Source organism: Eschrichtius robustus, chromosome 8 (genome assembly GCF_028021215.1).
Source record: "Eschrichtius robustus isolate mEscRob2 chromosome 8, mEscRob2.pri, whole genome shotgun sequence".
Lineage (NCBI taxonomy): Eukaryota > Metazoa > Chordata > Mammalia > Artiodactyla > Eschrichtiidae > Eschrichtius > Eschrichtius robustus.
This window is the reverse complement of record NC_090831.1, coordinates 87,704,703-87,776,791: the sequence shown is the minus strand read 5'-3', so window position 1 is coordinate 87,776,791 and position 72,089 is coordinate 87,704,703.

Below are 72,089 nucleotides of genomic sequence, written 5' to 3'. Positions count from 1 at the left end.
TTCAGTCTGGTGATGGGAGTGGACTAGACTCAGGTTCTAAGTGTCGGACCAGTATTTCCAAACGTGTATTTTTCAAGACACGAATTTGGCAAGACTCTCAGTGAAAAAACAATTAGTTAAATAAATTTGGGTAAGGCTGTATACTGTTCTCTTTGGAGTGTTGTAAAGCAGCATCTTAATATTTTAAAAGCTCTGAAAAGTTCTGCAGGAAAAAATATCTGTTTAGCTTTGCTTAACTCAGGATTTTATGAACTCAGGACCTACAAATATCAAGTAAAGTCACGTTCTGTGGAATGCATTCCTGGAGGTGACTGACATCTACAGTGATTCTGGAGGTGAGAACCCGGGGCCTCTGCACTTTTCTGGGATGGAAGGAGTGTGCCGCAAAGGCTCTCACCTTTGGCAACTCTGCCAAGCAACCAGCTCTCATGAGAGGGGATGTGTGTGTGGATTGCCCAACACATACTATGGAAACTGCCCAATCCTCCAATTGGGAAAGGGGAAATCCCATTTATTGGGTGCTTTATCTGTGCCAGGCGCTGGGCTAGATTCTTTTTATGCACAATGAATGTATTCTTCCTGGCATCTCCTAAGTAGACAGAATCTCCACTTCACAGGAAAGAAGACTGATGAGCAGGGTGGCAGGGTCACCTGCTTGAGTTTGCATGTAAGCAAGTGGCAGAGCCAAGACTGAAACTGGCTGGCCTCAAATGCCCTTACTTTGTATTTTGTTTTGTTTTTAAGACACTATACCCGTGACTTATTGAGAGTATTTTAGTAAGGAGGTAATTTGGATTGATTTAACTTCAACAGTCCATGAAGATGTAGAGGAAAGAGTGGACATAACATAGGAGACCCAGGTAAGAATCCCAGGGTTACCACTTCCTGGCTGGGTGGCCCTGGGCACAAGTTATTTAACCTCTTTGAGCTCCAATTACCTCTCTCCTAAAATAAGAATTATTTATGAAGAATTAAATTAGAACTAAGGGTATGGACTAAGTACGTATGTGCTTAGCTCCAAAATGTCTGTATAGTCCCGTGAGCCAGCACTTGCCGTCCCCACCAGCCACAGGCAAGCGGTGGTTGCTCACATTCTGCCCAGAGCTCTGAAGCATTAGGCCTGAAGGGCCAGCAGTGGGGCAACACAACTCAGGTTGTCTCTTCTACACCTCCCTAGGGTGTCGGAGCCTTGGACGTTAGCCAGCACCAGGTCAGAGAATAGACCCGAAGCAAGGTCCCAGTTATCAGAAGTCAAAGCTAAATTTAGGATGCAACTGTGAAAATGAATACTCAACAGGCTCTGTGAAGTAGGGAGGTGAGTAATTATCTGGCAAATTTGATTACTGTAGACAGGCCATGCTGATAATTTGCCCAGTTCTCAGCCAAATAACCCCTCCCTCTCCCCCAATATTTTTCCTCTCTGAACCATCTTGGTCCTCTCCCCTGTGATCCTTTTCATGTTTTACCCTTAGTTGTATGGGGTTTTCTTTTGTGGGAATTATTAAATATTTCTCTTCCCTCAGACCTAAGATTGCAAACTGGTGACCTTGGGATGCCATTCAGCCCTCAGAATGTTCCATTTGGCCAGGTTAAAAAAATCGAGGTTTCATTAGAAAATTTAGAGATTTCACACCAAAATTTAGATTTATCTATCATATGATTCAGCAATTCCACTCCTGGGTATGTATCTGAAGAAAATGAAAACACTAATTCAAAAGGATACATGCACCCCAATGTTCCTAGCAGCATTATTTACAATTGCCAAGATATGAAAGCAACCTAAGTGTCCATCAACAGATGAACGGATAAAGAAGATGTGGTATATATGTACAATGGAGTACTACTCAGCCATAAGAAAGAATGAAATAATGCCATTTGCAACAACATGGATGGACTTGGAAGGTATTATGCTAAGTGAAATAGGTCAGAGAGAGAAAGACAAATACTGTATGATATCACTTCTATGTGGAATCTGAAAAATAAAACAAACTAGTGAATATAACAAAAAGAAACAGTCTCACAGATATAGAGAACAAACTAGCAGTGCTCAGTGGGGAGATGGAAGGGGGGAAGGGAATAAGAGGTACAAACTATTGTGTATAAAATAAATAAGCTACAAGGATATATTGTACAGCACAGGGAATATTGCTAATATTTTATAGTAACTTTAAATGGAGTATAATCTGTAAAAATATTGAATCAATATGCTATATACCTGAAACTAATATAATATTGTGAAATCAACTATACTTCAATAAAAAAATTTAGATTTCTGTTTCATCTTGAAAAACTAGTAAGATGGAGTTACACAAGGCCCGGGTTCCCCCATGGCCTACCTGAGAAGAGACAGGTAGCTGCTGCCCCTTCTCAGTGTACCCGGTTTCTTCCTGTCCCACCAAGCCCACCCCAAAGTTCCCACACCAACTGGAACTTGTTAGAAATGTAAAATCTCAGGCCCTACCCCCCAGACCTATTAATACAGAATCTCTTCGTGGGGAGGCCTAGAAATTTGTGTTTGAATCACCCTCCAGGTAATTCTGATCCAGGCCCAAGTTTGAGATCCACGTGTATAGAGAGATCCCTGAATGACACTCAGCAGTCATGGTTTAGCTTCAGCTTTGGCATTAGACTCTAGTTAAAACTTGGTCTCATTCATTCAGCCAGGCATCTAATGCACAGATTTACGGAGCACTAATATGTAACAAGCACTGTGCTAGCTGCTGCTGATACAGAGGCGACCCAGACAGACAGTGTCTTGCTCTCACAGAGCACGTCGTCCAGTGAGGGACAGAGACAGAGACCTCAGTTTGGTCACCTGTGCTTATTACTCGGCTCGGTCAGCAGTTTTCAAGCTGAGTTCCGGTCTAGAGCTCTGCAGAAGGAGGAGGTAGAGAAGGAGGCTAGGGAGGGGCTAGGTCTCACCTTTGGATTAACCTGAGCACCTCTGTTTTTATCTCTTTTATATTTTAGATTTCCAAATAAGACTGAATTGGAGGGGAAAGGGTTCTGCTGTTAAATAATTTGAATGCTACTAGACTAGGCAATCATTTAGTTACCTTCAGGTCTAAAATGCTAAGAAACACATTGGAGCACTAGCAAAAGTTTTTTTCTTTTAGGTGAAGGGCGTGGATAAGCATCCTAAAAGACACAGCCTACATCACACCCATTAGGATGGCTATTATCAGAAAACAACAGAAAACTGTAAGTGTTGGTGAGGCTGTACAGAAACTGGAACTCTTGTGAATTGCTGGTGAGAATGTAAAATGCGGAATGTAAAACTGTGGAAAACAATATTATGGTTCCTCAAAACATGAAACATAGAATTACCAAATGATCCAGAAATTCAACTTCTGGGTTATACTCGAAAGACTAGAAAGCAGGGACTCAAATATTTGTACACCAATATCGTTAGCAGCATTACAATAGCCAAAAGGTGGAAGCAACCCAAATGTCCATTGATGGATGAATGGGTTAATAAAATGTGGAATATACATACAATGGAATATTTTTCAGCCTTAAAAGGGTAGGAAATTCTGACATGTGCTACAACATAGTTGAACCCTGAGAACATTATGCTCTGTGAAATAAGCCAGTCACAAAAGGAAAAATATTGTATGATTCTACTTACATGAGGTACCTAGAGTACCTCAAATTCATAGAGACAGAAAGTAGAAGAGAAGTTACCAGGGGCTGGGGGGAGAGAGGAATGAGACGTTAGGGTTTAATGGGCACGAGTTTCAGTTTGGGGTGATGATAAAGTTCCGGAGATGGATGGTGGTGATGACTGCACAATGATGTGAATGTATTCAATGCTACTGACCTGTACACTTAAAAATGGTTAAGATGGTAACATTTATGTAACTTTTTCCACAATAAAAAGAAACTCATCCTACAGTTTGCCTATAATATGGCCACCCCACTCTCTCCTCCCTTCATTTTGTCTTCATTCAAGCTTTTTGCTGTTGTTGTTGCTGCTGCTGCTGCTGTTTTGAATAATTTACCCCTGGAAGGTCAATGCAAACGCAACAATCTCACTCACTGGGTGGAGGTGGCAAAATACTCCAGGTAGTGGCTGAGAATTGTAGCTGGTATGGGTCACTGGAAAAGGTCCATGTCACTGCCCGAGTTGGTCCTGCTGAACTTGAGGGGAGGATGGGTATGATCTGGAAGACAAAATATCAAAGATAATAATTGTAAACACTCCTAGGAGGTCCAGACAATTGTAATCTTCTAGAGCTCAGGTATTTTCTCATACAAGGTGGAGAGAATTGCTTCATGGCTCAGTAATCTCAGCCACACGATGGTTTGAATCCTTTAGCCCAGTGGTCCTCACGCTTTGGTGTGCATCAAGCTTATCTGGAGGGCTTTGTTAAAACACAGATTGCTGGCTCCTACCCCCAGAGTTTCTGATTTAGTAGGTCCTAAGAATCTGTATTCCCAGGCAATGCTAATGTCAGTCTGGGACCACACTTTGAGAACCACTGCTTTAGGCAGCTTAGTTTTCAGCTGAGAAGGAATGAAACATAGGTGGGAGGGAAAAGCTGACAGGGAGGGTGATGGATGTGCATGGTGCAATGGGGGGCAGGGAGGGTAAGGACGAAATCAGCTCAACTTGGTTTCCAGTGTCATTTCCAGCACCTTTGCTGTGGTTTAAGGGTAAGTAACTTAATTTCCTCATGTTTAAAATGCAGAACTTTTGTGAGGATTAGAAAATCTGTGTGTGTAACTCCTGGCGCCATGCTCACTTAAAGGTATCTACCATTTTGTTATGTTACCCTGGTGGGGAGCTTTGGGGACAACATGAGCATGTGGGGGCCTGAGGGCAGGGGCACCCAGAAGGGGAAAGGAAGCATTGGAAGGGGACAGGGAGAGGGGAGCAAAAACCTATCCACAGTTGTGCATGGGCCTGGCTTTGTTCCAAGCTCAATAGGTTTTGAATCCCCAGAAAAGCTGGCAATTGGACTCTTAAAGATGTTCATCTAACCACAAACGAGTCCCACTTGCTCTAAATCATCTTTAACGCTTCAGCTGGCCAGAGCACACCATGAGTCATTCACGAGCGTGCTGAAATCTGGAGACTTCCCTAAAGGCCCCAGAGGTACAACCTCTCAGACCCAAGGTGCTCTCAGCTGATTGAATATGATGGGAGCTGTGTTACAATATGTCACCCGGCGCCCTATCATTCACCCAGTCACCATCTCCTCAGTCACCACTGGTCAGTGTCACTGTCATGAATTAGCACTTCTCATCGGCTTGGACATCAAGGGGCGAGTCTGAGGTCCCTTTCCTGGCCTGGTTTCCAAAGGAAAGCTGAACACCAGCCTCAGGACTGTGTTGACAAAGAGTATGGTGAAATGCATTTTCATCAGGGCTACACAACAGGCTTCTGGGTGGTTTTGGGAGCCACCTAAGTGACAGTGCCTTGTTCTGCTCTGCCGCCATGGCGACAAGGGGACATGCTGATGGATCAGGGACGATGATGTTGAGTGACATGGCCACGCACACGTCACCAGCAAGTTCTTAAAAGCAGAAATGCTCACAGGTATTAGATCCCCGTCATTGGATTAAGACTCATTTATTTTTAGCCTTTTCTCTAAGGAAAAAAATGTGGATGGTGACAATAATAAAACAGCATCCAACCATTTAGCTTGTGAAGTGACAAAACCAAGGTCAGCTTTACTGGGGGAAGGAAAATGAACAGCCCCACCGAAGGGTGCAGCCCCAGCCCCAGAGGCCTCCTTCTTGAGTGTTTAACCTGTTGACAGAGAGAATCCAGGTAAACTGGCCCTAGTGCGGCAGTGCTGAGGAGGCTCACAGCGGGGTCTGCTGGGGAAACTTTTGGTTCCAGTATTTGTGACGGGGCCGTTGTTACAATGTGTGCTTGCAGAAAGCTGAAAGGAAGTGGTTTGGGAAACACTTTTCTCCAGGCTGCCATTTCCCAGACTGTTTTGCAGGAAAGCAGCTCCCGAAGATGTTAGCAGAAGCACCATGCAAAAGTGATTTGAAAAGTTTGGGAAACACTTCCCTCTCGACCTGTGGTCAGCCGACTTGCTGCACAAAGTCAAGTCAGGAAAGAGAAACATTTCCAGGCTCCATTTTAAAAAAGGAAAAAGATGTTTTAAATCAGGAAGTACAAAGTTTGGAACCGTGCTTAGGTGCTCTTTCATCGTCCTCCTCTCTGAGGCGCGGACAGGAGCCTTTTGCTCTTCTTCATGGGGTTGGTAAATTTCTTGCTTACTTGGTCTGGTTTGCTCCATATGCCCAGCATCTGGGGTCACACAGGGGCTCTCCCTAGAGGCAGCCTGTGTTCAGGATTTGACCTTGGGACAGCTACCTATCCTTGGCTGGAGGTGACCCAGGGGAGGAAGCAGAGCTGGCCAGAATGTGGTCAGGGAGGTCTTTCTACGACACAATGTGAGCAAGGGAATCAATCTCATTTAATTTAGTTTTTTGCTCCTGAAGTTTTACCAGAGAACAGATCATAAAGCTGGGTGACCATCACGTGCTTATCTCTCTCTATCAGACTGTAAATTCCTTAAGAGCCTTGCCTTATGCCTGGTACATGCTATGTATGTTTTATGCATACTTGACAATAACGTATACTCTCTAAAGGTTGGGCGTAGTTAATATATATTCAAATTGTTCATTAACATGTTCAAATCCTCTATTTATTTGCTGATTTTTTTGGTCTGCTTATTCTACTTGTTTCTGTGATAACTGTCCTAAAATCTTTTACCAATGTAGTGGATTTGACATTTTCTTTCTGTAGTTGTCAATTTTTGCTTTGTATGACCCGAGACTACGTTATTACAACCATACAGTTCAAGATCGTTACCTTTTTCTAGCAGAATTGTTCCTTTGATCATTACGTAATAGCCACTTTTATCCCTGATGATGGCTTTTGCCTAAAGGTGCCGTTGATTTCTTCACGGCACAACCCACCTGCTTTCCCAGATGCATCTTCTCCTTCAGGACTAGCAGCACCTGGGCTTGCCAATTCTTGCTTTATGAAACTCTACTCTCCCTTGACCACTAATGTTACGTTCTCCTGGTTTTCTTTCTAAGCTTGTTTATTAAAAAAAAATATGGATGGCGACGACAAGAGTATCAAATACCTTCCTTTAAAACCAAACCAATCTGTTTCTATTTCCTTTGAAAATTAGCTCTCTCTGAATAAAATACCACCCTCTCACTGTTCTTCACCTGCCAACTCCTGCTCATCCTTCCGTTCTCAGTGGAGGCATCACCTCCTCCAGGAATCCATCCATCCCTCACCCCCATTACAGCACACACACTGGTTAGGAGGCTCTTCTGTGTCCTTTCTGGCTTTGTGTGCAGCCCATCATCTTGAATCCTTTTACATTCTGAATGCCATCTAGTCACCTGTCTTCTGAATGTACCACATCAGCTTCTCTGTTCCATTACACTTCTGGTCCGGCATGAAGTTTATAGTCTGTAAATGCGGTTGAACTCAACAGACAGCTTTTCCTAGCTTCACTTTGGGTACTTCTCAAACTTCAGTTTTCTCCTGAGTTTCCTCGCTCAAACCCCTCACACCTCCTTGGTTTCAACTCACACCTCTAGACTGATGACTTCCTATGTCTGTGCCTTGAATCCTGTCCTCCCTCTGAGCTCTATAGCATATTTCAGAAGCTTTGACAAAAATCCCACTTGCTGGTCAGCAATCAAATGCACACTGTCTCAAACCACACATATCCTCATTCTCCATGAACCTTTTCCTTCTCTCAGTGTCTTTATTTTTTTCCTGAAGTCCCTCTCATTTTTGAAGTCATTCGTTCTCATCTTTAGCAGTTGCCTTATTTTAACCTGTGCCCAACCATGCACTAAGCTCTGCTGATTTCTCCTTTAAATCTTAGTTTTGTCTGTCCCTACTTCTCTCCTCTTACTGCCTTGACCCTGCTCCAGGCATTCATCCTTCACACCTGGAATATGCCCTACCCTGACCTGAACCCCTCTCTCCAGGCTGCTTTCATAGGCCCCTTTCCCAGCTGTACCCCGTCCTCACCTCTCAGCCTCTTTTTCACTTCTCCCCAGTGCTGTGTTCTGCACAATCAGGCTGGTTTTCCTGCCAACCAGAACCCTCTTTCTCTCCTCTGGGTTTCTTTCCTTTACTTGAACTTCCTCGTCACACCTCTCCATCGCCACAAATCATTTGATGCGTGTGGGCACTGACCAATCATAATAGACACCACCATGGCAGGGTCGGGTATAGACCATTCAGAACTGACGTCAGCCACGCACAAAGGGTGCTGCTCAGTATCAGTTTTGCTGTCTTCTAGACAAAATCTGCTTGGCCTTCAAGATCCCCGTCTGATCTTATCAGTGACATGGATCAACCCTGGTTGCTTGGGCTTCACTCTTCTCTCTCCTCCTCTGAGTCACACTCCTCACATATAATTAGAGTTCTTTGCCGTTTGCTAGAGATTTGTGTGAGCTCTTCTTTATTTCTTCAAATAGACTAGGAGCTCCTTGGGGGCAGAGACCATGCTTGACATCAGTGGGTCTCGAAGTGTGGTACCTGAAAACAGCAGGGTCAGAGTCACCTGGGAACTTAGAAATGCAAATTCTCAGACCCTACTCCGGACATACTGAATCAGAAACTCTGGGAGTGGGGCCCCGTGATGGTGTTTTAATCACCCTCCAGATGATTCTGACGCACGCTAAATGTGGGAACCACCTTGTTATGTAATGTGGGATGACTGACTGAAAGTCTTCATGGTAGGATCTCAATAAAGATGTATCTTGCTAATTAAATGTTTATTCTGTCTTTGCATCCTGCACGGTGCATGGCATTAATTATGTGTAGCACAGACACCTGCGTTTGTATTCAACAAACATTTAGTAATCACTTGGTATATGACAGATTTGGGGCTAGGGACATTTATGCCTCTGATGACTAACAATATTTATAGAATGTGTAATTTGAGCTCTGTTCTAGAGCAGGAGTTAAACAAAATATTATTATTCATTGATTGACATTTTAATATCTTTGAAATTAAGATGTATTTTATAACCGATAGCATGTCATAGTTTAATGATGTGTCCTATAATTAGTAGTGTTTTAGATGCAATAAAATACGGCGGAAAACGTGTGGTCCTTTCCATTTTGGATAAAATTGAGTGTGTGTGTGCTTATCCACTGCCCCCTTGTATTTACTTGTAACAAACATAACTGTTTAACACTGAACTCTGGGTTCACAGGGGCAAAAATGGGAAATATTCTGGGCCTTTAAGATTCTCCTTGGACATATGAGAGGCACTTTTAGAAGAGGACGAAGAGTAACAATTTACATTCTCCATTTGCCAGAGGGATAACACAGATCCAACCTCCTCGACTTCATTGTCTACTCCTTAGGAATTTCAAAACATACAAAGAAAAATGTGAAGTTGGTTTCACCTTTCCAAACAGTGGCCTGAATCTCACCATGCTTAGTTAATACTTAGAAAAATAACAAGTTTATTTGGCTAGGATTTAAAATAACAGCTCTGATGATGTTATACATTTGCCGCTTTGGTTATTTCTCTTTTGAGGCAAGCACATAAATGTGCATAGTGTGTTGTAAAAGCAGAAAGGAGAAAGGATCCATTTGAAGCTCCATCATCCCCACTGCACAACAGGCCCCCAGTAGAAAAAGAAGGGCGTGGCTTTCTGAGTGGCAGTCTTAGTTTTGGCAAACATGGGTTTAGGCACAGCACATTCAAGTCTTCTAGTATTTTCTGACCAAGGTTAGAAAAAAATGGTAAATGGGGTTTATTCTGAAATGGGGTTTTGGGTTGGAATGTATAACTCTAAACACATCATTCTCCTCTGTAAACACCATCGATCAACAGGTTCCCTTGCTTGCTGGTTTACATACAAACCCTAGCATTCAGGACTCCACACCGCAATACGCCCACCTTCTGTTTCGTCACTTTACACCTCTCCTTCACTGACCTTATTTCTCAACCAAGCTTGGCAAGCTGGGATCTCTCAGCTATGCCCTACCTTTTCCTGACTGTATGGTTTGCAAGAAAATCCCAAATCTCTTGCTATTAAAATTCTATCTATCCTTGGACAACCTTATCTCAGGTATCATACACCTTTTCTCACGGAGCCTCCCCTGTTTTCTCCAACTGACCCAATCTGTCTATCCTTTGATCTTCTCTAACATTTTTTGGCCTTCTATATTTTACCACTTTCTTATTAAACTTCCCATAATAGCACAGTGCTTCTTGAAGTGTCGTCAATGCCGTTCGTATTAGAACCCCCTGGAGCCCATTCCAAAGCTATTGAACCAGGATCTGCAGGATGGGACTCAGGAATATGCATATTTAATAAGCGTTCTAGTGATTCCACTGATTTTTGAGGATTGTTGGTGTGGTGGAAAAGTCTCCCCCACCTTTTTTATAAGTTATAGAAAATTTCATACATATTCAAAAACAGAATGGATAAAAGAATGTATCTTCATGAGCCTAACGCTCAAGTTTAGCAATGATGATAACAGGGCTAATCCTGCTTCACCTACACCCTCCTCCACTTTCCCTAGCCCCTTGGATTATTTTGAGAAAATATCAGTTATTACATAATTTCATCTATAAATGTTTCTCAATGCAATCTAAAAGATAAGGACTATTTTACTTTAAATCATAATCACAACAGCATTACCACTCCTGAAAAATCCCTAATTCCTTGGTGTGGTAGGCAGAATAATGCCTCCCTCACTCCCACCCCACTCCCCGCAAGATGTCCACAGCCTAATCCTGGGAAACTGAATACACAGCAAAAGGGGCTTTGCAGATGTAATTAAGGTTAGGAGCCTAAACATAGGGAGATTTTTCTGGATTATTTGGGTGGGCCCAACCTGATCATGTGAGCCCTTAAAAGCAGACAGCTGTCTCCAGCTGGAAGAGGAGGAGGAAGGCAGAAGAAAGATGAACAGAAGGGAAATTTGAAGAGATTCTGAGTGTGGGAAGAGTTTGACCAGTTGTTGCTGGCTCTGAGATGGAGGCACCATGAGCAAGGACCAGAGAGAGGTCTCTGAGCGCTAAGGATGGCTTCTGGTTAATGGCTAACAGGAAATGGAGATCTTAGTCCTACAGCACAAGAAACCTGATTCAGTCAACAAGCTGCATAGCTTGAAACCAGACTCTTCCCCAGAGCCTCCATAAAGGGCTCTGCTGATCCCTTGATTTTGGCCTTGTGAGACTCTAAGACAGCCAGCCCAGCCATGGTGTACCTGGATTTTGACCTAGAGAATTGTGAGATAACAAATCGTAGCTGGTTTAAGCTGCTAAATTTGTGGTAATTTGTTACGGCAGTGATAGAAAACTAATATACCTGGTATCATTGAATATCCAGTCAGTATTTAAATTCTCCCATTCTTTAAAAAATGCTTTTATAGAGTTGGTTTGTTTGAATTGGGATCTAAGCAAGGTTCACACATTTCATTTGGTTACTATGTTTCTTAAGCCTCTTTTAGTCCCTAAGTCCCCCCTTCCTCTTCTTTTCCTCTCTAGCCATTCATTTGTGTAAGAAACCAGGTCATTTTGAACTGAAGAATTTCACATAGTTTGGACTTTCCCATTTACAAGTCCATGGTGTAGTTTAACTTGTTCCTCTATCCCCTGTTTTTTCCCCACAGGCTGATGGTAGATTTAGTGGCTTGGTCAGATTCAGGCCTGTTTTTTTTGACAACAGGTTGTGTATACACCTTCCTGCTGTATCACATTGGGGTCTGGCTTAGGGATATAATTCCCCCTTGGGTTTTTTACCTAATGAATTTCTCAGTCGTTGATGATTATTACCTAGAACTATTTCTGCATTAGTGGTTGCAGAGTGGTGATATTCTAAATTTATCATTCCTCTTTCACTTATTACCTGGAATCTTCCAAAACACACCAACTATTTTGCTAATCCAAGGTACAGTTCATGCATGAAAGTCAGGATAGCTGCTTGATTCTGAAAAGGCTTTGAAGACCAGTCTGTGTTCTAATCCTGCATCTGTTATGTAGTGGCTAGTTTGCCTTGTACAAAATATTGTACCCCTCTGAGCCTCAGGTTCATTATTATAAAATGGAGACAGCATTGCAGGTTTATTACAAGAATTCAATAAATGAACTTATGTAAAAGCACTGTGCCTGCTACAGAGAAGTGCTCATCAAACATCTGTAATTACAGTAAAGTCCTCCTACAATGGCCCTAGGATTGGGCCCCATGCACATCTCCGACAATGCAGCTTCAGCTTGCTATCCAGAGCCTGCTCTCGAAAACGACATCTGCCTCTCTCGGGGGTGGGGTGGGGATTGTTCCTGGTGTGTTTGCAACTCCAAGGCTGCCCTTCCTCCCTGGGGTCCTCAAGGCCCCTTCACAGCCCCTTGGAGCAGCAGCTGTGACTACGAATGGTCTCACCCCAGCTTCTCAGGGTCTTCTTGTGGATGCTTCCCCAGGGTTTACAGTTTGTGGTCGAGTTCATGCTTTACTGCCAACATTTTCAGCAGGGAGCATGGGGAGCAGTGCAGGTGGTGGGGTTAGGAGAGGGTGGCTTGATGCTCCTCCCAACTTGGCTGTTAGCTGGCTGTGTGGCAAGCTACTGGAACACGGCCCCAAACCAAGGTGGGGGAGGTCTCTGAGGCCCCTTCCAGTTTGAACCTGTCTTCACTGGAGCGCTACAAGTTCAGCAAGTGGAGCTGGGAGGGTTTCGCCCGCCTCTGTGACTTCCCTCAGCCTGAACCAGTAGAATGTTCTCCAATCTCAGGACTCGCAAACAAGAGTTGTCTTCCCTCCAGCCTGGCTGGGCTGAGTGACCATCTCTCTAACTGGCTGTGACCCTCTCAGGCCTGTTCTGCATAATCAGAATAAATTGGAGGCTAAAATATTTGTCCAGGCAATTCTGATCAAAAACACCCCTTGCTTTGATCTTTCAGTCAAAACAAGGTATTCTCCCTGAATTCTGAAGACATTAACCTTGAGCACTTGTTCTGCTGGGAAGGCAGGCTTCTCAGGGCTCATTAAGGCCCTTTCTCAGCCGCTCAGCCCTGACCAGGCCCAGGGCTTTGTGCTTTGCCCCCGTAATGTAAATACTTATTAGCAAGTGTAGAGTTTGGTCTGGAAACCCAGTCCTCAGTGGCGCCAATGGCTACCTGCCTTTTGTCTGCACTTCCAGGATTTGGGTTGAGCAGCCCCAGAAGGGGACAGCTGGAGCATGAGGGCGCCAAAGGGAGGGGCAGGCACCTGAGTGGTAACACTCTTTGGGAGAGATTATGGGCATGGAGCAATCTTTCTTTCCAACTTTCTGCAAAGAGAATTGGTTCAGGCGTTTCGGCAGTTAGCACTGTTAGGTAAAGGACTGGTCTCTGCTGGCTGTGCTAACCACGGGAAGCCTGCCTTCCTCCCTGCCCTTCCGCTCAGGCTGAATGGGGAATCCCTCAAAACTGTGATTGTAAAATTGGGGGTATGGGCATATGCTAAATCATCTTTCCTGCTTCTACCACAGGGCAATGACAGAGCACTAAAGACCAACAGATTGATTTTTATTATGAGTGTTTTAGATCATCTTACTAGTTGTCTCAGGGTGGTTGGAGAGGACATCTATTGTATTTTGTTGGCCAAGAGTCCTTTCGTTTGGACTGGCTGCATTGTCCTGCGATGCATGGAGCTGCTAATTACTGCAACCACCTCCACCCACCCTCATTCTAGTCATGGGGGTGGGGACATGGCCCAGTCAGGCCAACTGTTATCCCATCCTCTGGGCCCGTGATTGGTCCTGAGATGGCACTGACCCCATCCAGGCCTATCAGAGCCCTTTGGTGGGTTTCTAAGGCTCTCAGTTTCCATGGGCTGCTGAGATGATTTGATATAAGCTCAAGCTACCTGCAGCCATGCTCCTTTCCCTATTACTTCCACCATATGGAGGAGCTATCTGTTGTAGGAGAGATTAGTAAGTACTCAATGAGAAGCTGAACCAAAATATGGAAATGTGTCACTAGGCTAGTTTTACCAATGAACTTCCCCAGTTACATGAGTTGAGTTTCCTGGGTTTGTATCACTTGAAAACAAATGAGTTTGGGCTCAGACAGGGATTACATGTCCAGACCGGGATTCAAATTCCAGCCTGCCACTCACTAGCTGTGTGAACTCGGGCAACTTGCTTAACTTCTCTGAACCTGTTTCCTTATCTGTAAATGGGGAAAATGATATCTACCTCACAGGATTATTATGAAGATTGAATGAGATACTATATATTAAGTGCTCAGTTCAGCAGCTGGCAAACAGGAGGCACTCAAGAAATATTTATTAAGTACATAAAATAATATTGATATTTGTTGAATTAATCTAAGGAATGTTTTAATTCTTAGATAAACTTTTACTTCTCAACATAGGTCATAGGTACTACTGGAGGTGCATAGTGGTGGGCCACAGGCACCAGCAACCACAGAATAAACACACAGCTCTTCTTAGATCAGCAATTAATTCTATATATTTTTATATTAAAAGAAAATGGGTGTATTATGGAATAGAAAATAAAAGTACTTGACTCTTTAAGTTAAAAGAGAGGAATTCAGGGGAACTCCTTGCATGTACAATGGACATTGTCCTCTTCCATTAAGTGTGCTCTGATGACAGGGTTTGCGACACAACACACTGAAGAGGAACAGCACAGGCCTGGGTGCCGGAGGTGGTGGCCCAGCCTGCCTCTGGCTCTCTCTGCCTCTGCGAGGCCTGGGAAAGCCATTTTAACCTCTCTCACGTCATCCAAAAATGAGTTTGTTTGTCCTAAAAAGTTTCTTTAAGAGTCTAATATTCCATCTTTGCCATGTGAGTTAGTGAATTCCTTGTCAAGTAGAAATGTTGAAAAGGGGACTGAATGGATTAATTTATTAGTACAGGGTTTATCTAGTTTAATTTCAGGTCCTATTCTATAATTCTATTCTGAACCTTAACCATGTACAGTGTAATAATTTATGACTGGCACGGACATTTTCTAGAAGTGTGGTACACCTAAGTTTTTATAGTAGTAGTTGAACAGTATTCATTCAGTGTTGATTTTAATACAAATCAAATCTATAATAATACTATCATAATGCATATATATCATAATACTATATCATAAAATCAATAATCAAGGGGCTTCCCTGGTGGTACAGTGGTTAAGAATCCACCTGCTAATGCAGGGGACATGGGTTCGAGCCCCGGTCCGGGAAGATCCCACATGCCGCGGAGCAACTAAGCCCGTGTGCCACAACTACTGAGCCTGCGCTCTAGAGCCCACGAGCCAGAACTACTGAGCTCACATGCCACAACTACTGAAGCCCACATGCCTAGAGCCCGAGCTCCACAACAAGAGAAGCCACCGCAATGAGAAGCCCGCGCACCGCAACTAAGAGTAGCCTCCTCTCCCCGCAACTAGAGAAAGCCCACGCACAGCAACGAAGACCCAACGCAGCCAAAAATAAAAATAAATAAAAATATATAAAAAAATAAATAAATAAAATCAATAATCAAATAGTGATTTTAATATTTTAATACTGACCATATGGGTATATGGCAATAGGTTTAAAGCCAAAAGAAAGTTGGCTGGGTATAAACCCAAGCAAGGTAGCCCTCTGGACATTTGTAGGGAGGAGATGAAGGTTTTTTTTTAAACACAGAGGTCAACATAAAACTTTGCTTTGCCTGGCAGAGTCGGAAGGAGAGAAAGGGGCTGGGACAGAGACATTTAATGTTTGCCAAATACCCCTGGTTCCTGGACCTGGTGTATGTGAGGCACTCTGTGTGGTCCTCCCTCCATCCTTTTCAGCAGGAGGAGAGACCCTGTTGGGAGTGACGGAGAGGAGAGTACCAGGCTGTGGTGCGGCAGTAGGATGGATGGGAGGACCAGCCTCCTGGAGGACCCAGAGCACCAGGACCGTGCAGGATGCTCAGGGAGAGCAGCTTGGGAGGAACACAAAGTTTCACCCATGTTGTCATTTAAGAGTGTGTGAGGTGGACTTAGGAGGCATCCAGGATGACTTTTTCATTACAAAGATAATTGTAATGTCTTTGGTAACTTGGAAAATGGTTTAATCCAGGACCGAACATGATTTTTCTTTTCTCCTAATTAATTTATTTTCTGCCAAAGAAATTGACTGTGTCCCTTTAAGTAGCACCAACCCGAGAGCAAGGTGCCCCTGGAGGATACCATGGGATCAATTTTTCAGCCAGGGACTGTGCAGCTTGGCTGTAGGGCTTAAGGCTTTTAATTTGCTTATACATAGAGTGGCTTGAGCTCTATACATCACCAAATCAATGCAAATCAGTTTACTTGAAGCTGGTTCAATTTTAAAAGAATTTCATTAACCAGCAATAAAAGGCCTGGTTTAATATAATTACTATAGGATCCCAAGCTCATCAGGAAGGATTCCTTTTCTATAATGATCTTAACATTTATATTATGGCATTTTCTAAGAACAAAAAGGGAAACAGAAAAGCATACTAGAGGAAGATGTTGAAAATAATACTTTTATTCTTATGAAATTCAGTGTTGGAACTACCATTAAACCAACTTTTCCCCCCATATGGCAAGGGCCTCGGGGTGGGGGAGAGGTGGGGAGGAAACATATTTAGGTAAACATTTGTGTGTGGATGTCTATAGGCACGTACCCTTAGACACATGTTCGATGCATTATCTAATCCGCACAGAACTGTAACCACTCAAAGGCGGAAGAGACCTTAGTGGCGTTTAACACAATCGCTTAACTTTACAGAAGAAACTGACGCTCAGAGACCATAAAGAGTGATCAAAAGTCAGCCATCTGGTTAGCAGCGACGAGGGCCTGGAAATCAGGTCTTTGCTTTCCCCACTGGTGTTGAACCCTGAAATCCCTTGCCCCTCTCACAGCAGGTGGGGAGAGGTATGGTGGGAAGTCACCTCCCTGGAAGTGCTTTTAATAACAAAGAAGGAAATCCTGCCATTTGCAACTACATGGATGAAGTTTGAAGACATTCTACTAAGTGAAATAAGCCAATCACAGAAGGACAAACACCATGATTCTGCTTATCTGGAGGTATCTAAAGTAGTCAAATTCATAGAATCAAAGTGAGGAATAACAAGAGGGGGAAATGAGGGGTTTAATCAACTGGCATAAAGTTTCACTTAAGCAAGGTGAGTAAGTCCTAGAGATAAGCTTGCAACACTGTACCTAGAGCTAACAATACTGTATTGTACACTTATAATTTTGTTAAGAGGACAGAGCTCATGTTAAGTGTCCTTACCATAATAAAAGATCATTAAAAGTAAATTGTAAAGGTCCACTTGGAGGTAAGGCATTTATATTTTTATATGGAGAAGATAGCCATCACCTTTGGTGACTTGGAATACGGTTTAGTCTAACATGGAATGTGGTTTTTCTTTTCCCCTAATTAATTTATTTTCTGCCAAATAAATTGAATGTGTGCCTTTAAAAACAGCACAATTCCCAAAGCAAGGTGCCCCTAGAGGGAAGCGTTAAAGAGGGAACTTGTACTCCATGTCACCAAGATTTCATCCCTGTGCCCATTCCCTGTACTAACTCTATCTTCTCCTGGAAGCGTGTTAATCTGATTTGTCTGAGACCTGCGTTCCCTCTGGGTCTTGATTGACTAGTGGGTGGGGCTGGTGAGCTTGAAGGTGGGTACCCTGCACCATGCTCCCCCACATCCGAGGTCTTGCTCTCATGTCCTACGCCCACTTGCATTCCCTGGTGGGCCTAAGCCAGTTCTCCTCTTCTTCCTCCTCTGCTGACTGTATAACTTGGTAGATAAGGCAGGCCCGGGATCCATTCTGCAGCCCATTCGCCTTAGAGTCAGAGGACAGAGAATGGGAACCCAAGGAAGGATCTTGAGCCTTAGCTCAAGTTTTAATTCAACTTTCTTCAAAGAGTCTACGTTAGGGGGCTATCTAGATGTCACCTAGGTACTCATAAAGCAGTTTTGTTGTTTTCCATCTGGTTGGAAGCTCAGAGAGGAAGAGGAGTGAAAGGCAGGGCAGGATCTGACAATTCCTAGGTTTGCTGACCTTCACCTCAGTCCACAATCCCTTATCCAAATGCTGGGGGCCAGGAGTATTAGAGAATTCAGAATTATTCTGTGGTCACTAGGCTAACAAGTAAGTCCTAACATCTGGTCAGCGTTGAAGATCAGTGTGGCTTGAAGTAGGGAACATACAATTTTTATTCCGATGATGTAGAGTTTAACCAGGTGTATAGATTAGACTCTGAAGTCCTGGTCACTGATGAGCTGATGGGATTTGGATTGTGTGGCCTCCCCGGGCAGCCTGTGCCACCTGCACACATGGCCTTTCCCATGCTATAGAGTGATGGTTACAACCACTAGCTTGGAAGTTCCAATAGTTTGAATCCCTGCTCACTGTTTACTGAAGCTGAGGCTTTTAGGAGAGTCATCTAATAGTCTAATGCTTGGTGCCTACCTTAAAGACTGAGTTATATACATGTACCCGTATGTTCATAGCAGCACTATTTACAATAGCCAAGATATGGAAGCAACCTAAATGTCCATTGACAGATGAATGGATAAAGAAGATGTGGTATATATATATATATATACAATGGAATATTACTCAGCCATCAAAAGAATGAAACAATGCCATTTGCAGCAACATGGATGGACATAGAGGTTATCATGCTAAGTGAATTAAGTCAGAAAGAGAAAGACAAATACCATATGATATCACTTATATGTGGAATCTAAAATATGACACAAATGAACTTATCTATGAAACAGAAACAGACTCACAGACATAGAGAACAGACCTGTGGTTGCCAAGGGGGAAGGGAGGTAGGGGAGGGAAGGAATGGGAGTTTAGGATTAGCAGAGGCAAACTATTATATACAGGATGGATAAACAAGGTCCTACTGTATAGCACAGGAAATTATAGTCAATATCCTGTGACAAACCATAATGGAAAAGAATATGAGAAAGAATATATATATATATATATATATACACACACATATATATATATGTATATATACATATATATATAAATCTTGAGTCACTTTCTGTACAGAAGAAATTAACACAACATTGTAAATCAACTATACTTCAATACAATTAAAAAAAAAAAAAAAGAGTCACAGAGAAGGAGCTTTTCCAGTCCCTCATGGTGCCCAGTTGAAGTCTCTGGCAATGTTTTTGAATAAGCTGTTTCTCAGAGATCACTGAAATATCTCAAAATTCAGTCTGGAACATGATGTTAAATGATTTTGATTTTTCTTAGTGATGCACAGAACGTGATCTGAACTAAGAAAGAATCGGTTCTGACAAGAATATGTAAAACTCTTTGTAACTACAAAAGTAGAATTAAATTGACATGGGCATTTAAAAAAAAAGACTGAGTTATCTAGTTGAGTGCAGTGTGGACACTGAATGTTACTGTTCGGTCACCCCAATAGGACCTGAGCTCCTCAAGGGCAAGGCAGTGTTATCTCATTCATCTTTGCATTCTAAATTTATCTCTTGAGTCTAGAACACAGAGGATGCTCAGTAAATGCTTTCTGAAGGTAGGAATGAATGGATAAAGAGGACTGGTGATCTGCAAAGCAATTGCTCATAACCTGTACTGGGAAAGTGCATGAGGCTTGTTGGTCTCTATTCGCCCTCCAGGCCTCACTTCCACTCTCCTCTGCCCTGCTCAATGCCCCCTGGTTTGGACCCCTTCACATCCCTCAGGCTCTCCTTGCCCTCTGGCCCCTGGTTGGGCTTGGCAGATGGGAGGCACCAGTGGGAGATAGGAGGATGGCGGAGAATGAGGTTGGGGCGTTTCTTCCCCTCCCTCCCTGTTTCATTGCCTCGGTTCTTGGCTGTGGACTTCAACTCCTGCCTGGGAGGCCCTCCTCACCAGCTATCAGTAATAGGATTTCCTTCCTTGTCCCTGCGGACCCGAGATCCTGACTTCCTGCTGTTGCTAGGCCCTGACTGCCTCAAAATCCATTTGGGGTCCCTTTGCCCTGCCCATACCTCTTCAACTGAAATACTCTAAGTGGAACTGCATTTGCTGCCACGGCCTTTGCCTCACATTCCTGAAAGCAGTTCTTTTTAGGGCGTCAACAGACATCAATAGCTTATCCATACCAGTTTGTAGCAGGCTTTTAAAAACAGAAAGCAACCATCCAAAGGATGAATTGGGTCCTTCTGAATTATCTTGAAATTTTAGTAATTGTGTTTTACTGTTCAGAGGAAGAAGGGAGAAGAGGTCTGCAGTGTGCACAGCACAACAGACCTAGGCAGCAACACGCCTATTTTACAGATGAGGAATATGAAGCTTTAAAGAGCCACCTGTCCCGTCCCGGGTTGGCTCCCAGCCTCTGGCAGAGGTCAAAGCTGCATTCCATCTGCTACTAACAGTTTGTGAGCAGAAGGAAAACCCAATAGGACTTCTTTACTAGAAAGGCCAGTTGGGCCAGCAAAAGCAGATTTGGCGCTTCTGTGGTGGAACCCATCTTTCTTGAGCTAAGGACAGTTCTGTCCATGGTAACGTTCTGCTCTGGCAAGGGCTGCTTAAATTCTTCAGGTAAGAACAGATTTTCCCCAAGGCCACAACCAAGAGCCATGCAAGGGACCGGCTTCTCTTTTCTGCATGAACCCACTGGAATGGTCTTGGGATGCCAGTAGCATTCCTAAGTGCAGGGAGAAAGGTGCCGATGGTGGGGAGGTCAGCCTTGAGCTGTAGTGGAAGCCGCAGAAAACAGGGTCTGATTTAGAGCAGATGTGAGAGGCTGCGAGGGGCCATCTGTCCTCAGCTCATTCAGCCCTTCTGTTGTGTCTGCCTCTGTTTGCTGCCTCAGCCCCCAGTGGCCTGGGCTAGCGCCACTCTATTTTTAGTTCACATTTCACCTTTCTGTCTACGAGATGCTTTTCCCAGAGTAGGAAAACACACTGCAGCCATGGGCTCAAGCGCTGACCTCCTCACCTCTGCAAGCCCCTGTGACCTTGGTGGAGGGAGCAGCTCCCACTTGAAGCTCAGCGGGGCTCCTTCTGGGGGTCTCAGAGGAAGGCTCTCATGGTCCATGAATTCTTCAAGGCTGCTTAGTGGGAATAGTTGTCAAGAGACCTCAGGACACTATCCTGGCTGCAAACGAATACACAGGGCAAGGGAGGGGCCCCTGGATTGGATAAGTGACAGCCCAGACTTGGTGGAGAAAGGTAGCCTGAGGTTCTCCTGCCCTTTGTGCAGGGTCTGTAGGGGCCTTGAAAAATGCTCCCCCATCTTCTTCATTCTTGATGTTCTCAACCAGGATAGGGGAAGGAAAAATATGCATTAAATTTCTATTATTTATTGTTACTGTTGGTAACAATATTTACATGCTAATTAGGGAAAATTTTGAAAATATAGAAAAATAATTCAACCCATTTGTTACCATGTAGAGACAATCACTGTTAACACATTAATGTACCTACTTCTAATCCTTTTGAGTCCATATATTTTTTACAGTTATAATCAGATGGTAAATACAAAATTGCATGTAGTAGTTGTTAAAAGTCTGTTTTTTTCCTGGTTATAAAAGTAAAGGAATATTGTATATAAAATTTAGAAAATGTATTAAAAGTAAAGAAGAAAGGAAAGATTTCCAATATCTTATCACCCATGAATAATCACTGCTAATTTATTGGCATCTGTCCTGATAGCTTTTTTTCTATGCATTTAAAAATATAATCAAGATCATATTGCCTATTTGATTTTCAAGCACTCTCAATAAAGGAAATCCACAGATTCTAGAATGAAGATGACATGAAGAGGAATTTGATGATAGATATCTGCTCTTGATCTTTATCCATTAGAAAGCCCAATGATTCAGTTAATTAAACAAACAACTTCTAAAATGACTTCAGTTCTTGGACAGTAAGCATCGATCATCTATCCTGCTATACAAAGCTGCTTTTAAGCATTTATTTGAACAGTTCTCCTGACAAAGTGTTCCAACAGTGTAAAATGTTTTAGTGTTGTTAGCAAGTGATGGAACAGAATGACACCCACGGTCATCAAATGCAGTAAGTTTCCATCTGAACAAAGCGAAGGACGTGGTGTCAGAAACACAATTCCTGTTTATGAAAAGAAGATGTACCTTTAGCTGGACCAAAGACTTGAGGGCTACGTACATAATTTATGTAGAAAGTCTGTATGTCTTCTTTTAGCCACATGGCTTAGCAACAAGGGATGGACTGTGATTCAAATGCTAGAAGATTCTGAGTTAAGCCCTATAAACTGTCCTGTGTGGAAAAGTCTAGAGACAGCCGAGCCAGCAGGAAGACCCAGCTAATGTGAGATAATGCACTCTGTGGCTTCTCCTCCCAGGGAGCAGGTCTCCTTGGAAGGCCTGGATCTCCTGCAGTCAGTAGTAGCACCACACTTCAACCCCAAAAGCCTGCTGTGTGAGCAATTTGACTTCTGTACCCAGATGCCAAGGGGGGTAGGGGGCATGGCTTTCACACTAACCCTGGCAGATGCTGGGAGCCTAAACTCCTGAATGTGAAGTGCTAATGCAGCAGGGCAGGAAGGAAGCCAGAGGTACCTGCAGATGTGCTCATCTTTTATCCAGGGGATGCACCCTGAAAGCTGCTGGCTACCATGTGGGAAGATGTATGAGGTCAAGGTAAGAAAATGCTTATTTGGACTTCAGGGCATGGGCAGAAAATTAGACCTATACAGCCCAAGTGACTATAAAATTTTCAAGATTTTGTGTTCACTTTGTAGAATTTTTTTTTTTTCTCTCCAGGAGGGAGAAAATTGCACAGGCCAATCTGCACAGCAATGAAGATCATCTATTTGAATCCCATCTCACTTGGCCATCTTCCTGACTTAATGGGAGAAACCCCTCATCAAAGTATGGATAGCTTTGTGTTTCCTGGAAGAATGGTCTCCCCTTGTGAAGAGTGTTGGCAACACTGTTCAATGTTGTAGATACTGGTATCTGACAGTTGATTTTACCACAGAGTTATTGAAGCTTGGGAAGTGATAGACTTTATTTGACTCTTAAGTTTTTTAGAATTCATGATACTATGATAAAAGCTGATATTAATTTACTTCACCTGGTATATGCATTAATAATTTGTGATGCTGCTTATAAAGATTTAAAAAATAGTATCCTATTGGTAACTCATCACAGGATACTACATTCTAGGATACCCTGTTATTGAAAACAATTCCACTAAGTATGACACACAAATGCTTAAGAAAACAGACTGATGATTGAGGCCAAAGCTAAACAGAAGCATCAAGAGACCAGAATAAAGCGGTCTTTCCCCTGCCCCAGGTTCCTGCAAGAGACAAGATATTCAGGTTGCTAGATCTGCAGATTCCAAGTTGATCTACAGGCCCCCCTGCTGAGGCGTGCTATGTCACAGCAAATACCCTTCCAGCTGGTGACCTCCCTAGGCCTGGTTCAAGCCCGTTAACCAAATCCCAGAGGAAGCGAGCAAAGGAAGAAACATGGCCGTTAAGAGTGTAGAGACTTCAATTCTAATTCCTGTGGCTTGCTGGGTGGACTTTATGAATCTCAGTTTGCTCTGTTGTAAAGGCAGAGGCATTAAATCAAGTCCTCGAAGGAGCCTTGTGTGAGCTAGTGTTTGGGCAAGTGGAAAGCAGCGCGTGAAGGCTGGTCAGCTCCCTTATTTCCGACCTTGTTACTAAACCAGAGCCAACACAGGATTTCCCCCAGAGTCTCCAGAGGGCTTCACTAGCCAGTTCCAGGGGTTCTGCTGGAGGTGGTGTGGGCAGGCTTTGGCATTTGCAAGGTCAATGCACAAGATTGGTTCAAAAATGCTGAAGACCTAGGTCTTTGTATTCCATTCTCCTTCCCTGCAGGGTGAGGGCCTAAGCTTGTGAAGGGCCCACTGGGCTGCAGCCACGTCCAGGAGGGTCTCACCCACAACGTGGTGCACACATTGAGGGAAGAGTAGGAAGCTGGGGCGGACAGCCCCAAACCTAGATCATTCTTCTGGGAAGGGAGGATGAGGAGCAAGAGCCAAGGGCAGAATTAAATGGGGCCAAGAGCGGAGGCGCACCACATGGGGCAATGCCTAGAGGGGTTCTGAGGAGAAAGTGCTCATAGCAGTTTTTTAAATTGCACTTTTTAATGCATCCTTTTTTTTTTTTACTGGAGTAATGCATTCTTATATTGTATCATGTAGACAATTATAGGAGTTGAAACTGTCCAGTGATGTAATCCAGAGACATGGACACTTCTACCATCTGTGTTTTCAGCACCCACTTCATAGCAGAGTCAGAATTCTCCAGTTTCAAAACGCGCATGTCTTGAATACTCAGGCTTCACGAGCCAGCTAGTACAGAGGTGGCTGCATTAAGCTGGCCCTTGAAGGCTACAAGTTCCAACCAACTTATCTGCAAGCATTCCAGTCTTCCGAAGAATTTTCCTCCCTGGTTCCTGTTATTTCTTGGAAGTTTCCAGGGATGCTTGCGTGTGTCTGAGAATCAACTCTGGTCATTGCTTGCTACCATGGCCGGTAAACAGATGGTCCTGTAGGTATCTGAGATATGGCCCCTGAGCTGACCTCTAGCCTGCTGCCCAAGCTGCCCATGGGCAGGTTGCTGAAGACCCTCTGCACCGCGGTGCTGGGAGCTGGGCCTCTCTGAGTCTCGATGTCAAGAACACCTGGCCACCCTCAGGGCTGCTGTGGCTGGGAGGTCCTGCTCCACTCTGTCACTGAGCTGATGCACTTGGAATCCAAGCTGCTTTCCTGGAAGTGAGAACACTGCCCGATTCATCCCCCTCTTTGTGTTAGAGTCAGCTAGTGGCAGAAGAAAGCTGCTTGAGCCTCAAGTGAGACGGCCCTTTCAATTCCCACACAGCTCTTTGTTCCCAGGAAGCATACCTGCCACACAAGTGACCTGGTCAGCATGGGGTGTGGTGTCATTCTGTACCCAGAATCCCACTGACTCCTCATGTGGGGGTCCCACAGCTCAGGCTAGGCCACAGCGTCGGATTCCTATGTCCCGTGGAGTGGATTTCTGCTCCAGGGATTGCGTTGCTCTTGCCTCAATCTTCTGAGGTGCTGGGGCCACCTCAGTCTGTCAGACAGGTCCATAGGCATTTATACCAGAATTCCGGCAGGATTAAAATTTGCTATATTACTATTTTTTGTATTTTGCCAGGACGTGCTCGGCACCCATGTAAGTCAGAAATGTAACTGATCTATGGGATGAGCAGTTGTATCACCTGACACTTGCATGGGAGCATCAGAACCCCACAAGGCCTGGACATGGGGACATTGAGTGAACTAACGTGGGTCACCAGCACTGGAGGAGGAGACTGGATTGGGTTTGAGAAGAATCATAACCTAGTGGACTGCCATGTCCAAATCACAGCCCTCTCACTTATTGGCTGTGTGACCTTGGGCAAGTCACTTTGCCCTTCTGTGCCTCAGTTTCTTCATCTACAAATGAGGTATGATAATAGCACCTACTTTATGGGGTTATTGTGATGATTAAATGGCTCAATATATGTAAAACACTCAGCCTGGCATATTATACACATTCTTGCTATTATTCCTGAGTTTTGAGGTCATCAAATGCATCTAAACTCATTAAATATGAAGTCTCCCAGGCTGGGTAAAACAAACATTTCAGTGAGTATCCCACGGAGGACCCAGGATCCTCTGGTTATTCAGCGACATAGCAGATAAGCAGCAGTGACCCACAGTAGTCCTTCTGGTATGGAATTAGGACCAGGATTCCTACCAGACCCGAAATATGACCTCTGGACCATTTTTTCACTACCTGAATGACTTGGACTCACAAAAACGGCTCCCACAAGGAGACTAAGACGCCAAGTCCTGGTGGGAAAAAAGCAAATTGTCCGATGGGCATTTGGAGCATTTGCCCTCCTGACTTGTAATTATTTTTTCTGTTATTTGTACAGCTGAGTCAGAGCTTCCAGGAGAGTGAGGCAATTCCAGGGGGACCAGTGGGAAGGGAGAGAGTTAGGGAGAGAGAGGAGGAGAGAGAGAGAAAGAGAATCCGGGAGAATGTTTTCTCTGGGAGTAATCAATTGATTCAGCAGTTTTGGCACAGAAATTTCAATTTACTGGACATCTTGTATGGACTTTCCAGTACCTTTATAAAAGAATGTCTTGTCCATAGTGTTTTGGCATTTTTACTCCTGGATTTAGCCAAAACTTGAGAGTTTAAAGACCTAAGAAAGTCACTAGGGAGCTCACAAAGCATTGAGGATGTGACTGCAAGCTCTGGACTCAAATCCGCTCTGACTTTTTTTATTCATGGTATCAGATAGTCTGGAAAACTGCTGGAGGCCAAGTTTGTTCATATGGACTGAGGTTGGGCTTAAAGGTTTCACACTGGTCCTTTCTGCTTGAAAATGTGTGGGAGTCCTCCTGGAGGTTAAAGAGGAACTTCACTTTCTTTCTTCATTTCTTCCTTGACTAAAGTCTTCTGTGCTATTGTTCTGAGGATTTTTTGATTATAAAAAAATTTTGCATGGCAGTTTCAGATCTCATTTCATATTTTAGTACTATATTACTGGACATTTCTCATCTTCTAGTGTTTTAAGGTAGCAGAGTTTGTGTTTTAAGAGGTTATTAATATCGCTAATTATTTTCAAGTACTCTTCACCCTCAGTATTTATTAAGTATCTGCTATGTTTCCAGCCCCTTTTTCGGGCAATTTATGTGAGGCATGTTATTGGAAAGAACATTGCATGGTTAATTCTGTTCCTCTCATTTTACTCTTGAGGAAATGGAGGCTCAGAAAGACCAGGTAATTTGATCAAGGCCACACAGCAAGTGGAAGAGGCAGGATTTCAACCTAGACTAGCCACATCCCGTGGACAGTAATTGGACAACTGATTCCATTCACTCCTTGATGCCCAAGTGTCCTCTAACTGCCCTTTCCAACAAACTTCTTGCTGTTCATTGATTGCGAGTGTTACCCCCGGTCCAGGGCTCCACCACGCACAGCCAGGGTCCTGGCAAGAGGCCCCACCCTCATCTCCCAGCCTCCTCCTTTGCCTCCCTCCAGTATATTCTCCAAGTAGCAGCCAGAGTGAGTTTTAAAAAAAATTTTATGAAAAATATCACATGTACAAAAAGAATACATTTTACAGTGAATATCCATATACCAACCCCTAAATTCAACCATGAACATTTTACTCATTTTATCACAGATCTATCCCTCCATCCATCCCTCAATCCATCTTATTTTTTGATGCATTTAAAGTTAGTTGTAGACATCAGTACTCTTCCCCTAAATATGTTAGCATGTATACAGAACAGATTTTTTTTTTAAATGAAAGGCAGATCATCTCATTCTCCTACTCATAACCCTCGGAATAAAATCCCAACCCTTGCCATGGAGTACAAGGTCCTGCGGGATCCAGCTCCTCCTGCCCCTCCAGCCCAATTCCTTATTCTCTTTCCTTTGCTCACTTAGCTCCACCCATAGTGGCCACCTTTCTGCTCCTCAAACATGGCAAGAACTCTCCTGCCTCAGAGGTTTTGCACTTGCTGCCCCTGCCATGTCTTCTTCTCCTTAGAGAAGTAGGACACAGTAGGTGCATAATAAATGTTTGTTGAATAAATGGATGGATGATGGAAAGAAGAATGGAAGGAGGGAGGAAAAGAAAAGGAGAAGGCAGAGAGGGCTGGAAGGAAGGAAAAAGGAAAAAGAAAGGAATGGTGGATTTTCTGCTGGCGAGTTGTGTGTCTTTTCCGGGGGTTGCCCTGAATTACATCAGTGAAGGGAAGAGGGTTTTCATCTGTGTGGCTCTTTGCTGAAGGCTTTCCCCTGAATCCAGACCTTAATGGAATGTGCAAAGTGGTGTTGTGAGTGTTGGGAGCACGGCAGGCTGGCATCACTCTGTGTACCTATTTCCTGCTGCCCTTGTGCTATATGCCTCCTCCATCAAAGCCTGATCTTTTGACTCTACTTCTGAGAGATTTGCAGGGGCAGCTGGGAAGTTCACATTAGAGGAGATAATTTCAGTTCAGAGTCTTGAATTTCTCCTCCTTTGATTCATGTGGTAGGAAAATATTGCCTCTGAAAAACTCTGGACCATCACAGATAATATTTAAAATGCGATATAATCCAAGGATTCCCCAGGCCTTTCTCCTCTGCTAGTTCTTATGGATTTTCAATAATTGTACTGAGTCCAAATCTTCCTGGTCCCTTTGCTCTTGCTGTATACAGGTCCTCCAGATTGGTTCAAAGTCTCGCCCAGTTTGTTCTCTGAGTCTTACGACAGTGCCCAACTAGGCAACCAAGCATGTTCTCAGGGTGACTAATTGTTGCTGTTACTGTATTTTTATGGGGTTGGGAGGGTAGGGATAGAATCTGATACTGTAGTAAAAGCATTCAATGGGTCATCAATGGAAAAATAAACATGGCTGGACATGCCGATGCGTATGTTTTGTTCTGTATTGCCTGGAGCTTGATATACATGGTGGGGGGGGGGGCGGGGTCTGGATAACGACAGCATTCAGAGCAGAGGCCTCCAGAGATCTTAATCTAGCCTTGACCCTGGGGGTGCCCGAGGGGAGTTCATCCTCTTCTCTGGTCTTTTGTGTCATGTGCCCTGGTGATGCCTGCTGCCCACAAGGCCACTGAGAGTGGGGCCATGTCTCTGCTGCTGCTGCAGATGCCCCTATAAGGACACTGGCCTTTGTGAACAGGGCTGTTTCCTTGGGTTTGAAAAGCTGCTCCCCTCGAGGTGCCATATTTGAGCTGTGTGCCCCGAGTCCTCCTTGGGTTCTGTGTTGACGTGAGAGGAACGCCCTGCTCCCCCGCTTGGAGCCACACTTTGTCACTGACTAGGGTGGCTTGTGGCCCCTTATCTCACTTGGTCCCTACCTGAAGGCCTGCAACCACAGGGCTCACCCACAGTTCTGTGCATCCTCACTGGCATCCTGCCCAGGCGCTGCCACTGTGAGATGCTATCCTCAACCTGGGCCTCCCACCCTTGTGTGGACGAATTCACGTAAAGAAAAGCCACGGGTTGGCCTGCAGTCTTGAAGCTGGCAGTGTGTTTGACCTTGATCGTTCTGGAGGTGGGGGCTCCTGACTCCCCATGTTTTGACTGCGTCACTGGGGGGCCAGTTCCATGTGTCCTGGGAGTGACTCCTCCAGACCTGATGCTTTCGTCAGCACATAATTCCCTGTCTTCAGTCTTTCTGGCCAGAGTGGTTTCTGCTTCCTGCTCTGAACCCTGACTGATATGGCATGTCTGCTCCATTTCATTCCTCCTATCTCTTTGAGGTAGGCATTTATATCCTGCTTCCAGAAGAGGAATGTGCATCCCAAATAGGATACAGACATGGGCCATATGTGACAGAATCTGGCTTTGAACTGAACTTCCTGAGGTTCAGCTTTTAACCACTACATTGCTTTGCCTCACCTGAACATGAAGGATGGACGAGGGAAAAAACAATGTTTGGGCAGAAGGGGAGAGGATCCCTGAAATGTTCTCCCTTCCTTCTCTCCCCAACGCCAGGATTCCTCCCTCCCTGGTCTCCAACACGACCAGACTTCCTGAAAGAATGTGCACCCCTGCCTGTCAAACCTATTCCCTTCCTGCCCTGCTCCAGTACTACAAGAGGGCAAATGGAGATCCTAACATCCCACCAAATTCTAGAAAACGGAAATGCGCGTGGAAATTCTGCCCCACCTCTACGGCTTCATCCATGTGCATCCTTTGCTTGTCCTCCAGGCTCAAATAATATGCTCACCCTCTGGCATCCCGTAGTTTTCCAAGTAGCTCATTTGTGTTTTCAGCAAATCTTCCCTATGGTGTGGTGACTTCTGTGTGCTTCATACCTCTTCTAACAGTCTAGAACTACAGCTTCTCGCTGGATCCCCCCTTCACTTGCCAATGCACATTTAATGAGTACCCACAGTGCCAGGCCCTGTGTTCAGCTCTGAGAATCCAGAGATGAACAAGATTCAATCCTCAGAGTCAAGGAGCTCCTGGTCTGGTGGGGACAGGCAGACACTGTATAATACAACATCAATATAAAACCAGAAAGATGCAGAAGGGGCTGGGGCAAGGCCTGGGGCAGAGGAAGCCTTTTGGCTCAAGAATGGCTTTACAGAAGAAATGACTGTGAGCTGAGGTTCTGAAGTCTGGGTAGGAGTTTTCCAGACAAACAAGGTAGGGGAGGACATTGAAGATAGTAGGGAAAGCATGGGCCTGGAGGAATTTGGGGTGGCCAGAGCTCAGGATGGGTAGGAGACGCACAGAGGGAGGAGGCAGGGGGTAGGTTAGGAAGGGGTGGGCCAGGAAGGGCTCAGCAGATGCTTGGCACAGAGTGGGTGCTACGTAAATGCTTTCTGCATGAGAAAATACATTACTGCTGTTCTTTTGCAAGGAAAATGAAGGTTTTGCTCTGCGGATTGCCTGAGCTCTGCTTCAGTGCAGAGCTCTCTTTCCAGGCCTGCTTGAGCCATCCATCACAGTGAGAGCATGTCCGTGAATGCCGAGGGAGGGGGTCATGGGGGAGAGATGAGAGAGCCAGAGGGAGGGCTGGCCGCACACGAAGCCTCCAGCAGACAGCCAAGCTGCTCTTTAATGAGGGCTCCATCGATCACTCTGTCCCTGTATTCAATTTGTGGGTCTTGATTTGGCTATTATAGAGCGCTTCTCTTTCCTAATTTCAAAGCCCATGTTTTTATTAAAGCCTCTGAAATCGTTTTCACCCTCCAACTTTGGTTTCTTCCCATAGTCCTTTATCATCCTTGCAAGGAGGCTGAGCTGTGCTCCCTACTCTGGGCTCAGAAAAGTGAGCTACAGCTCGTCCCCCACAGTCCCCCTGGGTGGGCAGAGGAACCCAGGGCCTTGGTGCTCACCACCACCGTACTGTCAGGGCCTCTGTAGGGCAGGCAGCCCACATGGAGGACTAAGATGGCTTTTATATTTTGCAATGGCACAGTTTTTGTCTTCTTCTGTGAGATATAAGAACTTCCATTGACCTTAATCCCAATATCTCTGCCTGTCCAGAGGTGGAAGAACATGGGTTTATATCTTAACCACCAACGCACACTCTGTGTGTTTGACCTTGAGCAAGTTACAGAGCCTATTCAGTTATTCAACCAAGTCTCAGTGTTCCTGTTTGTAATAGGATTTACCGTGTAGGGTTGTTGGGCGGATTAGATGTGATACTCTGTGTAATGGGAAGCATATGGCATGGTGCAACGTGCTGCCTCGTGCTTGCTGCATAATCTTATGCAAGGTACTTGACCTCTTGTGTCTCTATCTATCTATAACATGGAGATAAATAATCATTCATCTGCTTCATAGGGTTGTTGTGGAGATTAAAGAAGGTAAAATATGTAAAGTGCCTGGAGCAGTGCCTGGCACGATGCAAGTACCGCATAAAGCTCAGTACAATTGTTAATTTCTTTACTCTCATCACAACCCTACACATCCATTCTATAGAGGAGGAAACGACGCACAGAGAAGCTAAGTACGTGTCAAAAATCCTTAACTCTGTATCAGTGCTGTCCAAAAGAACTTTCTGTGATGTGGAGATGTTCTACAGTCTGTGCTGTCCAATCTACTGAAAACTTGAGAGTGTGGCAGGTAGAATCTGCCCCCAGAATGGCCCCTCAAGGATGTCCACATCCTAATCTCCAGAACCCGTGACCATGTTTCATTGCACAGCAGAAGGGATTTGTAGGTATGATTAAGATATGATTTTGAGATGGGGAGATTATCCTGGATTATCTGGGTGGGCCCAATGTAGTCACTAGGGTCCTTGTAATAAGGAGGCATGTGAGTCAGAGCCAGAGAGAGAGATTTGAAGGTGTTACACTGTTAGCTTTGGAGATGGAAGAAGGGACTGCTAGCCAAGGAATACAGGCAGTCTCTATAAGCTGGAAAAGGCAAGGAAACATAGTCTCCCTTAGAGATGCCAGAAGGGATGCAGCCCTGCTAATACCTTGAGGTTAGCCCAGTGAGACCCATTTCGAGCTTCTGTCCCCAGGATTGTATGATAATAAATTTGTGCGGGTTTTAAGCTACTAAGTTTGTGGTAATTTGTTACAGTGGCAATAGGAAGCTAATACACTGAGGAATTGAATTTTTAAATTTTATTTAATTTTAATTAATATAAGTTAAGATATAAATAGCTACATTTAGCTAGTGGCTACCATGTTGGACAGTAGAGCTCTAGACAGTAAATGGTAACCAGCAGATGTTCAAATTATGTTGTTAGTTGAAGAGGTAAAATAAAGAGCAGTTCAGTGTAGAAGATACTGTTTTTGCTCCTATCTATCCATTCATCCATCTGGTTATGTAGACATCAGAATGATAATGAGTGGTGGGATTACTAATACTTCTCTTCATGATTCATTCTTGGTAGGTTGTGTGTTTCTAGGAATCTGTCCATTTCATCTAGGTTATCCAATTTGTTGTCATATCATTGTTCATATTTTGCTTACAATCATTTTTATTTCTGTAAAATTGGTAGTAATGCCCCCTCTTTCATTTCTGATTTTAGTAATTTGAGTCTTCTCTTTTTTTTTTAGTCAATGTAGTTAATGGTTAGCTAATTTTATTGATCTTTTCAAAGCGCCAACCTTTGGGTTTTTGATTTTCTCTATTGTTTTTCTGTTCTCTCTCTTTTTTTTTTATTGCTGCTGTAATCTTTACCATTTCTTTCCTTCTGCTAGCTTTTGGTAGTTTGTTGTTTTTTTTTCCTAGTTCTTTATGTTGTAAAGTGAGTCTGTTGATTTGAGATCTTCTTTTTTGAGGTAAGTGGTGACAAGTATAAATTTCCCTCTTAGCACTGCTTTTGCTGTATTCCATAAGTTTCAGTAGGTTGTATTTTAATTTTCATTGTCTCAAGATATTTTCTAATTTTCCTTGTGATTTCTTCTATGACCCATTGGTTGTTTAGAAGCGTATTTTAAATTTCCAAATATTTGTGAATTTTCCAGTTTTCTTTCTGCTGTTGATTTCATTGTTGAAATTCTCATTTTATTCATATATCACTTTTCTGATTTCCTTTGGCTCTTTGTCTGTGTTTTCCTTTAGCTTTTTTACTTAAAGACAATTTAAAAAGTCTTTGTCTAGTAAGTCTAATGTCTGTGTTTCCTCAGGGATGGTTTCTAGAGATACAGTGTTTTGTTCTTTTAATGGGCCATGTTTTTCTGTTTCTTTTCATACTTATTTTAATTTATTTTATTTTTTGTTGGGAATTGGACATTTGGATAATAGTCACCTCTCCCAGTCTTTGCAGATATGTTCTGTGCTACAGCATTCCTCTACTTAATAGCTGGACATACATTGAGTCTTGAAATTAACCCTAGGTGGAGGCTTAAGAGTTTTATAAATCTTTTCTAAACATGTGTCTTGCCTGGACCTGTATGTGGCTTTTTCACTCCCCCTGAATATACAAGGAATTGAATATTTTTGGATGTTTTAATTTCCCAAAGAGTCTCACCTCAGCTTCTCTCCAGGGCTTTAGATGTTTTATTGTTTGCCTCCATTTGCATCTCTTGCCTCAGGTGCCTGCAGATTTTATGAGCTGTACCTGCTGCTTTTTGCCATTTTTCTCGGCCTGAGATGCAAGCTATGCCACTTTTCCCCACAAGCTACAAGTTAGGCAGAACAGAGACCAATCTTTCAGGAAGCTCCCAGACAAGCTGTAACATTGCAAATAAAGTCTGCTTTACTCTCTCTGGTTCGAGGGAGAGATTTGGGAGCTGGGCTGCTATCTCCTCCAGACCAAGACTGCTCCACATTAGGGAGGGGATGGAACAAGGGTAAGTAAAAATGCCACAAAATGTCCTACCATTTCGAATATGCCTTTTCTTGATTGGAAATTTGTTTGGTTGCTGTCAACCTTTGACTATTTCCCAGAGCTCCTACACAGTTACTGTAGCCAGTCACTAGTTGTTTTTTAAAAAATGTTTCTGTTGGGGAAGGAGAGCCTGGAGCTTCCTTGTATGCCAGTTTGCTACTAATACTTTTAATTTTCTTCTTATTGATACCTGACTTTACAAATTTTATGTAAAGAACAATTGTTTCTTTTATAAGAAAAGGTAAAAATTACTGAGAAAGAGATGGTTGTAAGAAAATATCTCACAATAGCAAAGGAAATATAAACTATATAATAAATAAAAGAAATATAAACTACCTAGTAAGCTTAACAACAGGTGCTTGTGAACTAGAGTGCAAGCACCTTTTACGCAGGAGTTAGATCACAGACTGAGCTCTCAGCTAAAATCTTATATAGTCAACATAACCTAGTATAACACCCAGCACCGTGAGATGCTGACACCACGAAAAGTGCCAGAAGCTGAGGCTGATCCCCCATTCCTGTCCAGAATGTGCTCAGTAAGTGAAAGATGGGCAGACTCACCCACACTCTCTAAACTCTTTGTCTTTCAGATACATATAGTTTTATTTACATCGTTGTTTGAATGTATATTTGTTTAGGCTCAGTCTCCACAAATAGAATTACAAAAGGATATAAAGGGATAAAAAAGATGACTTAAATAAATGGCAAGACACACTATATTCTTAAATGAAGAATCAAGTATCATGAATATTTCATCCGTTCCCATTAATAGACTGGCAAGATGCAATTCCAGTAAGATATATACAGGATGTTTTGCAGGAAACATGACAAAAATAATTCAAAATTTCACATGACATAAACGAAGAATATGAAAGATGATTCTGAAAAAGGTGAGTATAGGAGTAGGGGGTGATGCCACTTAGCTCTTCCTGCTATTAAATCACACTGTAAAGTTACAATAGTTTTAACTTTATGGCACTGATTCAACAACAGATACATCGATGGAAGAGGATAACACAGAAATAGTCTTTTATATTTAGATTAAATACTTGATAAAATAGGCATTATAAATTAATTGGAAAAAGGGCCAACATTATATATAAATGTGTAGAATAACTGATTAGCATTTTGTAGTAAAGTACTATTTAGATCATCCTTTTTATTATGAACCAAAATAAATCCGAGATGAATTTATTTTCAAATATTAGAAAAAGTTGAAGATTTGAGTTAACTATTTATCAGACCTTTTGTGGAGGAAGAATCTTTTTTTTTTTTTTTTAAATGAATTTATTTATTTATTTATTTTTGGCTGCATTGGGTCTTCATTGTTGCACACGGGTTTTCTCTAGTTGCGGTGAACGGGGGCTACTCTTTGTTGCGGTGCGCAGGCTTCTCATTGCGGTGCCTTCTCTTGCTGCGGAGCATGGGCTCTATATGTGCAGGCTTCGGTAGTTGCGGCGCGTGGGCTCAGTAGTTGTGGCTCGCAGGCTCCAGAGCACAGGCTCAGTAGTTGTGGTGCACGGGCTTAGTTGCTCCGCAGCATGTGGGATCTTCCCGGACCAGAGCTCAAACCCATGTCCCCTGCACTGGCAGGCAGATTCTTAACCACTGAACCACCAGGGAAGTCCCAAGAATCTTTAAGTTTGAAAATAATAGAAAAATTTCACAGATGGAAAGTGCAACTGATTTAACTCAAACAGTTTTAACTGCCATTAACAAGATAAACAAGATAAAAAGAAAAAAATACCACTGGAAAATATGTGCCGTACAAGTGGCAGTACATTTAAAATTGGGAGATTTCACATATATACCCAAATCTCAGGCTTATTTGAAAAAACGGAAAACCCAGTAACCTGCCTTGTTTAGGCTGTACAGTTTATCACGGTGGTTCCCTCACTGTGTTACTTCTTTTTTGCTTCACTCATTCACCCATGGGCCCTGGAGATTGCTGCTCCTTGCTCAGAACAATTACACCACTTGCCTGACCAGTACATTGGGTAGATTTGTTTTTCTGCCACTTCAATGACCTCTCCTTGCCCTCAAGAGCAACTTTATGATCTTCTTCAGACTCCCCTGCAAGGGCCAGTGGGGTTGTCAAATCTTTGAGTCTCTGAGGCCAGGAGAGCTAGTTCCTTCCTGGAAGTCAGCAGTTCTAAACTTTCTTCCTTGGCCTTTTCTACTGCTGCACCCAATCTTCTGTCTCCTGGGTCACCTATTCTATTTTCCCCACCTCTTCGTTCGTGCCCCAGGCAAGTGGCAGCTGATTGGTTTTCTCTTGGCAGGTACAAGTGGGTGCTAATGAATGAAAGAATGTGCTGTCCTTACACCTGATAAAGAGGTAATTGACCCCCACCTCCTCTCTCCCCACCCTCAGTATTTCTTTTTCTGTGCAATAATCTGCATAGGCAAGACAGAGATCCTGGTTTAGACCCTAGTTTAGAAATTACACTTGACCTGAGAGCTCACAAAATGCTTAGATGTTATTCCAAGTTGCAAAGTTCCCAGTGGTGTGGTGATTGACAACATTATTTAAATAAGGCTTTGAGACCTTTGACTCTTGTACGACACCAGCAGATTATATCAAAGGGCTGAGATATCCATCTGTCTGTCCATATGTCCTTCCATCCATCCAGTCAGCATTTATTTAATGCCTACTCTCTGCCAGGTTCCTTTATGTACCGTGTCTTCAAAGTGCTAAAAGGTGAGCCCTATTTTACTGATGAGAAAATGGGCTCAAGGGGTTAAAATAGTTTGCTCAAGTTTATATAACTCAGTGATAAAAATCAAATTCTAAAGTTCAAGACCATTACAGTTAACAGTTCTGCCCTGAAGAAGTTCACGATCTAGTAGAGACTATTTTAGGTGTGATTGTTATGAATGCATTCCAAATTTAAGTTAAAAGTTCCTGCTGTTGTCTCACTTATCTGGATGTTTTTGCCCATAGCACTCAGGAGACCAAATTATTTGAATAATTACTAGTAGACACAGTATCAGAATGTGGAGTGTCTTACTTAGTAATGAGTTACCAAAGGCCTTCCAAGTGGGCACGGGTGGATGAATTCATGGACAAACTCATTTGTGTTTGGTCTCTCTGGATTTTCCCTCTCTCACTTTCAAACAAGCTGTCAAACCCTTAGCATTTCCTTGCCTTGGGGAATTTTTGTGGGACAGTAGTAAACAAAACTGCTGGAAGTCTATGACTCCTCCTGTATTTTGTTAACGCTTCTGGCAGATTAGGCTGTGTGTTCAGAAAGAGGATGATGTGGGAGAGCAGAAGGACTCTTAAGGGTCAAAGAAGGACAAGAGAAAGTTGACCCCCAGCCTGGGGAGTGGTTTCTGGTCAGTGAGTTGCACACATGATATGGGATCCACTTCCACTCTATGGCAGTCCCTGGGGAGGTGGACAGACCTCAAGGGGATGACTTTGTGGGACCCCCTGGAGGTCTGTCAGTGCAAGACTCTGGGAACAGGGGCACCATTCTGGGTGGCAGCCTGGAAAGGGGAATTCTCAGCCAAGGCTGTGAGTCAATCACACTGATGGCTGTGAATCCATCTCCTGCCAGCCCAGTGGACTAGGGCCTTACTGTCAGAATGTTGTTGATTACAAAACAAAAAAAACAAAAAAACCCAAAAAAAACCCCAAAACACACATGGAGTACATGCCAGAGTTTTCTTTCCAAAATGCTTAGAATGAAGCATTTTTTTTGCTACTTCTCCTTTCCCTCCTGAATCAAATTTCTCAGGGCAGTTTTCAGGTCTTTCCCACTCCCAGGCCAGTCTTCATTTCCCTGAATGTCCCTGCCCTCAGCATTTGGACCCCATGCTCCAGCCACTATGAACTGTTGGCAGATGCACCCCCCGCCCCTGCCCCATACTCTCCTGCCTCCAACCCTTTGTGCACGTTGTTCCCTCTGTCTGTAGAGCTTTTCTCTGTTCTCTGGGAAGCTCATCTTTCAAAGCCCTGGAGGTGCCTTCCCAGACCCTCCTCCCCTAACGCACACACACATACAACACAGAAGAATTAATCATTTCCACCTTTCTGCTTGGCGGCATTTTATTATTTGATCAAAGTTAGGGATGTAGGGCCTGTCTCCCCAGTTGGTTGGAAGCATCTTGAGGTTTGGTGCTATGAGGTCTGGTGCTGATTCATCTCTGATTCTCCAGGACCTAGCACAGCACCTGGCATGTAGAAGGTGACCCAGCAAATGTGTACAGGATGAATACGTCGGAGAATGAGTGAAAGCACTGAAGGACACAAAGAACCACCAGGATATAGAGTGGACATCCGTGTACAGTGCCCAGTGCCTGCCATGGATGGACAGCTTTGAGCAGGGCAGAGGAATCCTATATCAGAGAGCACCGCCAAGCTGGAGTCACACAGCAGAAGTATGTGAAGATCTTAGGTTTGAAGATGATTCAGGTATTCCCTGTACTCTTTTATTTCATACTATTTGCTGATTTTTGTGGTTCTACTAACCTCGAGGCTTTTATAAGCAAAGAACCGGGCATTAATGAAGCAACCATTAGGTGTTTGGTTCAGGGTATTTCACGACACTGTGGGTTGGTATCATTGTCCTCATTTTACTGATGAAATCAGCCTAGTCTCACAGAGGTTAAGTAACTTTCTCAAGTCCTTACTGTGAAGCGAGGTCAGATGCAAACTCAGTTTTGCCTTATCCATCAGGCACTAGTGTCGATGTCCCAGTGGGAAAAGGGATCTTCAATTAGGATAATTTGAGGAGTGTTTACTCACAAAGACACTAAGTACAAAGCTACTTAGTGGGGAGAGGGGAGCCAGAGGGGCAGTCCAGGAACCTAGGCTGGGAGCAACACAGCTGTCAGCAGGGGGAGAACGGGAGCAGAAAGCAAGAAGGAGAGGTGGTTGTGAAGCGCACACCTCCCTGTGCAGAACCCAGACGGCCTGAGGCAACCTCCTGCTCTCTGCCCTCCCAGCAACCAGTGAGCCCACGGGCAGGGTCCATAGGGGCCCGCCTCCACGGCAGAGAGCAGGGTGGGGCAGGAGGGAAAATGGATGTGGAAGGGCAAACAGAAGACATGTATACCAGCAGCATCTCACACAGGCAGGCAAGAGCAGGGGGACATGAAGGGTGAAGACACCTGATCAGGCCACCTGGCACCCAGGGGACATTCTTACAAAATTCCGATGACCAGTGACCGTGGTCCTTTTACTGCAGGTCATACTCCCACCCTGCACAGCTTTCCACTCTACTTGGGAGGCCACCCACCTCCACAGCTCCTCATGGCTGGGGTCAGTCCAAGACCAAGTGATAGAGACCAAGGGCCCTTCCTTCTGTGACCCTTGTATAAAAGAGACAGTCACCACAGGAGAGTACCTGATGGCCTTTGTGGGTCCCATCTCTTTGCAGCATCTGATTTCCCTTTGAATGAGAAGAGCAATGGGTAGCAGGCCAAGATCTGCCTTTCCTCTCCCACCCCCGGCTCCTCACATCCCATCCCATTTGAGAAGAGAAGGGCAGTGCTGTCTTTCCATCAATTTCTCTCATGCTTGCTTCCCTCACCTTTTCTCCTTCTTAATCTACCCGTGGCTCCTAAAAGGATTAATTAGAAAGATGTGAGCAGGGGTTGGAACGTCAGAAAACAATCGTCACTTTCCTATCTGACCTCTCTCACCAGCTGCAGAATTAACAAATTGAATGTCCTCAGCAGACAGGAGTGGCACATGATACGAAGTTCATTACGAGCCTCGCCAGGGACTGTGTGCGAAGCCCCATTTAAACAACTCTTGCTGATTAAATTCCTCCCAGGCACTCCCGCCAGACACTGTTAGAAAATACTCACATCCAATGGCTTTTTAATTTTTTTTAAACATGTGCCAATTATTTGCCTGCTATCTGCAGGTGCTGGCAAGCATCATTGCCGGCCTCACTGTCTACACTCTTATCCACTCGGCGCCTGCCTGGGGGCTCACGTCGTCAGGAATAGGACCCTGGGCTCTGGCCTGGGCTGTCAAAAGCTCTCCAGCCACCCTCCAGGACTGGCCTGCCCCGCCCCCAGCTCCCAGCCCCACACGTCTCACCTTCTGAGGCTCAGAGCTCTCTCGAATGTTTCAAGGTGACAACACAGACCCGGGTGACCTGCTAGAAGTGGGGCCCAGAGGGGCAGGCACACATTTGTGCCTGGGCCGGTGCCAGCCGCCTCCCAGCCAGGGTGTGCTTCAGACCTGGGCCAAACAGGGACATATAATCGCCACCTCTGGGAGCAGGAGGAGGGCGGGGAAGGGCAGTGAGATCCTGCCTGGGAAAGGGCTTGGCACTTGCTCACAGGCCCTTTTCAAATAAGTTTCAGAATGCCCTTCTCTTCCTGCTCTCACTTCAGCTATCCTGATGACTTAGTTCACTCCTTGTTTGGTGCTTAATTAAAGCCAATGAGTTCTTAGCAGTTTAATAGGTGCCAATTAATATCCAAAAGTGAGGGTTCAAAAATATAAGCAATAGAATTTTTATCCTGTTCATATTTTTTTTAACAAAGGTAATAGAAAAGTTTTACCAATAACAGGTTTTGCAACTGTGTTTCACTGTGACCCACTCCCCACCCTCGACCAGCTCCGGGGATGGCACCTTCCTCTTGATTTCCCTCCCCGTCTACACCTTTGGAATTCACTTCATTATTAGCCTGTCTAGTTTTCTCATATGAGAGGGCATCTCATCTCACTGATGATAGCAGCTCTAGATCGGAATAAACACTTCCTACCCATCTTCTTTGGAAAGTCCTGTCTTGCCCTTGGATGACACGCCAGGCTAGTCAGTGGGCATCCTCTCCCTGCCACTTTCACCTTCTGGCACTTATGAGACCTTGGTGTTCCTGCTTCCCATTAAATGAACTAAGAACTGCCATGAATTGAATGACAGAGCTAAGTAGTTACAAGGAATTGCAGGAGTGATTGAAGGAACTGAACACGTTTATCTCAGAGAAGAGAGAACTTGGGGTGGGGGAGGAGCATGAAATCTGCCTTCAGACACCTGACAGGCCTTCGTGTGGAAGAGAAGACAGACTCGGGCTCTGGGTCCGTATGTGGGAGAACCAGCCTCAGTGGCAGGGAAGTAAAGGAGGAACACATTTTAGGTCAGTATAAGAAATGACCTTATAACAATCAGAGCTACACCAAGAGGTGGTAAGCTCTCAACCACTGGAGGTGTTCAAACAGAGGGCCAAGGACCCCTTGGTGAGTATACAGGGGTAGGTGAGAGGTGGGGAGGGGGGTGGAAGGGTATCTAGAAGAGTATGATGACCACATTAGACCTTTTAAAAATTTTCTTCCAAATTTGAGATTTTATGATTCCCTTTTCATAAATAAGCATAGTCCTTTCCAGCCACAGCACTTTAGAGGCTTTGTGTCAGGAAGGACAGGGTAGTCCTAGAGGGAATCCAGAAGTAAAGATAGCCCCAACCACAGATTAGGGAGGAGAGAGAAAGAAAACAAAATAATTTAAAAAAGTGCAATAGATTGGGGCCATTTAGTGTAGGGACACTATTTTATATACTTTAATAGCCTAAAAAGGATCACTGTGTTAAAGTCCTGCCCAAATTTGAATATTTATAATGGCTATCTAGTTAGGAAGAAAAGTTAAGAATAAAATTCAGTGAAATTTTGAATTCAGAAGTAAGGATTTCTGATTTAACTTGGTGTATAATGCCTAGTATAGCCCTCCCGGTTCCCCCATGGCAGTATAAATATCCTGAAAATGCAAACAAACAAGCAGGTAATAATCCTTTAACAAAATATAAGAAAGTTATACGTTAAAGCAAATTCTGGAGATAACTGTTATTGATGACCTCATCAATAGGAAAGGATTGAGAAATAGTTTTGGAGCACACTTCCTCCGATTAAAACATCCCAAATCCAAAGAGAGGAGATGAAATAAACTAAACACCTTCCTACTAATGTCCCTATCTTCAAGTCACAGGGACAAGGATTAGAAAAACAAGCTGTCTCCCCTCCACTCTCTTTAGAGCTAGCCAAGACGCTGGAGCCCTATCTTTCCCCAGGTTGCCACCCACCATCCCTCTGCCTCTCACACCATTGTCTTCAGATCATTTTCCCTTGTATCCATTCAAAAGCCACATTTCCCACAAAGCAGAGGGGAACTGGAGGAAGCACACTGCATCTTGGCTCACTTAGATGCCCAAAGAGAAGCATCAGAAGCAGGGTAGAGCTTCTGGACACAGTTCTGGATAAGGGGCATCATCTTTCATGTTCTAAACTATGTATAAGAGGAGTTAAACCTGCACCTTGGGAATTCCCTGGTGGTCCAGTGGTTAGGACTCCACATTTTCACTGCCAAGGGTGCAGGTTCAATCCCTGGTCAAGGAACTAGGATGCCGCAAGCCGCGCAGTGCGGCCAAAACCACCCCCCCCCCAAAAAACCAAAAAAAAAAATCCCAAACAAACAAATAAAAAACCCTCTGCATCTTACAAATTGACCTAGTGGCTGGTTCTTAGCTCTGTACTTTAGAAGGGTAGTTACAGCACCAAAATGTGCAGTGATGGGGGCTGTGGGAAACTCCAGGCTTGGATAGCAATCTGTTCTCTCAAGGATGAATGGAAAGAAAATGTTAACAAGGGGCCTATAGAAAGGTACTGCAAATTATGGGCGACTTTACTTGATGATTCATGGCTCTAAATTGTTATTCTGTTAGATAAAGAAGAGACTTGTGGAATAAACCTTCCTGCTGTCTACGTTTATGAAACAGGAACAGGAAGTTGCAAAGTCAGAACAGGCTGAGATGAAGGTAGTGTGCAAAAGTAGTTTGCTGAAATAAGAAAAGAATGCGGGTAATTCCAAATGCAGTAGCAGGATTAAAATCTAATTGAAGATGGTAAGTAAAAGATAAGATCTTGCAGAAAATTATACCAGAAATGAAGAGGAGAAACTTGAAGAAATCTTCCTGACCATAGTGGAAAATGATTAAAACATAAAAATGGTGATGGATGGCAGATCTTGAGACTTAAGGATGTATATAGCAAACCTGAGAATTACACATGCCACAGAAGATAAAACCAAAGTTGAATACTCAAGATCACCTTCAAATTAGGGCTTCCATGCCAAGATGAGAGGTATAAACATCTCAAATAAAATACTAGCAAATTGGATTTGACAGATTATTAAAAGAGTTATCTATTATAATGAACATAGGTTTAATTTCAGATATGTAAAAATAGTTTAATATTATTACAAATTTCTTAATCAATGATTAGTTTAGCAATCAATGGATCAAAAATAAAAACCAATATGATCATTTCAATATATATACTTCAAAATGTTTGATTAAATCTAATACTCTCAGGTTCCAAGTTCAGTCAGACTTTTAGGTTGCATATACACATATTTTCTCCTCCCGCAATTTTATTTTACCCTTGGTCCTATCATGGGATTTACTTTTTTCAGTATTCCTGGTGTTTTGCAAGTAGTATTATGACTTTAGGTTAACTGCCTGAGTAAATATGAAAACTACTCCCTACCCCTCCTAGTCCTCACCCACAGTGACCCCTGCATTTCCCATGTGCTCCACTATCCCTCTTCCAGGCCCCTCCTAGCCCCTCTGCACTCCAGGGTTTCCATCAACATTGTTCTCTAGGCTCAGCCAGTCTGTAGCTCCTCCAGGGTTGCAGGTTGGGTACATGAGGTGGCACTCATCTGGAATGTCCCTCACACTCGTGCCTTGATCCCTGAAACCCCTGTAGAAGGAGATGCAGACTTTCCTTCCACATAGCAAAGCCCTAGTGGGGAACACGAGGGCTCAAATCAAACTGATATCAGAGGAGGGGGAGGTAGGAGGGAAAAGGGGGTTCTAGGACATCTGGGGCTGGGGAAGGGAGCAGAAGAGACAGAATAAAGAAACAGAATCAGTCATTACACATTTCATAATCTGTCACTATCTTCTGTCCTCATGGGTTGGTGGTGGTGGGATAGCAGGAATGGATACAGCAAAGTGCTGAAATTCTTGGCTACATAAACATGGGAGTTTTGAATCTCACTGTGGAGTCCCATGTCAGCCCTCACGTCTTCCAGTGAATCCACAGATTTATGAGACATGGATTGAATAGCTGAAGAACTGGATCAGCCTAATCCAACAAACATAATTCTTGCATGCTTCTGTGCCTTTGCACATGCTGTTCCTGCTGCTTGGAATGCCCACCCTGCTCTGGTCCACCAGATAAACACCAGTGCAAATCTCTCTCAGACAGAGGGAGGGGCACCTTTCCCTGTGCACATATGACAACCACAGCACTTACTCCATGGAACCAGAATGAGCTGCTCCCAGGCCTGCCTCCAAACTACAGAATGTGTTTCTCCAGAGAAGAGGCCATGGCTTAACCATTTCTGTATCCACAGCCTTACACTGTTCTTGCTACATATTAAGTCTCAGTAAATATCAGTTTGATGAATGAATAAAGAAACAGAGAATGGGGAGGCGACAACTCTGGGCTAGAGAGGCCCACTTTGAGGAGCAGATAGGTGTTCAAGCCCAGCCAGGGGACTCTATTTTGGACATTCTTGGTCCCCAGTGGCTGGCTGGGCTTGGTTTCTCTCTGAATAGGCCAAACTGAGGATGGGGCTCTGGTGAGCATGTTCGGGCCCTCTGGAATCACGGATACCATGAGCTTGTGGAAGCTCAGGCCATCTGCATGCCTCTTAAGGTCTTCAAATTTGGCTGTACCCCATACCATCAAATTCACACAAATCTGTTTCTTCCATTGGAACACAGATTTAAAGGGCCATCTGCATCTGATGGCAGACCACAAATGACTCCCGCTAGAAGGTCCCTGGCTTCTTAGTCTATTAATAGCCAATTGCACCCGCACAGCTGGGAGTCCTTAGGTCCACAACAGACATGATTGTGGGACAGCCTGGGAACAGGAAAGATCACAGATCTGAGAGTCAGGAAACCCAGTCCTTCACATTGAAAGACTGATATCCTTGGGTCAGTTTTTTAATTCCTTGGAGTCTCAGTTTCTTCATGTATTAAAAGAGAGCACTGGATTAAATAATCTCTTAAACCCAAAATTCTGCATTATTTTAATCAGGTAAATTCTAGTCAATTGTTTAAGCCAACCACTGATCAAGGGATGGAACAGAATGCTCTACTTTCTATTTTAACACTTTCTTGGTTAACTGACCTCTTGATTGCAGAGAAAAGTCAGAGAATTCAAGCTCTTCCTCATGTTCTTTGCAGTTATATCAGTTGGACAGTCATTTATATCATAGCGGGGTATTAGAAAGCTCTAAACTTGCATCTTACACCTTGGTGAATATATCAATTAAGATCAAACATTTGGACTCTATTTATAGTGGACTGCCTGTTCCCTATCTTGAGTCCCAGGGCTGGAATATGAAAGACTGTTTGGATTGGATAGCAATCAATTAATTGACATTTATTAACATCTACTGCAGGGCCAGCACTGTGCTAGGGACTCATTTTGCAAATCTCATCTTATGTAGCACTTTCAACACACTTGATCTCTTTTAGTCCTCACAACTGCCTTCCACCTTCCTACGAGCTGTGCTCCCACCAGAGAACAACACAGACCACTGAGAAGTGCTGTGTTTGGAAAATCATTAGTGGGGGCTTCTCCCTGGAAGTGGAAGATGTCACTGCCCAGAGAAGGTGTGACTCTGCAGCTCTTCCCCGACCCAGAGAGCACCCTGAAGGACAGCCACTTGTTCATAAACCTTGAGTTTTCCCAAGACATAGCCTTAAGCTTTACAAGAACAACCTTGTGGGATTTCTTATCCTTCCAACTTTAACTTGGCCAGAAATGCCCTGAGACCAGGCTTTTCAGCTATATTTTAGCACTTCTGCCACTGGCTTCAGCAGCAGCAATAAAGGATAGAGAGATGTGAGACACTAATAGTATTTCACCCACACACCCTTAAAATAACCTAGGCTTCTTGGGAATGGTAGGTGTTAGTTCCGCTTAAGTTTCACATGAAGGTGAAGTGGCAATGAGTCTCCTCAGCTTTTTCCTTTTCTGCACAGAAGCCATCAAGTCAACTTTTTGCTCTGACAAGAATGCTAAGCACCTGGGAAATCAGGAGATGTGGGCTTCTTCATTTATCCTTTGCAAACATCTTTTAAACACCTTTATCATAAGAGACATGGATGGTTCCAAGGTGAAACAGACACAGTCCCTGTTCCTTTAAGGAACTCCCAGTCTGGGCCAATAAACTGATACATGACAATACCGTGCCATGACAGACATAGCTGCCTACATGCTTAATGAACAGCCTTTCTCCCTTCTTTCTTGCTAATGGAATGCCAATTTTATTCCTATTTAACCTGCTCTGCAATGGTGGATCTGTTATGATGGGTCTGAATCAATCACTGCAAGTCTGATGCCCTTTTTCAGTGACCAGCCCTAGGATGGATATGTGACTCAGTTCTGGCCAGTAAGACTTCAAAGGGAGTCTTCAGGACAACGTTTGAAAAGGATATTTCTCCCTGATAAAATGTATTACAGGGATAAAACTTTTTGTTTCTGCATCCATTCTTCTTTCTGGGAATGATGTTGTGTAACTATGTGATGCTTAAAATTGGAGAAGCCATGTTGTGACTCAGAGGAGAGCTACAGACAACAACTGTGGATGACAAAGTACAAATCTTGGTGCTTGGGTCCTTGATGGCATCACTGAACCACCAAAGCCAACCTAGGACCATATATCACCTGGTGAAAATAAATATCCTTTAGTTTGAGCCATAGTTAGTTGAATTTTTTGTTACTAGTAGCCAAAAACATTCCTAAATGTTAAAAATTAGAAAAGGGCTTTACCAAGATATATGCTACTAAATTCCTGGGGGAGGAGGAGTTCACCAGCTGGGAAAAGTGGAGAAAAGCATTCCAGGCAGAGGTATTGGCTGGAACAATGGAACAGAGATGTAGAAAGGCATGCTATATTTGGATATGGCGAGAAGTTCAGCGTGGTTGGGATACAGACTTCAAGGGCGGCATGATGAGAAATGGTGCATTCAGAGTCAAGGCTAAGGTTCTTTAACAAAACATAGTGGTTTAAAGAATGTAAAATCTTACTTCTCTCTCATGTAACAGTCCTAAGGGGTGGTCAGGGTAGTATAGCTCTGGGTGGTCATTCAGGGACCCAGGTTCCTTGCTCTATTGTTCTGTCGTCCTCTAGGGTGTTGCCCTCACTGTATGATCCAGGGAATCTCCACATTCTGTCTTCAGGGAAGAGGATAAGAAACCCAAGAAATATGTGCTGGGTGTTTGAAGGCCCACAATTGGAAGTGGCATGAACACACTTCATTTTTGCTTACTGTCAATTAGCAAGAACTTAGGGGCCACAGCCAGGTGCAAGGAAGGCTGGGAAATGTAGTCACTGGCTGTGCAGGCCACTATCCAGCTAATCTTTGTTGCTAGGGAGACTTGGGTCTAACTATGAAAGGCCCTATGCGCTAAGATAAAGGGTTCAGAAATGCTGCAGGCAAAGAGAATCACTGAAGAGCTGAGGAGTGACATGACTGAGGCACATTTTAGCTCAGTGTAAGGAGGAAGCCTTCCATAATGAGACCTGACCAAAAGTTAAATGACCTATTTAATGATGAAGTCAGTTTCTCTTCATCAGAGATATTTGAATATCTCTGGACCAAATGCTGGACCTGCTATCCAGATGCATTGTTAAAGGGACAGATGACAAGAGAATAGGCTGGACTAAAGGATCCCTAAAGGAGCCTTGCAATGTCTAAAACCCTTGGCCTCTGCTCTTTCTAAATCTCAGTCTCATGACGGTGGCATGATACGATGGCTTGGGCAGCCTGATCCTGCAGGCAAGGAGACCAGTTACAAGGAAGGATGAGCCAAACTGACGTGGTGCCAGTGGAAAAAGAGGAAAGAATAGTTGCGAGGGACATGGTAGAGGAAGAATCACCAGGACTTAGTGTCTGATGGGCTTGGGGGCAGGTTTAGGAAACCAGAAGGTTTAATAATGACCCCAAGTTTTCCAGTCTGCATAACGACAAAGATTTCACCAAGGCACTAACAGAGATAGACAAGAGTAAAGCAAGATATGAGGGAAAGATGTGTTTGAGGTTCCTGTGGGATGTTCATCAGGAAGCTGAAAATGCAGGTGTGGATTTGGTAAAGCAATCAAGGCTGAAGGATTAGATTTGGGAATTGTCAAATACTTATGACTTAAAATAGGAACTACTGAGCCTGCACTCTAGGGCCTGTGCGCCTAGAGCCCGTGCTCTGAAACAAGAGAAGCCACCGCAATGAGAAGCCCACGCAACGCAACAAAGAGTAGCCCCTGCTCACCGCAACTAGAGAAAGCCCATGTGCAGCAACGAAGACCCAATGCAGCCAAATAAATAAATAAATAAATAAATAAATAAATAAATAAATAAATAAATAAATAAATATATATATATATATATACATATATATATAAATTTAAAAAAAAAAAAGGAATTGTCAGGATCACCAGGAAAGAAAGTAAGGAGCAGAAGTGGCATTTACAGACTTTTATTGGGTTCATGAATGGGCGTGTGTGTGTGTGTGTGTGTGTGTGTGTGTGTGTGTGTATTTATCAGATTCTTAAAAGAACCTGTGACTCAAAGAAACAGTAAGCATCACAGCTGTAGAAAGAGAATGTTCTGTCAGAAAGAAGAATTTGTGAAAATATTATTCACTAATTATTCACAGGTGCCAAAGGGAAAATTCAATCCAGGAAGAGGATATTTGTCAATTTCAGATGCTACAGAGATGTCCTGTAGAGGATGGAAATTGAGAAATAGCCTCTGGACTGGAACCTGTGACCATTAAGCAAGCCAGCTCGGTAGATGGGAGAGGTCACAGTTCAGATCTGAAGTTGTTGAGAAGTGAGTAGGAAGTGATGGCTTAGAGGCCAGGAGTGTGGGTGCCCTTCACAAGAAACTTATTTGTGAGAGGGAGTGACGGGCCAGACACTTAGGGATAGCTGGCTATTTTACCTCGCCAAAGACAAGTAAGTCAGCATGTGGAAGAGAAAAAATCACGGAGAGGGAGAGTGAGAGCCGAAGATTCTGGAATGGTTCTTAGAGGAAGTGGGCATGGCCCAGACTGAAGGTACAGTGGGCGTGTGAGTGAGAGGTGGTCCTGAGGGGGCTCAGTTTAGGCAAGGAGAAGCAAGAAAGGAGCCAGAATACACAGGCATACTGATGAAAAGAGGAGGGAAGCATAGGAAGCTTAAGAAAAATGGCCTTGACCTCACCTGCTAAGAATGAGGGGTCAGAGGTGTTCTGGGGCTGACAGTGTGTTTGGAACTGCTGGTGTGAGGGGTTAGCTGGGGGCGGAAGCATCACTGTCCGCAGAGCTCCGGCGAGGGCCCACGACACTGACTCCCTCCTCCCAACCTGGGCCTCGCACAGGCGCCACGTGTTGACTGGTTGGTGCAACAAGCCCTGTCCCTTTCCTGCCGCCTGGCTGTTAAGGCATCGCTTTGGCCCAAACATGCATGTGGCCCCTACACCAGTTCCTTGCCCGTGATGTGATTAAATGAGACCTGTGCCTTTAAGGAGTGCCCCCTTCCTCGGCCCTTCCCCCTCCAATTACAGCACTAATTTCAGTAATGGAGCATTAATAGAGTAATGGGCGAGTGAGGCTGGCCTGAAGGAACTGTGGAGCTCAGCACAAATTGAGTAAATAAACCATATATTAGATTTCTAAACAATACTTTTAGTCTAGTCTCCAGGGAAAGAGAGTCGTCAAGACTTACTTAAGTCATCCCTGCAAAGTGTATGTAAAAGAAGCCTCCTTTCAGAGCTTGGCTGTTTGTAGAAGCCGGAAATCTTTCTCTCTTCCAGGGACTGGAGAGATAAGATAGCTGCTGTTCCCACATGTTCCCATCCTTCGTTATTTCCCAATTTCTCCTACTTTGACAGATGTATCAGAGGTGAGAATCCCCAAGAATGCCTCCCTCCTGGGGACCCTCACTGGAGTGGGGGTCACTGGACACCTCCCAGGGAAAAGTAGCCCAAGGCAGGTGGTGCTAATGGATGGGAAGTGGGAAAGGGACAGGGGCTAGGGAGCAGAGGAACTTGGGGGAAGAGAGGGCAAGTTATTAGCAGATGACCTTACTATGGGAGACTAACCCTGCTGTTGCCACTACTTGGCAATGTTTTAATAGGGATCCCTTTTAGAAGACTAAAGAATACTAACAACGTGTTACAATAAGAACTTGCATCTGTATTGCTTTAATGGATAGTAGGAAAGAACAAAGGTCTGAGTGTCAGAAGATCAAGGAGATGGTCTCAGCTCTGTTAAATACTAGCTGTAGGACCTTGGACAAATAATATTATCTTTCTGTGCCTTAGTTTCCTTGTCTGTAAAATGAGAAGAGCAGTATCTTTCTGCTTGTTTCCCAGGGAATTATGAGGGACAAAGGAGATGTTGTGTTCGGCCTGCCTACAGTAGCTGGGCAGGCCTCATCCTCTGGGCCTCTGCTGCCCATGCAGCCCAGCTCCAGCCTCTGAGGGGAAGAAGGGGGCAACTCTGGGCTGTGAGGTCTGGGCCATGGTAGGAAGTCCCTGGAACATTGGTTTAGGGCCATGAAATGTTAACACATTGAGCACCTGCTCCATGTTGGTGATGGTGACGCTCTGAAGCTGTAAAGTAGGATTACAGGATTTCAGTATGGTTGCTAAAATCTGTTCTGACTTCGTTTGCTCCCATTGCCTAAGCAAGTCCTGAACGTGGGAGAGAGCCGGGGTCGAGTGCCCGAGAAGAGCTCCCCTCCTCCGCCAAGGGCCTCTGACTCCAGGAGGGCTGATTCACAGAGTGACTTCTGGTGGCTGTGAAGAGTCACTGGGACATTGATAGCCAATAGCTGCTCTGCTAAATCTTCCAAATGTTCTGCATGTTCCACTAGCTAGAGAGAAACTACTGAAAGCAAATTCCTCATGAATCTTTTGTCTATATAGGGTGGGGAGGCAAAAGACAATAGAGAAGAAGCAAGGGGGGCTCTGGCGCCTTCCCAATCTTAGTGGTTAAGAGCTTGGGTTCTGCATTCCAAGTTGGGCTCAAATCCTTGTCCTCCTAGTTACTGGCTATGTGACTTTGGGTGCATTTCCTGTCACCTCTAAGCAGCAGTTTCCTAAATGTTGGTGTGTGTGGCATACCTCTCTTAAAGGTCTGTGGTAAAGAGTCAATGACCAATACAGGACGTATATCTTACAAGTTGCTGTCTTTTCATGTCTCTGTCTTTTTAAGGTCGGGTATCATGTTTTTAATTTTTTCCCCCTAAACCTAGCACCTATGTGCGTAGAGAAAGAAGGAAGAAAAGAAGGGAGGGAGGGAGGAAGAGAGGGAGGGGGGAAGGATATCTATCTGATTTGCTGGGGAGGGGCCTGGATTTCTAGGAATCCCTCGTGACCTTCAGTGACATTAGAGCTGGGTTCACAGGTGGTGGGGCTCAGGGTTCTTACCCAGGTTCTTGAGGGCAGTATCTGCTATAGGGAATGTGGATAAAATAGGATCCGTGCTCTCTCCCCAGGCCACACCCTCTCCAATTATTCCTCTTTCTGAGATAGTCATTTGAACAGATGTACATCTTATAAACAGTCAAGGGAATTGACCATCACTCAACTAGAATGACAGACTGCTTTCTGACCTGGGGCCCCGGGGGCCCAGGTATGGGTCAGGGAACCCAAAGTGAACACACAGGCCCCCAAAGCACTGCAACCTGACAGCTGCTGGATGGCGATCACCTCCGGGCAACAGTGAGAGTAGAGGACCTGGCCTTGTCTGAGAGGCTACTCAGTGAACGCCACCTTGGGGACTTCAGGTGCTATACATGTACAATCAAGGCACACAGAGAAAGAAAAATGGCTGGAAAAACAAGGTAAAAGTGAATGGGGGAGGAGAGGCTGTGTGCTAGACTTTCAGCTGGCATCCTGACCTTGTTTCTAGTCTTGCCATTACCAAACTCTGTGACCTTTGACAAGTCACCTCATCTTTCTGAGTCTCTTTCTTCATCAGCACAGTTAGACAGTTGGCTGTTTTGCATCTGACAGTCCATGCTTTTCATGCAAGAGAGTCAGGCTTTAGGACAAAGGAGAAATGAACTTGATTCAGAGGTTCTGCCTTAGGCCTGGCCTTGGGGACCCCTGGCCACCTGCAAGCATACACTCAAGTTTCTAGAGGGTAGATATCAAACCATTTCTCTCACAGTGGCTGGTTTAGATGGGGCCCCAGGCAGGCTGGGGTCTCAGAGATTCTCAGGCATAAAAATAATCATGAACCTGGAAGAAGATGCTTTGCCATGTACGTCACTTTCGAAAAAACCAAATCCAAATCTATATGGTATTTTCATCGTTTACAAAACAATTCAACCTGAAGGTATTTGCTCTAATGGGTTCCTACTGAGTAACAGGCCTTATGAAACAACAAATGTACACAATGAATCACCAATAATAGATATCATATAGCAACTTTAGAGTTTTACTATTTCACTCAAATTTGCCTTAGTAGAATCAGAAGGTTTGGTTCATCCAACCTGGAAAATGATATGCTCGACAAGTCACTGTGTATAACATTGGCTTTGACAGTTTTCATTAATTATTTTAGAACTTTTGGGAGAGGGTGCATAAGGCATTCTTTAGGGACATCTTGTATTAAAACTCCAAGAAGTCTCCCCTTTAGGAGAGAAAGAAAAGCCATGTGCTCGAGCTGTCAGTCTGAAATTCTAATCACACCTGGGCTCAGAGGTTTAAAACGTACATAGACATTTAGTAACTGTTGACTTGGATGGGATCTAAAGTGTACTGCCACATGCAGGATGAGGGCTTCTAGGTAATGCTTACATTAATGGGGTAAAATGAGAGAAGGCTACCTTCTGGGCTCATGACCCATGGGATGATTTGAAGTGGCTGCCACGGTGCCTCAGAGCAATTTGAAAACCTCTGACCTTGACAGTGTCTGAGGCTTCTCCCAACACTAAATTTATCCAGTTTTAAAGGAATGAAGAGCCAGGTGGAGAGAGGTGTGTATTTCAGGAGAACTGTGACACAGAGAACTTTGTATAAAGGGAGAAAGGTGGGTGGGTAACATCATGAGAATCACGGCTTATCTGAACAGGCTTCCAAAACCCCCAGGTCAAGACCCTAGAGGCACCTGTGGTTCCATGACATTGACTCAGGGAATCATCTCAGATTCCTCCCTCAACTCTCCTTCATGTAGGTCTCTTCTCTGGCTGATGGCCCAGCTCCATCCTGCAGCCGCATACCTGATCCTGCCTAGACCTTCAGAGAAGCCTCATGTTTGGATGGATGTCTAGTGTGTGGCTTCCATTTGACCCCTGGTCATTGTCTCAGCTTTCCGTGTACTCCTCAATCTGCTTCTCATGCCAATCCCAGCTCCTTACCCCCCACCCCGTATATCCCTAGCCCTCTACTTAGCAACCCAACCTCCGCCATACAACCATGGACAGAACTTTAAAGAAAGAAAAGGAGAGAGGGAGAGGGAGGAGAGGGAGAGAGAGAGGGAGAGAAAGAGGGAGAGGGAGAGGGAGAGGGGGAGAGGGAGAGGGAGAGAGAGAGAGAGAGAGAGAAGGGAGGAAGAGTTTGGGTTTGACACCTAAGATCAGAAGTTAGTCATATTCCTTGGCCATCATCAAAAAATCTACAAACAGTAAATGCTGGAGAGGGTGTGGAGAAAAGGGAACCCTCTTGCACTGTTGGTGGGAATGTAAATTGATACAGCCACTATGGAGAACAGTATGGAGGTTCCTTAAAAAACTAAAAATAGAACTACCATACAACCCAGCAATCCCACTACTGGGCATATACCCTGAGAAAACCATAATTCAAAAAGAGTCATGTACCACAATGTTCATTGCAGCTCTATTTACAATAGCCAGGACATGAAAGCAACCTAAGTGTCCATTGACAGATGAATGGATAAAGAAGATGTGGCACATATATACAATGGAATATTACTCAGCCATGAAAAGAAACGAAATTGAGTTATTTGTAGTGAGGTGGATGGACCTAGAGTCTGTCATACAGTGTGAAGTAAGTCAGAAAGAGAAAAACAAATACTGTATGCTAACACATATATATGGAATCTAAAAAAAAGGTTCTGAAGAACCTAGGGGCAGGACAGGAATGATGACGCAGACATAGAGAATGGACTTGAGGACACGGGGAGTGGGAAGGGTAAGCTGGGACGAAGTGAGAGAGTGGCATGGGCTTATAAATACTACCAAATGTAAAACAGATAGCTAGCGGGAAGCAGCCACATAGCACTGGGAGATCAGCTCGGTGCTTTGTGACCACCTAGAGGGGTGGGATAGGCAGGGTGGGATAGGGAGGGTGGGAGGGAGATGCAAGAGGAAGGACATATGGGAATATATGTATATGTATAGTTGATTCACTTTGTTATAAAGCAGAAACTAACACACCATTGTAAAGCAATTATACTCCAATAAAGATGTTAAAAAAAAAAAAAAAAGAAGTCATATTCTTAAGTGATGGCTAAAACTCAATCTGGGTCAACTCCAGACTAAGAGAATACAGAGTGGAGATTTAAAATATGTGCTCTGTACTCAGGTGGCCAAGGTTCAAATCCTGGCTCAGCCACTCGCTACCTCTGTGGTCTTAGCTGACCATTTCATCTCTTTAAGCTTCAGTTTCTCCATCTCAAAATGGGAAATATTAATCCCTACCTCACTGGACTCTTCTGAGTATTGAATTAGATGAAGCAAGCCTAGTGCCTGGCACATAGAAGAGACTCAGCAAATGTTCATTTTCTTCCCTTTGTTAGACCAGTATCAAGAGATGGCCTCCATGATACTTAAATTTTAAAAAGCCATTGCAGGGGAAAAAGCAATATCGACTTCTTCATTCCCATTAAACATGTCAACCACAGAAGACCTGATGGGTACAGGAGCCAATGGTTTAAAATAGTTAAGTTTATTTTAACTTTTTAGAGGTTCCCAGATTGTCATGCCTTAACTGGCTTAATATTGGATTGGCCAAAAAGTTCGTTTGGGTTTTTGGTACGATGTTGCAGAAAAGCCCGAACGAATTTTTTGGCCAACCCAATATTTCAAGTGTTGGACCTCCTCCTTGGTGATAAAAGTTCCAGAGTGTTGTTCATGGGGTCAAGTAATATCACAGCGTATGTGTGGTCATGAGGCTGGACGTGGTACCCCAACTGGTGCTTCCCTTTTCCTTTAACTTTTTATTATGGAGAATTTCAAGCATAAACAGTAGTCAAAAAATATTATGAACCCTGTGCACCCAATCACCCAGCCAATCTTGTTTTATGCATATTCTTACTCACTTGCTCTCCTACCAGAATATTTGTAAAGCATATCTCAGACTTCATATTATTACATACACATCTCAGAATTCAGTATTCGGACAAGAACTATTTTTCAAACATAACCACAGTACATTGCCACCTCTAAAATTACTACAATAATTCTTTAATATCATTCAATGTCTAGTCATTTCTCCTCTCTTTCTCCCACCCCACCCCCTATATATAGTTTGTTCATATCAGGATCCTGATAAGGCCCATACATTGTAATTGGTTGATTTTTCACATGGGTTGCTTTTTTAAATTAATTTATTTTTATTATTATTATTTTAAAATTAATTAATTAATTTATTTTTGGCTTCAGTGGGTCTTCACCGCTGCACACGGGCCTTCCCTAGTTGCAGCAAGCCAGGGCTACTCCTTGTTGCGGTACGCAGGCCTCTCATTGCGGTGGGCTTCAGTAGTTGTGGCACGTGGGCCTCAGTAGTTGTGGCTCGTGGGCTCTAGAGCGCAGGCTCAGTAGTTGTGGCGCACAGGCTTAGTTGCTCCGCGGCACGTGGGATCCTCCCGGACTAGGGCTCGAATCCGTGTCCCCTGCATTGGGAGGTGGATTCCCAACCACTGCGCCACCAGGGAAGCCCCGGGCTGCTTTTTTTAAAAAAAATACACTTCATTTTTTAGAGAAGTTTTAGGTTCGCAACAAAACTGAGTGGAAAGTACAAAGAGCTCCCATATGCCCCCTGTCCTCACAAACTCCCTTCTATCAGCATTCTGCACCAGAGTGGTACCTTTGTTACAGTGGATGAACCTACACTGATGTTATCATTATCACCCAAAGCCCACAGTTTACATTAGGGTTCACTCTTGGTATTGTGTATTCTATGGGTTTTGAGAAACACATAATGACATGTATCCACCATTATAATATCATACAATTGTATGTATATTATAGTATCATACGGTACAGTTTTACTGCCCTAAAAATCCTGTGTTCTGTCTATTCATCCTTCCCTCCCCACTAATCCCTGGCAGCCACCGATCTTTTTGCTGTGGCCATAGTTTTGTCTTTTCCACAATGTCATATATAGTTGGAATCATACAATAGGTAGCCTTTTCAGACTGGCTTCTTTCACTTAGTAATATGCATTTAAGTTTCCTTCATGTCTTGATAGCTCATTTCTTTTTAGTAATGAATAATATTCCGTTGTCTGGATGTACCACAGTTTGTTTATTCATTCAGCTACTGAAGGACATCTTGATTGCTTCCAAGTTCTGGCAATTATGAATAAAGTTGCAATAAACATGCAGGTTTTTGTGTGGACATACATTTTCAACTTATTTGGGTAAGTGCCAAGGAATGTAATTGCTAGATTATATATTAAGAGACTGTTTAGTTTTATAAGAAACTGCCAACCGTCTTCCATTTTGTGTTCCCACCAGCAGTGAATAAGCATTCCTGTTGCTCCACATCCTCACCAGCATTTGGCGTTTTCAGCATGGATTGCTTTTTAATTTATAGGCTTCTCCTTTATCTCTCTCTTTTCAGTTTTCTCTTTGTTTGTTGAAGAAACCAATCATTTGTCCCATAAAAGTTTCTCACAGTCTAGAGTTTGCTGATGGTATCCTCACGGTGTCATTTAGCATGTTTGCATGTTTCTGAATTGCTTGCAAATCAGTATTTAGATCTAGAGTTTGATCAGATTAAAATGTGGTATTTTTGACAAGACCACTTTATAGATGGTGGTATGTACTTTCATCATGAGGAACAAAATGTTTGATTGTCTCTCTATGACATTATGATTATCATTGCCTAAATAAATTCATTAGTATTGCAAAATGGTGACAGTCTATCATCCCTTCTGCATTTATTAGCTGGAAACTCCAAAGAGAAACCTCCCCTCATCAACAATTTGGTTACTCTGAAGTACAGTTCACATTAGAGAGGTTATTTTACTTGCCATTATTTTTACTTAAAAATAATGAATTGATTCCCTATAATACATTTGATGTACTTCAATCCATTGTAGCAGTTATTATCCTAACTGATACTCAGATTGCCCCGTCTCTGGCCAGTGGGAACCTCTTTTAGACAGCTCCTGATCCTTTTGCCTTGACCCCAGTGGACTGTGACAGCTTCCTGCTGTCTAGTATTACAAGGAGCTCCAGATTTATCCAACACCAGACCTGGAATCAGCCAAGGAGCCCTGTTACTTGTAGTGAGTGACTGACGCTTTCTGCATTATGTTCTTCAGTGTCAGTAGAAATGGAAGCTTAGAAAATTAGCTAAGCATAGAATCTTATGGGGGTTGTGGAATGTTTTGCATCTGGGGCAACCTAGGATACCTTGACATAGGCATCTTGATATTCTGAGAGACATTCTCTGTCTTGGCCCTGAGGACGGCCTTTTATAAATACTTGTTTGTCAATGTTTCTTAGGTACTCCCAGTCATCCAGGTCTCCTTTTATCATAATAATATGTGTGTAATAACAATCATTATATTAATCAAGCTCTAACTATGTATCAGGCCCTTGACATACATTTCTTATCCTCCCAGCAACCCCATAAAGTAGGTAATTATTAATTCTCTCTCTTTACAGATGAAGAAACCAAGACAGAGAGACTGTGTATCTTACTCAAGTTTACAGAGAGTGAATTGGCAGTGCTGGGGTTGAAGCTTGGATAGAAAGCTCCCCAAAGAGCACTATATTCTTAGCAGCAAGACTGGATTGTTTGGCAAGATGTAACTACAGGGAAAGCTGTTTTCATTGTGGTTAAGGAGATTTCAAATGGAAGATGCATATGGTAGATGTGGTGGTGAGAGAGGGAAGAGGACCATAATCCAGAAGTTGATGAACTGTCTCAGCTTATTTCTGAACCCTCAATGGCAGGTTGTCCTGGGTGGTTCTTTGATCCAGGAGCTTTCCCAGCTTTGACTCTGAGCTAGCTTCAGACTTCTAAAGGGGGAGAAAGGCTAGAATGGGAGAAGATGGACATGGGGGACGATGTTACACCATGCTTGCCTTAGTAGATGGGTCGGTGTTTTAATTTAATTGATGGCTGCTGTCCCACTAGAGCCCATTGCAGTGTCAGAATGGTATTTGTTGAGCCTGGCAAAGAGACAAACCATGTCTATGTATACTCCTCAGTCTCTGAAGCCAGCACTTTTTTTCTTTAATGGCCCTTTGATGTGTTACAAGATCCTAATTAGAGCAGTTCAGTAAATCAGTCCCTTGGGCATTGACACTTCAACACAGGCCTAATTTGCTAAGCACTGTGGACATTAACCAGTTGTTGGAAATTTTCTGTGACATTCCTCCTAGACTCACGTAAGGATCCTAGGCCCACCAGTGGCATGATTCCAGATTCTGTCCCTGAGTATATATCCCTAAAGGTTGATTTCAGATAGTCCATGACTAATAATACCTCCCCCAAGCCTTTAGTGGATTAGCCTATTGCTTGCCTACCACTCCAGAACAGACAGAGATATGTAAGTGTTAAGTGGTGGCCTCATGGCTCCAAGTTTCCTGTGGTTACTGCCCAGCCTTCAGGATTAATTTGGGGACTATCTCTGTAGAGAGTCAACTGTCCTGTGCAATCCTCATTCATAACTTCCTGCTACGTCTGGCGAGACGCCAGGACACTCATTCTTTGTCTACTAGGCTGAAAGGGGGAAAAAAGAGGGGGTGGAGAATTACGGAGGAAGCAAGGGCATTAGGGATGCCTTATCTTCAAAGAGTTCATCCGCTCCTTCTCTGCATAGGATAAGAATGGCAAGTCAGCCCCAATGGGTCCTGTGTATCCCAGCCTGGGACTGCATAGAAAGGATGTGACACATTTGGGGAAGGGATACTCCCACCTGACAGGGGTTTTGGACCTAGTACCTGGGAAAGTAGAATGATAATACCAACAGTTTTTTGAGTCTCTCCTAAATGCCAGGCCCTGTGCTCATGACTGTAAAGGCAATATTTTGTTTAAGCTTCCCTGCAGCCCTATGGCTTTCTCTGGGGTAGAAACTCTTATTATTTACATTTTAGAGAAGATGAAATTGAGGCCAGAGAGATTAAACTTCCTGGCCATTAGGCAGTTGGCAAAAGGCGGATGTAGTCTGACCCTGAACCATCATGCTGTGCGGCATGATGCAGGTTGGAGGAGCAGTTTCCAACCTGTCCCAGGCAGCTGCAAATGTGATATTCTCTGTGTTGAATCCACTCTTGTAGTAGATGCTGGGTCATACACAAGCCCCAGAGGACCAGTTATGGGACTGGCTCCACAAAGTCCTGTGAAATAAAGTGTGGTGGAGTGGAGTTATTACTACAGGGGCAAAACCTGGAACTGCTAAAATGGATGTTTAAAAGGTAGATGATTTGCACTTTGGAACTCTTAACTCCTACCAGCCAGATGTTCCTGTATTCTACCTCACAGCTGATCATGGTGTTTACCTGTGAATGTCTCCATCACTCCCCAGACATGCAGTGCTCAGCTTCCTACTGTGATGTTAGGTGTTGCTTTGGCTTTGGCCTCTGCCAGTCTCTCTTCCGTATACAACTCTTAGGTACCTGCCTTTATGCCAGATCCTGTGCTGGCTGACGAGGATACCGACAGAAACAGGCAGTGATTTCTGCCATTGATGTGAGCCCAGCCTGGGATGTGGTCAGGAAAGACTGTGCTTAAGAGCAAGGGCCTGGGTCAGATTGTCTAAGTTCAACCCCCAGTTCTGCCATGTATCTTAACCTCAATGAGTCTTGGTTTCCTCATCTGTAAAATGGGGACAATAACAGGACCTATTTCACGTGGAAGAGCAAAGATTAAATGAGATCATTCATGTAAAAACTTGACCTAGTCCCAGGTATGTAGTAAGCTCAAATAGACATCAGCTGTTATATATTTCCTGACTTTTTGGGTTTACCCTCTTTTCACAACAGCCCGGGTTTCCTGGTTTAGTGGCTGTGGCTCTTAAATCTGTGTTTGGTTGCCGACTCCTTGACAACATGGTCTCAGTTTTAAATTGGCCCAAGTTACAAGATTGCATGGTGGCCCATGCGCCCAGCGAGTGCACAGCTGGGGCAGCTGGCCTGGGTCGTATCCCCTGACCAGCCTTGTCAGGCACCACAGTGTCTTCATGTCAAGTAATACATTTGCAGTTTTCTTCAGGATTGGTGACATATTTTTACGTTGCCTAAAGTATTTTTGCTATTTCTTTGATTTTCCCATTTCAAAACAGAAAGATCACTTTTTTTTTAAATTGAATGTTAGAGAACTGGACAAAATGTCTATTTTACATACTAACTCGATCACATCAGGCTTTCACAATATTTGGCTCTGTATGAAGAACACAGTCTGTAGTAAATTGGTCTCCCTTCTGCCATCCTCACACGCTTTGCTTCCTCTGGCCTCTGTGCCTCTGTTGGCTGTTTCCCTATCCTGGACTGCCTTCCTATGTCCAGTGTTTTTCATCCTTCAATGCATATCTCAAGATTTTACTCCCACTGTGGAACTGTGGGGCTGCAGCTCTTGCTTGATTTCTTTCCTCCCTGAATGAGTGAAGCACTCATTGTCTACCTGCAATTTGGCATTTTCCCAGATACTTTCTTATATTCAGATTATTCATTAAACATTCAGCAAGCCTCCTAATATTTCCAAACTCTGTGCTAAGTACTTTTCACACATATTACCTCTTTTAACCCTTTCAACAATCCTGAAAATAGGTATTGTTAATTTTCCCACAATGTATATGCAAAAACTGAAGTTAGACTCCAGTAGGTTAAATAATTTGCCCATTAAGAAAATGAAAAGACAAGCCCCAGATTGGGAGAAAATATCTGCACATCATATATCTGGTATGGAATTTGTATCCAGAATATATAAACAACTCTTACAACTCAACAATAAGATAAACAACCCAATTAAAAATAGGCCAGATTTGAATAGACATTTTGCCCAAGAAGATAGATGAATGGCTAATCAGCACATTAAAATATGTTTAACATCATTAACCATTGGGAAAATGAAAATCAAAACCACAATGAGATACCATTCATACCCACTAGGATGGCTATAATTTAAAGGACAGATAATAACAAGTATTGATGAGGATGTGGAGAAACTAGAACCCTCATGCATTGCTGATGGGAATGTAAAATGGTACAACCACTTTGGAAAAGAGTGACAGTATCTTGAAAAGTTAAACAGATACTTATCAGACAACCCAACAAATCCACATCTATGTATCTACCCAAGAGAAATTAGAACATACATTTATACAAAGATTAACCACTGAATGTTCATAGAAACATTATTCATAACAGGCCGAAACTGAGACAGTCCAAATATCCATCAGCTGGTGAATGGATAAACAAAATGTGGTATATCCATAAAATGTAATACAATTCAGCAATCAAAAGGAATGAACATATGCTAATACACACTACAACACGGTTGAAGTTCAGAAACATTATGCTAAGTAAAAGCAGCCATATACAATGTATGATTCCACTTATATGAAACTTTTAGAAAAGATGAATCTATAGAAACAGAAAGCAGGTCAGTGGTTGTCTAAGAGCTGGGATGAGAATAAGGTTTGACTGGTCATAAGGGGACTTTTTGGGATGATGGAAATGTTCTAAAATTGGATCGAAGTGATATTTGCACAGCTCTATAAAACTAATAAAAATAATTTTATTGAAATGTTTACTTACAATGGGTAGGTTTTATGGTATACAAATTATACCCAGGTAATGACGTTAAAAAAATAAATAATTGTCCAAGACCACACAAATAGCAGAATAGGGATTTAGATCCTATCTTCCTTTTGTGCTCTTCTTCTAGCCTTTCTCATTTTTTCTTGTGTATGGCTTGTCTGCCTAGCATATGGACAACACTTTGAGAACAAGGAGAATGCCTTTACATTTTTGGGACTCCCTCATGGTGTTCTCAACGAATCTGTGGAATTGAGTTGATAGTGCATCATATTCTAATAGGATTATTCTGTACCAGAAGGAGCAGTGTAGGGCTGTTGTTTCTCCAAATGCTGCCCCGAGTGTTGAGACATGGGGGTAGATAGTCCATCAAAGGCACGCCGCCTGAAGAACAATGTAGTGACAGGGCTGGCTGACAACAAGAGACAAAGAGCTGTGCTGTTGAACACTGCCCAGAGCAACCCGTCTCTTCCTGCTCGGCCCAGCAGACTGTTAAAAGGACCACAAAAGGCTGCTGGGGAGATGACAAGAGCTTAAGAATTTGCTGAATGTGCTACCCTTGATAGCAAGAGTAAACCCGAATGACCTTCCCAGGACACACAGTAGAGATTATTAGAATATAGGCCAGACCTGAATCCAGGCAGGGAGGTGGACATGCAGGGGGCTCACATATATCTGACCCACTCAATAGAGTTAATGACTTTTTTGGAAACCAATATTATTTTTTTTCCACAACTTTAAAAGGGGTTATCAGGAAAAATTGTCCAAAACTTGAAAATGGGCAAAAGAGACCACTGAGTGTCTTCTCAGTGGCTTGCTGGGCATTGCCTAGCATACCCTATAATGTGTGCACTTTTGACTGGCTTCTTATTGATTAGGCTATTTTCCAACCATAGAGGCAGCAGTAACTTGTAGAAAACTTGATAATAATGCAAATGATTCTTGTCCACAGCAAAGCAAATGAATCTCATCCAGTGGCTACAGAAAAGATAACCCCAAACATTACATTTTATTGCCCTTTCAGATATTAACCAGTTTTGCATTTATTAGCAGTTCTTCTCAGCATTTCTGATTGCCTATAGGTATCTCTGTTCTTCAAATTCTCCACTGAAACAGCCTTGACATCTTATAGGTTCTCCCATTAATTAATGTCACATAAAATCTTTGACACACATTCCTTTTAGATTTGCACAGAAGTCATGTTTTTAACTTTTTGAAGATTATACTTTAGTAGTGTGCAAAAGACAGTTCAGGGCCACCGCCATGATTACCAAACCCAGTAGCCTGGCATTGGGCCAGACGACTGAAGGCGCCCCTTGCCCCTCTCCCTCTCCTTTTGAACCCACCTGTGCCTTCTCCATCAGCCCAGCAGGCACCGTCTTCTCCATCAGGAAGCTTGCTAGCATTTAGACTGGGCTAGAGGTCTTTGTCCTGTGCCCTCATAGAACATGCTCTCTGGACTTGCTTTTCTCCTAACACCACAGGCACATCCATCTGAAAATGGTAAAAATCCAAAGACGGGCAACAGTCAGAACAGCCCCATGTCTGGTTTCTGAAGAAGCAGTGGGCAGAGTAGGCTCTGCTACCAGTTTAGACCATGGCTAAGTACCAGGTGTTAGGGAGTTTATCTTACTCGGTTATGAGGTAAGCTCAAGGAGCAGGTGGGCAAGCATGGGTTGGGTACCAGCTTGGAGCCTGCCTACACATTTTCTAACTTCTATGGGCAGCCTATTTCCTCCTGCAGTCAAACTGCTCAAAATTCAGTTGCCCAAAGCTGGTCCAAGGAGCACAGAAACCAGTGATGGTAACTTTTACATGAAGACTAACAATACTGTATTGTACGCTTCAAAAGTTTGTTAGGAGTGTAAATCTCATGTTAAGTGTTCTTACCATAAAACAGAACAAAACAAAACAAAAGGGCACAAAGAAACTTTTGGAGGTGATGGATAAGTTTATTGCTTTGATTGTGGTGATGGTTTCACAGCTGTATGCCTATGTTCAAACTCATCAAATTGTATACATTAAATATGTGCAGTTTTAAAATCATTTATATATCGATAAAGCTATAAAACTTTTAATATGAAAACATTTTTTAAAGATTAATATTGTTAACGTGGTCAAATAGCCAAGGATCTTGGGCAAACAGAGAGAACTTGTGAAACCAATTCAAAACTGTTGCAAGTATTCAAATAAACATTATGCTTATTCTTATATAGCAACTAGCTCTGTGGCCCTTATTTCCCTTCTTTTTCGCTATCAACACCAAGTCTCAGGGAGAGAATGTCTTGCACGCATTTTTAAAAAGTGAGTTTGCACTCTTGAGAAGTATTGACACTTCAGATGGATTTACTTGGCATAACTGTTTTTCCAAAGTCAAGCAAGGATGGATCTGTACATTTCTAGAGAGCCTTGCCTATCTGCAAATGGGAAAATTTCAGTATTTATAATATGCTATTATTATTTAAAAGAACTGGAAAAGCAGGTGCACACGTATTTATATGTAAGAGAAAAACGAACACAGTAAGTACAAGATTATTAAATTCACAATAACTACTGATTTTTAAACTCTCATCACAAAAGACAAAGATATTTAGATTTAGTTAAAAATAATTTCTATTCTGTTTATAAAAGACACACAAAGCGACACAGAAAGTTTGAAAATAAAATTTTAAAGGGAATAGGCAAAAATATGTGCTAAGACAATGAGAACAATGTTGGCAAAAAGAGAACAATGTTGGCAATATTAATATCAGACAAAGAAAAATTCAAGAGAAAAAATTAAGTGACGCAAATACCTGTTTTATACGACATTAAAAAATGATCTGCAACAAAACACTGCCTTTCAGACACAACTGGTGGGCAGATGCTCTCATCACTGTGTAATTATTCCAATGACACTGAATGAAAGTCAATCATTTACGAGGACATTAAAGAGAATTCAAGACATTGCAAAGAGTGGAAGTTGTACAGGCTATGTTCTCTGCGTAGGATGCAATAAAACTAGAAATAAAAGCAAATATTAAAAAATTTAAAGCAAAATGTTTTAAAACTTGAAAATTTAAAATATACACTTACAAACATAAGAGAATGAAAAGAATAAAAACTGTAGCTGCAGACTACTTAAAAAATTGACTGTAAGACTATTAACTCTCCAACTCTAGGACACTGCCAAAGTTTTGAGGTAGACTGCATTACTCTTCTCTGTGATGTACTGTCCTACCCCCACCACCACTTGATACTGATTTGGCCATTAGAATGTGAATGGGAGTGATGTGTGCTCTATCCAAGCAGAGGTTTCAGCTACTGTTCCTTTTTTCCTTTTGCCATGAGAACAGCATGTCCCAGATATGAAGTTGTTTCTTCAGATTACATCTCAGAATGAAGAAAACATTGATCAGAGCTGCAGTGTCTTGAAATAATGTGTTGTAATGTGAAAGAGAAATAAACCTTGGATGTTGGAAACTGATGAGATTTCAGGGATTATTTGTTCCTGAAGCATAACTTAGCAAAAATTGACTAACACAGCTCTGTGCAATAAAGAAAATCAGAGTCTCAGGTATGTTTATTAATAAAACAACAAAAACAGAAATAATTCATTGGTTCAAGATGGCGGAGTAGAAGGACATGCTGTCACTCTCTCGCGCGAGAGCCCCGGAATCACAACTAACTGCTGAACAATCATCGACAGGAAGACACTGGAACTCACCAAAAAAGACACCCCACATCCAAAGACAAAGGAGAAGCCGCAATCACAATAAAATCAAATCCCATAACTGCTGGGTGGGTGACTCACAAACTGGAGAACACTTATACCACAGAAATCCACCCATTGGAGTGAACGTGCTGAGCACCACGTCAGGGTTCCCAACCTGGGGGTCCAGCAACGAGAGGAGGAATTCATAGAGAATCAGACTTTGAAGGCTGGCGGGATTTGACTGCAGGACTTCAACAGGACCGGGGGAAACAGAGACTCCACTCTTGGAGGGCACACACAAAGTAGTGTGTGCATCGGGACCCAGGGGAAGGAGCAGTGACCCCCATAAGGGACTGAGCCAGATCTACCTGCTAGTGTTGGAGGGTCTCCTGCAGAGGTGGGGGTGGCTGTGGCTCGCCATGAAGACAAGGACACGGGCAGCAGAAGTACTGGGAAGTACTCCTTGGCGTGAGCCCGCCCAGAGTCCGCCATTAGCCCCAACAAAGAGCCCGGGTAGGCTTCAGTGTTGGATCGCCTCAGGCCAAACAACCAACAGGGAGGGAACCCAGCCTCACCCATCAGCAGACAAGCAGATTAAAGTTTTACTGAGCTCTGCCCACCAGTGCAACACCCAATGCTACCCACCACCAGTCCCTTCCATCAGGAAACTTGCACAAGCCTCTTAGATAGCTTTATCCACCAGAGGGCAGACAGCAGAAGCAAAAAAGAATACAATCCTGCAGCCTGTGGATCAAAAACCACATTCACAGAAAGATAGACAAGATGAAAATGCAGAGGGCTATGTACCAGATGAAGGAACAAGATAAAACCCCAGAAAAACAACTAAATGAAGTGGAGATAGGCAACCTTCCACAAAAAAGAATTCAGAATAATGATAGTGAAGATGATCCAGGACTTCGGAAAAAGAATGGAGGCAAAGATTGAGAAGATGCAAGAAATGTTTAACAAAGATCTAGGAGAATTAAAGAACAAACAACCAGAGATGAACAATACAATAACTGAAATGAAAAATACACTAGAAGGAATCAATAGCAGAATAACTGAGGCAGAAGAACGGATAAGTGACCTGGAAGACAGAATGGTGGAATTCACTGCTGCGGAACAGAATAACGAATGAAAAGAAATGAAGACAACCTAAGAGACCTCTGGGACAACATTAAACGCAACAACATTCACATTACAGGGGTCCCAGAAGGAGAAGAGAGAGAGAAAGGACCAGAGAAAATATCTGAAGAGACTATAGTCGAAAACTTCCCTAACATGGGAAAGGAAATAGCCACCCAGTCCAGGAAGCGCAGAGTCCCATACAGGATAAACCCAAGAAGAAACACGCTGAGACACATAGTAATCAAACTGACAAAAATTAAAGACAAAGAAAAATCATTGAAAGCAGCAAGGGAAAAATGACAAATAACATACAAGGGAACTCCCATAAGGTTAACAGCTGATTTCTCAGCAGAAACTCTACAAGCCAGAAGGGAGTGGCATGATATGCTTTAAGTGATGAAAGGGAAGAACCTACAACCAAGATTACTCTACCCAGCAGGGATCTCATTCAGATTCGATGGAGAAATCAAAAGCTTTACAGACAAGCAAAAGCTAAGAGAATTCAGCACCAACAAACAAGCTCTACAACAAATGCTAAAGGAACTGCTCTAAGTGGGAAACACAAGAGAAGAAAAGGACCTACAAAAACAAACCCAAAACAATTAAGAAAATGGTCATAGGAACATACATATTGAAAATTACCTTAAACATGAATGGATTAAATGCTCCAACCAAAAGACAAAGGCTTGCTGAATGGATACAAAAATAAGACCCATATATATGCTGTCTACAAGAGACCCACTTCAGACCTAGGGACACATTCAGACCGAAAGTGAGGGGATGGAAAAAGATATTCCATGCAAATGGAAAACAAAAGAAAGCTGGAGTAGCAATACTCATATAAGATAAAATAGACTTAAAAATAAAGAATGTTACAAGAGACAAGGAAGGACACTACATAATGAAAAGGGATCAATCCAAGAAGAAGATATAACAATTATAAATATATATGCACCCAACATAGGAGCACCTCAATACATAAGGTAACTGCTAACAGGTATAAAAGAGGAAACCGACAGTAACACAGTAATAGTGGGGGACTTTAACACCTCACTTACACCAATGGACAGAGCATACAAAATGAAAATAAATAAGGAAACAGAAGCTTTAAATGACACAACAGACCAGATAGATTTAATTGATATTTATAGGACATTCCATCCAAAAACTGCAGATTACACTTTCTTCTCAAGTGCGCACAGAACATTCTCCAGGATAGATCACATCTTGGGTCACAAATCAAGCCTCAGTAAATTTAAGAAAATTGAAATCATATCAAGCATCTTTTCTGAACACAACACTATGAGATTAGAAATCAATTACGGGGGAAAAAAACATAAAAAACACAAACACATGGAGGCTAAACAATATGTTACTAAATAACCAAGAGATCACTGAAGAAATCAAAGAGGAAATCAAAAAATACCTAGAGACAAATGACAATGAAAACACGATGATCCAAAACCTATGGGGTGTGGCAAAAGCAGTTCTAAGAGGGAAGTTTATAGCTATACAAGCCTACCTCAGGAAACAAGAAAAATCTCAAATAAACAATCTAACCTTACACTTAAAGGAACTAGAGAAAGAAGAACAAACAAAACCCAAAGTTAGCAGAAGGAAAAAAATCATAAAGATCAGAGCAGAAATAAATGAAATAGAAACAAAGAAAACAATAGCAAAGATCAATAAAACTAAAAGCTGGTTCTTTGAGAAGATAAACAAAATTGATACAACATTAGCCAGACTCATCAAGAAAAAGAGGGAGAGGACTCAAATCAATAAAATTAGAAATGAAAAAGGAGAAGTTACAACAGACACCACAGAAGCACAAAGCATCCTAAGAAACTACTACAAGCAACTCTATGCCAATAAAATGGACAACCTGGAAGAAATGGACAAATTCTTAGAAAGGTATAACCTTCCAAGACTGAACCAGGAAGAAACAGAAAATATGAACTGACCAATCACAAGTAATGAAATTGCAACTGTGATTAAAAATCTTCCAACAAACAAAAGTCTAGGACCAGATGACTTCACAGGTGAATTCTATCAAACATTTAGAGAAGAGCTAACACCCAACCTTCTCAAACTCTTCCAAAAAATTGCAGAGGAACACTCCCAAACACATTCTACGAGGCCAACATCACCCTGATACCAAAACCAGACAAAGATACTACAAAAAAAGAAAATTACAGACCAATATCACTGATGAATATAGATGCAAAAATCCTCAACAAAATACTAGCAAACAGAATCCAAAAGCACATTAAAAGGATCATATACCATGATCAAGTGGGGTTTATCCCAGGATGCAAGGATTCTTCAATATACACAAATCAATGTGATACACCATATTAACAAACTGAAGAATAAAAACCATATGATCATCTCAATAGATGCAGAAAAAGCTTTTGACAAAATTCAACACCCATTTATGATAAAAACTCTCCAGAAAGTGGGCACAGAGGGAACATATCTCAACATAATAAAGGCCATATATGACAAACCCACAGGAAACATCATTCTCAATGGTGAAAAACTGAAAGCATTTCCTCTAAGATCAGAAACAAGACAAGGATGTCCACTCTCACCACTTTTATTCAACATAGTTTTGGAAGTCCTAGCCACGGCAATCAGAGAAGAAAAAGAAATAAAAGGAATACAAATTGGAAAAGAAGAAGTAAAATTGTCACTGTTTGCAGATGACATGATACTATACATAGAGAATCCTAAAGATGCCACCAGAAAACTACTAGAGCTAATCAATGAATGTGGTAAAATTGCAGGATACAAAATTAATGCACAGAAATCTCTTGCATTCCTATACACTAACAACGAAAGATCAGAAAGAGAAATTAAGGAAACAATCTCATTCACCATTGTAACAAAAAGAATAAAATACCTAGGAATAAACCTACTTAAGGAGGTAAAATACCTGTACTCAGAAAACTATAAGACACTGATGAAAGAAATCAAAGGTGACACAAACAGATCGAGAGATATACCATGTTCTTGGATTGGAAGAATCAATATTGTGAAAATGTCTATACTACACAAAGCAATCTACAGATTCAATGCAATCCCTATCAAATTACCAATGGCATTTTTTACAGAACTAGAACAAAAAATCTTAAAATTTGTATGGAGACACAAAAGACCCCGAATAGCCAAAGCAGTTTTGAGGGAAAAAAACAGAGCTGGAGGAATCAGACTCCCTGACTTCAGACTATAGTACAAAGCTACAGTAATCAAGACAAAATGGTACTAGCAGAAAAACAGAAATATAGATCAATGGAACAGGATAGAAAGCCCAGAGATAAACCCCATAGCACCTATGGTCAAGTAATCTATGACAAAGGAGGCAAGGATATACAATGGAGAAAAGACAGTGTCTTCAGTAAGTGGTGCTGGGAAAACTGGACAGCTACATGTAAAAGAATGAAATTAGAATACTCCCTAACACCACACACAAAAATAAACTCAAAATGGATTAGAGACCTAAATGTAAGACCAGACACTATAAAACTCTTAGAGGAAAACATAGGAAGAACACTCTTTGACATAAATCACAGCAAGATCTTTTTTGATCCACCTCCTAGAGTAATGGAAATAAAAACAAAAATAAACAAATGGGACCTAATGAAACTTAAAAGCTTTTGCAAAGCAAAGGAAACTACAAACAAGACGAAAAGACAACCCTCAGAATGGGAGAAAATATTTGCAAACAAATCAACGGACAAAGGATTAATCTCCAAAATATATAAACAGCTCATGCAGCTCAATATTAAAATAAAAACAACCCAATCAAAAAATGGGCTGAAGACCTAAATAAACGTTTCTCCAAAGAAGACATACAGATGGACAAGGAGCACATGAAAAGCTGCTCAACATCACTAATTATTACAGAAATGCAAATCACAACTACAATGAGGTATCACCTCACACCAGTTAGAATGGACATCATCAGAAAATCTACAAACAACAAATGCTGGAGAGGGTGTGGCGAGAAGGGAATCCTCTTGCACTGTTGGTGGGAATGTAAATTGATACAGCCACTATGGAGAACAGTATGGAGGTTCCTTAAAAAACTAAAAATAGAATTACCATATGACCCAGCAATCCCACTACTGGGTATATACCCAGAGAAGACCATAATTCAAAAAGACACATGCACCCCAATGTTCATTGCAGCACTATTTACAATAGCCAGGTCATGGAATCAACCTAAATGCCCATCAACAGACAAATGGATAAAGAAGATGTGGCACATATATACAGTGGAGTATTACTCAGCCATAAAAAGAAATGATATTGGGTCATTTGTAGAGACGTGGATGGATCTCGAGACTGTCATACAGAGTGAAGTAAGTCAGAAAGAGAAAAACAAATATAGTATATTAACGCATACATGTGGAACCTAGAAAAATGGTTCAGATGAACCGGTTTGGAGGGCAGAAATTGAGACACAGATGTAGAGAACAAACGTATGTATACCAACGGGGGAAAGCGGTGGGGGGTGAAGGTGGTGGTGTGATGAATTGGGCGATTGGGATTGACATGTATACACTGATGTGTATAAAATGGATGACTAATAAGAACCTGCTGTATAAAAAAATAAATAAAATAAAATTCAAAAATTCAAAAAAAAACCCCACAGAAACAATTAAGCATTTAAGTCAATCCAGAAAGAGAAATATAAGAGAAGCAGGAGGAAGGATGCACAAAGTTTAAAGCAAATTTAATTAATTAGAAAAGTGGAGAAATGATGGTAAATCCAAAATCCATTCTTTCAACAGGGCTAATTACATTGGCAAGCTCCCCTCAAGCATAATCAAAACCAGAAAGGAGAGAAAGAGAACTAACCCCCCAAATAAAAAATCCAATATAAAATATCAATAATGAGAAGTGGATTTAAGCAAAAATACAAAAGAAATTGTGAAAACTTTTAAGAAAATATAATTTACATCTCTATGTTGATAAATTTAAAAATCATGATTAAATGAAAATTTTAAAATGAAAATACAAATGGCCGAGTTTGTATAAAAGAAGTTGAGAGTCTACACAGAACAAAAAGCATGGAAAAGGTAAAAGACCTACTGTTAAAGTACTGGATCCAGAGAAATTTATTAGCAAGTCTTTTCATATGTGTTCATCTTTAAGGAACACATAATTTCCATGCTATGAAACTTATTAAAAGGGAGGAAAATAAAAGCTTTACAATTTATTTTACAAAACTTGTATAACCTTGGTACCAAAACTTGACATATTAGAGCCTTAAAGAGGGACAACTACAGACTAAATGTATAACTATGAATATAATAATCACATATGAAATATTAGCAAATCAAAACTAGAGTTATATTACAAAATATACTATGTCCAAGTGAGTTTATTCTAGGAGTATAAGAATGATATAATTTTAGGAAATTTATTAATATAATTAACCATATTACTAGAACAAGGAAAATATTAAGGTC